Source organism: Microtus pennsylvanicus, chromosome 9 (assembly GCF_037038515.1).
Source record: "Microtus pennsylvanicus isolate mMicPen1 chromosome 9, mMicPen1.hap1, whole genome shotgun sequence".
Classification (NCBI taxonomy): domain Eukaryota; kingdom Metazoa; phylum Chordata; class Mammalia; order Rodentia; family Cricetidae; genus Microtus; species Microtus pennsylvanicus.
The window spans coordinates 36,909,476-36,981,564 of record NC_134587.1 but is presented as its reverse complement, the minus strand read 5'-3'; positions in this window follow the sequence as shown (position 1 = coordinate 36,981,564).

Genomic DNA, 72,089 nt, shown 5'->3' with positions numbered 1-72,089 from the left:
ATATTCACAAGCACACCACCCCTAATAACACCACTGCCACAAGAATAACCAATAACAACAACAACAACAACAACAAAATAACAGAAATTAACAAGATATTCTAAGAAATGGAAACATGAAGTAAGCTGGTGTGACCATTTTAATATCTAAGAAAATAGACTTCAAACTAAAATTTACCAAAAGAAATAGGGAGCAACACTACATATTCATCAAAGAAAAAAATCCATAAAGCTGACATTGCAATTCTCAATGTCTTTGGACTAAACTCAAGGTCAAAAACAAAAATTAAAGAGAAAAATAGACTAATTGACATTATAGACAAAGTGAATACGACATAGATATTTACAGAAAACTCTGCTCAACGCAAAAGAATATACTGTTTCACCAGCACCTTCAGATATTTTCTCAAAAAATGACAAAATTTTTGGAAAGCAAGACTCAATGAATAAAATAAAATTGAAATAACTCTTTTCATCCTAACAGATCACTGTGGATTAAAGCTGAAATCCTGATGTCACCAACAATAAAGTGTTTGCAAATTTAGTTAGAACAAAGAGACAACTAAAGGAGGTCAAGCGGATACAATTGGTAAATTAATAAAACAAGGTATCATTATTTGCAGATGATATGATAGCATACATAAGTGATCCTAAAAATTCCAGTAGGGAAGTCCTACTTCTGATAAAAACCTTTTATAAAGTGTCTGAATGTAAGATTAATTAAAAAAATCCAGAAACTCTCCTATTTACAAATGATAAATAAACTGAGAAAGAAATCAGGGAAGGAACACCATTTACAGTATCCTCAAATAATATTAAATATATTGACATAACTTTAACTAATCAAGTGAAAGACTGGTATGAAGGACATCGAAGAAGATATAAGAAGGTGAAATGATCTCCCATACTCAGGATCAGTAGGATTTACATCCTTAAAATGGGTAATCCCACCAAAAGCATTCTCCATATTCATCGCAGTCTCCAAAAAATTTCTAACACATTTTTTCAGACCTTGAAAAGACAATTCTCAACATCATATAAAAAAACCAAAAAATCATGGATAGCAAAAACTATCCTGAATAACAAAGGAACTCGTACAAGTTATTGCCATGCTTAGTTTCAAGTTGTACTACAGAGTTATAGTAATAAAAACCGCATGGTACTGACATAAAAGAGTTATGCTGATCAATGGGATCCAACCGAAGACCCACATATAAACTCATACATCTATAAATGCCTGATTTCTGATAAAGAAACCAGAATCACACACTGAAGAAAAAGAATGGATCTTCAACAAATGGTATTGGTCAAAATAGATGTCTGCTTGTAGAAGAATGCAAAGTGATCCCTGTGTTTCACCAGGAACAAAACTCAAGTCCAAGTTGATCAAAGACCACAGCACAAAAACAAACACACCGAACCCGATAGAAGAAAGCATTCAAAAGGCCTTGAAAGCACTGGCACAGAGACACCTTTATGTATAGAAGAACGACTGCACAGGCAATAATGTCAACAATTAATAAAGAAGACCTCGTGTGGTTAAGTAGCTTCTCTAAGGCAAAAGTCACTGTCAATTTTCTTATTCTATACAATAAGAAAAGATTTTTACTAACTCTGCATCAAATAGAGGACTCCAATCCAAAATATGTAAAGAACTCAAGAAATTTGATATCAGAAAATCAAATAATCCAGTTAATTAATTGGGCACATATCAAAACAGAATTCGCAGCTGAGGAATCTCAAATCTGTGAAACACTCAAATGTTCCCTTCGCTGTCAGGGAAATACAAATCAAATCTACCTTGAGATTTTGATTGGTCTTAATAATAAAAACCCAGAGTCAGACATTTGGGGGTGAAAGGTTAAAGATCAGAGAAGCAATGAAGCCAGCTACTAGTTCTTTTTTTTTAATTTATTTATTTATGAAAGATTTCTGCCTCCTCCCCGCCACCGCCTCCCATTTCCCTACCCCTTCCCTGATCAAGTGCCCCTCCCTCATCAGTCCTAAGAGCAATCAGGGTTCCCTGACCTGTGGAAAGTCCAAGGACCTCCCACTTCCATCCAGGTCTGCCTGGATCATCCAAACTGCCTAGGCTCCCACAAAGCCAGTATGTGTAGTAGGATCAAAAACCCATTGCCATTGATCTTGAGTTCTCAGTAGTCCTCATTGTCTGTTCAGTGAGTCCTGTTTTATCCCATGCTTTTTCAGACCCAGGCCAGCTGGCCTTGGTGAGTTCCCGATAGAACATCCCCATTGTCTCAGTGTGTGGGTGCACCCCTAGTTCTTAACTCTAGGAAATTCTCAGGCTGAATGGGGTGTCCTGTCTCTACAAGTCAGACTGGATGACTTTTCTACAAAACCACACACCGAATCCTGAGCTCTTGTCTCCTCTTGTCTTATTTTCCTCTCTCTACCCTGTCAGGCACTTCCTGTCTTTACCTCTCTAGTGTTGTTATTAAAGGTGTGAGCTACCACCACTTGCCTCTACTTCTATTTTAGACTGGTTCAATCTTGTGTAGACAAGGGTGGCCTTGAACTCTCAGAAATCCATCCAAGGGAGTTGTGTGACCACTGCTTGGTCTCCATGGCTAACTAGTGTGGCTATTTCTACACTCTGATATTCAGGAGATCTTTATTTGTTAAAAACAAAACAAAACAAATGGAATGTCACCATAATCTCACACCTCTCTAAATGGCTAAGATCAATAACGCAAGTGATACCTACTGATGGAGAGAATGTGGAATAAGGCAAACACTCCTTCATAGCTGGTGGGAAGGCAAACATATATAGACACAATGGAAATCAATATAGCTAGAGGGAGCCAAAGTCAGATGCTGCCTGGATAACCAGGAATAGTAAGCTGGATATCCCAGGGACATATGATATACTAAACAGTCAATAAAATAAAGTCAATAAAATAATTCTTAATAATGTACTTATATACTCATATATTATTGCTTAGCTGAATTGTCATCAGAGAGGTTTCCACTGGCAACTGATAGGAGCTGATGCAGAGACTCTCAGTTAACATTAGCAGAAGAGAAAATCCAAATTAGATATCTCCGTGGTGTTCTTCCCCCTGTAGCTCCAGGAACCCCATAGAAGAAGGAAAAAGAACTGGAGGAGCCAAAGGAGACGAGAGCCCCAGGAGAACACAGCATACAGACATCAGCTAACTGGGGATGTTAGGACTCACAGAGACTGAAATGGCTACCACAGAGCTTGTGTGGGTTTGACCTAGGTCTTCTGCATATACGTATGGTTGTTAGCCTGGTTGTGGGATTCCTAACAGTGGGGGCAGAGGTCTTTCTGACTCTTATATCTACTCTTGCAACTGTCTTGCTCCTAATGGGTTGCCTTGCCAAGACTTAATATGCGTATTTGTACCTAGGGATATTATATCTTGTTATTTCCTTTTCTGTCAATAACGCTGGGATGCCTTTTCTTCTGTGAAGAGAAACATAGAAGCAGGAAATATGCAGAAGAGGGGAGGTGTATTGGGCTGGCAAGGGAATGGTAAGAGTGGAGGGAGGAGAAACTAAGTAAAGATGTGCTGGAAACAATAAATAAATAATAAAACAAACAACAACAAAAATTGTCAAAGACTAAGCTAGGATATTATTTGACTTCTGTAATAGAAGGGTAACTTTTATTATCAATGAATTCTCTGGATCTATTTTGTGATTTTTTTATTTACTTTGTCCCAATGCAATGCAGACTTTCCATCTGTAGGGTATCATGGAATTTCACATTATGTATAGCAATAGAACAGGACCTATGAAGTAAGATAAAGACTAGAATAAATTGCTGGCTGTTTTCTTGCACACTTCTTGGGGCTTCTCGACAGTGACACAGTTCATCCCGGCTAAGAAATTTTTTGTTGTATTAACTGTGTGTTCACTATAAGTAAAAATTTCCAATATGATTCCAAATGCTTTGGATTTGAAGATGCTAGCTAGACATATAGTCTTTCTAGCAAATATTAATAATATTCAAAATGCTAGTGAACTGAAAACATTAAAAATACCAAACACTTAATGATACTAGAGAAATTACTGATGCCAAATAAAAGCGAAATTAATTCAGGAAGGACTTGCCCATTCCCTCAGTATACTCGAGATTTTTCTTCTGTATAATGTAAGTTCTGTTTCTAAATGATAGCGTAGTTTCCCTTTATCTCCATTGTATGTGATAACTATGACAATGGTAATGACAGAACTACAGAATGACATGGGTGTGTAGACATAGAATCTACTAGGGGCTTTTGTATCTTGACTCATTGACCATGCATTTATAACTTAATGGGTAAGCATATTTGAGCTCAGAAATGAAGAAAGACATTTTAGTTTAATAATAATTGATGCACCATTTTTTGTCTGTCCATCCTGAGGCCCGAGACTCCACAGAATGAACACACAGTACAATTTCTGCATATAAATCATATCCTGCCACATGTTATTTAAAAGCTTGCAGTGTTAACTTAGTATCAGTAAGATTATAGAAGATTGTTCCCTGTAACCCTGAGTGTTTCCTATAGAGGCAATTGTCTAGGAAATGAATTTCTTGGGCAAAGAGCAAGATGTTATAGACCCAGGAACATTATTTAATGTCTCAAAAGTGAACTTTCAAATGCACTGATACATTTACTTCTTCATTTTTTAGAGCTATTATGGTAAATTTTTCATCACAATCAATTGGGTTTACATAATTTGTTTTTAATTAAAGAATACAGTAATACCATGGGGCTTCAGTAATGATCCATTGAAGCTACTTAGATACTCCCTTTCCTTTTTTAGCAGGTAGTTTCATATTCAAGTAGTAAATCTGATATAAGGAAAATACTTACAAAGAACATTGCTAAGAGGCTTACAAAATCCCCATTGAAAATTTCATTGAGGCATCAAAGCAAAGAACCAAAGTACCAGATATTTTGATCAGTTTCTCAAGGTTAAACACTTTACAGTTTCATGAAATATACATTTCTGTTAAAGTTGTCTTAAAAGCTAGCAGTCTGTTCTGTACAGATGTTGTACTTAATAAAGCTAATGCTTTAAGAAAGAAGGGTGTGATAGAACAAATGGAATTTACCATAAATATATGAAATGGCTCCAACGATCAAAAAATACTGGCATCATTAAAAAATACACTGAACATTCTTAATAAATAATAAGACCCCAAATCTTGACTTTAGTAGTAATTGCTAATTAACTTCAATATCAGTTATATGTGTTGGCTTGGTGCATTTTAAAGAAAACCCTTCTTTCAAACATATCCTGATTTCTTTGACTTGGAAATATAAGTTATTCAACATGGAACTTTTCTGAAAATTCAACTAAGAAGTCTAGAAATTTATGGTCACTTATACACTGATAAATTTCTCAAATACTGGCCTCACAAAAGTAGGCTATTAATTACATTCCATCTTGCTGGGACAAAATGTTTGATAAAGGAAGATTGCTCACATGCCAAAGGAACATTCCATTATGGAAGGGAATCATGGTGGCAGGATCTTGAGGCACCTGGTCACAATGACCCACAGTCATGAAAGACAAACGGATGAATGTGAGGATGCAGCTCACTTTTTTCATTTGTTTAGTCCGGGACACTAATGCATACAACAGTCCTAGTCACTTTTAGAATGTGCCTTCTCTCCTAAATTGGCCTAATCTGGATTATCTATTAGAAGCAAGCTTCAAGGTTTGCCTAGATCTCTTACAGGATTCAAGATAACTGTCAAGTTGACAATCATTATTCTTCATCACATAGACCTTAGTAAGTGATGATTCTAAAAAAAAAAAAAAAAAAAAAAAAAAAAAAAAAAAAAAAAAAAAAAAAAAAAACCTTTACTTTTGAAGTGCGCCTATTTCCATAAGTGTAGTTTCTTAAGATTTATAACTGCTCTATTCATATAAACAATAAAGAATTCTGTTCAAAATGACTTTTCCAGATAAGGTAGCTTATATTCCCAAATAGCTTATGTTCCTACAATTTCACAAGCAGAGACTAAGAAAGACTAAAGAAAAGAGATGTGATCTAATACAACATAAGCTCCCAAGAATCATTCCAGTGCATCTTGATCTATACTCAGGCTGAGCTGGGTTTGCTAAACCATGTTTAGACAAACATTTAAACATGAGGTTAAACAATTATATGGAAGTTTAAGAAATGAAAGAAACAAAGAAGAAAAAACAGAAAAAGATTATTGGAAGAAGGAAGTTTCATTCTCAGAGGCAAAAAGACCGGTGGCTCATGATAACACTGTCCCCCCTGATATCTAGAAATCAACGAAGTCAGACTCAGTCAGAGAAGGTAAGAGAAGAGACAGGCCAACTTTATTATTCTGAGTATATGTTGAGATCATTTATGGAGAAGGATATGATCTTGATCTTGATTAAGTCACAAAATAGATTGTCATTTTAGTATAAAATCAGTCTCTATAAGAAAGATGATATTAATAAAGCCATTTTATTTAAAGCCTGAGTAATGATTCCTTATTATGGCTATATTAATTTCTGATACTCTCCCTTATTCATAGATTCCTGCCTTGTCATCAGAGAGGCTTCCTCTGTCAACAGATGGAAGTTGGTGAAGTGGCAAACTCACAGGCTGACATTACGCCGAGAAAGATTACAAATTGGAGTTGAACAGGATAGTAGAAACCAGGAGAGGGCTTTTGCATTGTCTTTATTACGTCATTTTGTCCTGTTTGAATGTTGTCTCTTGGAGATCAGGTCTTTTCTGAAGAAGAGAGGGAGATTGCATCTGGTGGTGAAGGGAGTTGGGGGTGAGATAGGAGGACTAGAAGGAAGGGACCCTGTATGAGAAAAGAAACCTCGTATGAGAAAAGAATCTATTTTCAATAAAAAATAATAAAAGAATTAGGCATGTAAGAAAAACTGTAAAGAATTGGAATTTAGACTAAACTCAGCATTGAGTAGTATATTGAGATATGATGACATGGTGGACGGGGACGCAAAATAGTGCAAACTGAAAGGTTTTAGAGTTGTAACAGAGGAAGGGAGCTCTTTGCTTTAGATAAGCTGCTTTTGAAAACATGCAGGGTTTTTTTGGCTGTTTTTTTTTTTTTGTATATAATGGGTATCTGGGGTCAGTTTGGTTCAGCTGGTTTTTCTTCTTCACTTTTCAAATAGAGTCTTTCTAAAATTGTGAGCTCAGCTCAGAACCTTGGCTGGAGCTTGGGTGTTGGGGCATGAGGTTTGGTTTCTCCAGGAGTCATGGCTTGCAGGGTTATAATTTATGAAGGAGTAATAATGGAATATCAATTCAACCTGACTTAGAAAGACTGAATCAGCCGGATGGTGGTGGCACACACCTTTAATCCCACCACTCGGGAGGCAGAGACAGGTGGATCTCTGGGAGTTCGAGGCCAGCCTGGTCTATGAGAGCTAGTTCCAGGACAGGCACCAAAGCTACAGAGAAACCTTGTCAAAAAAAATGAAAGAAATAAAAGAAGAAAAGAAAGACTGGAAGGATCTTTAGGCGTCTAATGCCAATCAGCTAATTGCCAGCATGTTGAAAGACAGTAAACTTTGGAGAAAACCTTTTCTGGTGTTTTACAATCCTTGGTGCTCCAGGAAGCATAAATATATTGAAACTCAATTCTATGTATTTATAATTTCTTCTAAGAAGATTAATTCTGCAGTTGGGCTATTAAGGGCCTAAAGAAGTATTTGGTGTGGTCCTTGTCATTCAGATAGCAGTAAACGTCATTTGGGCTATTAGCCATCTCTGGTACTAGAGAGGGGAGCTTGGGGGAGCCCTCATCTATACAGATAAAGTAGGGGTCATTTAGATCACTATTCACCTCAGTCCTGGTTGTGAGAACTTGATATGATTTCGCCCAACAGATAATGCAGATCACCAGGCTCTTCTATCTTCAGTTTCTGTTCTTCATTATCTTCAATTCCCTGTCTTCTGGATGTAAGAACAGGTTCTTAATAACCTTTCTTTTGAGAGAACGATCCTGCTTGTTTACTATTCTGGCTCCCCTGGGGATCTGTGTTCTCAAGGACCTTCATGTTTTTAACAGGTACCATTCTCCTTTATTTCAGACTTTTTTATATATGAAAGATAAAGAATGTTATCTCTTTATTTTTAGTTCCTTTCTGTGGTATAGAGTGGAGAATTTTCCTTCAAGGCAAAAACATTTATTTTTCTGCCATTGGTGTGCTATAAGGGGTGTATAGATGTGTGTCCATATCTCCAATAAATGTTACATAGCAGCTCTATTGATTTTAAGTGAGCTTTAGACCAATATTTAGCAGGTTTAAAGAGCCAAGAGAGAGGAATTTTACCATCATATAACAACAATGAATAGTATCTGCCTGTTTAATGTGTGTAACTCGGTGTTGTCACATTTTTCCTTTATTAGACTAGACTCTTCAACACAGAGGTAAACAGAGGTCACGTGAAAACAAGCCTTCAGTGATTAAGAACTATACAGGCATAAACGTGGAGTCACAAACACTATTCCTCTATTATTATTGTTTATATATTTTAGATGAGCTACCCCAGACGGCGTACTAGCATGGGTTATAAAAACAATTACTTATAGTCTCTGTGGAAATGTTGTCTGCTGTTTAGAATAGTTTTACAGGAACATAGTATTTGCCATCTAATATTTTCCTTGCTCCCGTGTTACACTGACAACACAGAGTATGTATAAAGACTATATGCTGCCTAAAATATTGACATTCTGTGATTTTACACAAAGTTTGGTGACCCTGCTCTAGATTATAGTCTTATTGGTATAACTAAAAGCTCCCAAAAGCCAAGCAAGATTTTATGATACTATGGATTCTTTCTTAATGATTATATGAGGACAGACACAGAAGAGAAATTCAGGAAGTGGGTCTGCCTTTCGTTTGGGAAATCTGAGAAGTTTTTACTGTTCTAGTTTTTGTGTAAATTTGCATGGAGTTCTGGTGAGACTTTATGGTTACTTTTCAACTAGCTAAGGTGCCTGTTTGCCAGTACTGTTGACCCAGTATTGAAATCAGGTTGTTTCTCCCATGTCCACATCATATGAAAGGGTCCCTTGCTGACATTTTGTCCTCTCTCACAAAAAGAATTTGATCAATACTGGACTTTTCTTGCAGCTCTGCTGTGTCAGGCAGGATTTCGCGTTATCACCCAGCACTTGCATGATGCTTAAGGGGATGCCTTGAAATTATATTTCCAGTTACAACGCACCAATAGGAAGCATACACTTAAATTTATAAAAATAGCATAGTTTAGCTTTTAAAATTCCATTTTCATTTTTAGTCACTTGCAATTGAAAATTCATTCTCTTTCCTTTAGCAGTCAAGGACAACATGCCTCTCTTTTTCCTTGTTTCTGACAAAGTCCTGATTCAGAGAGACAAGGATGACACATGTGACTGTGGTGTTCAGGAAAAAAAAAATTAACTTCTAAAAGACATAATAAACTTGTCGTGCAAAGTGTAAAAATCTGCAATAGATAGTACAACTTGCATTCAGTGCAAAAAGTAAAGCAGTAGCAGGCAGCTGGTGATGATGGTTGCCAGGAAAGTTCTGGGATAGTTAAGAGGTTAAGGAAACAGCTGTGTGTGAAACTGAATGACAGTTGACCTCAAGCTTGTTGAAAGAAATCAGCATGAAAGAGAATTGGAGAACGGCTTAATTCCTCTCTGTGTTCTTCAAACTTCTAGTGGCTTATTATTATGAGAGCCCTGGGACCCACGTTCAATGACCATTTATCCAGACAGTTGCCAGTTTAAATGGAGTAGCATTATTCCTCTGGATGAAGGACCTGAGGACAGGGAACAGACAGCTCTGCCGGCAGCTCCCACTAGGACTAATCCTGGAGATGTAGCTGGGCCTCTGTTCAGAAGTGAGTTACCTCTATTGTGAAATACATTAAGGAGTCACCAACGCCAGCTGGCCTGGATCTGAAAAAGCCTGGGATAAAACGGGACTCGCTGAACATAGCGGACAATGAGGACTACCGAGAACTCAAGAACAACAGCAATGGGTTTTTGATCCTACTGCACGTACTGGCTTTGGGGGAGCCTAGTCAGTTTAGATGCTTACCTTACTAGACCTGGATGGAGGTGGGTGGTCCTTGGACTTTCCACAGGGCAGGGAACCTGATTACTCTGAGGGAGGGGGACTTGATTGGGGGAGGGGGAGAGAAATGGGAGGCAGTGGCGGGGAAGAGACAGAAATCTTTAATAAATAAATAAATTAAACAAACAAAAAAAAAAAAAGAAGTGAGTTACTTTTGCTTCTATATGGGGCTGTGTGGCAGAGAAACCCGGACTGCTTTAAGGGGTTTCTTCACAAGTCTATGTTGTCCCACTTCTCATGATCATCTAAACGAATATACACTAAATTAAATTATCACAAAGCACAGTCATAATATTCTTGACAATGCAATGTCTTTACTTATGTCTGCCAAGAGGTAAAGGATCAGTCTCTAGTGCTTCCTCCAGTCAGGATTTTGTTTTCACCTTTAGGGGGGAGGTTCGTAGTTTTACATGATTTGCATATAACCAAAACGTCCTGAAATCTGAACAGCTTTGCCATGGCCACCACCTTCATTTTCTTAACGCGAGTAATGAGTCAAACTTCAGACAGCAGATGGTGCTATTATTTCAAAGACCATGCAGCCCTGCAGATTTCCAGATTTTTATGAGACAACAAGAAACAAGTAACAAATGAGTGAAAACTTAATTGTTTTAATCATGTGGCTTAAAAAGATTATGAATAAGAGCAGCTTTTTTGTATTCTCTGTTTGTTTGTTTGTTTTTTAGTGACTTATTCTCTCCCTTTAAGGACAAAGTAGCAATCAAAGCTTTCCTTCATAATTAATGATATCTGGATTCTCTAGGAAGAAAAAAGATTGCACACACATAGTTAACTTTTTCCTTGTAGCAGAAACAATCCCAGATGCTGGTTCCTTGTGCCTGCCAGCACCGAAAGCAATTCACAAGTTCTTTGCAGTGTAGCGGATATTAAAATGTAAAACACATGAATGTGGAGCTTCTTTAACAAATAAAAAAAAAGCTTTTTCTGAGTATAAAGCAATTTATATGTAAAACATCTGTAATCACAAAAGCACCTTAAATATAATATTCAAATGCAAGCAATAAAAACCTGTATCTAAGATGATAAATCAATGAATTAAAAGCTTGCCTCTCAAGTGGCAGATGCTCTTTGAGAGAGAACTGGTAACAGATGCATAGGAGAGTTTCAAACAAGGGTGACACCCACAAGGGGCGGTAAGAAGAACAAATGTTACACTGCGGGTTTACAGAGCATGCCGCGAAAGCACAATCATTGTTGAGGTTTCTATAGGGCAACACTAGAGGCTGTCTCTTTAAAACCTCATTATTCAAACTTAATGGCTATTGTAGGAAACTTTACCTGTCTCCACTGCAAAGGCTTATTTTATGTTCATTTTTTCACACTCAAACAAAAAATAAAATATGTTGATTGGCAGGATAATCAGAGGACCAAATTCTTTGTCTAAATCTGCAAGTGCAAACATATAAATAAAAAGAATTATCCTTGGATACTGATGGAATTATGAAACTGAGCGCAAACGCTGACCTTTTAAAAATCTGGATAATTCATCATATCAGTTGTAGAAGTAGTACTCAAACAAGAAAACATGCCTTAATGCTTTGATTAAAGAAGAGTAGGGAGAAGGAAAGTCATTTGGAAGATGGAATTGGTTAGAAGGGTAATGAACTGGGAGAAAGCAATCATAACTGGTTTGCTTCTATTCCTTTTTCTGTGTTTTTTTTTTTGAAAGATGATCCTTTCCTTTTCATGAAGAGAGACAAAAGCTCCAATAAAGATTTGTAATGTATACAGTGTTCGGCAACTCTGGTAGTAGGAGAGGAGTTGATAAGCAGTGAATTCTCTCTCTAGACCAGAGTCAGAAGAATCGTTCATTGAGTACATTTCAAGAGGACATTGTCTGGGCAGTAACTAAAGCATGAGCTACACCAGTGGGCAATAGACTTGGGAGTCTCCATTTGAGTAAAATATTTTAACAGCTACGGTGAGATTTATTACAGGAGGTTAGCATGAGCTTTGTGAGCATAGTTTCTACTGTACACTCTCTGGCATGCAAAGAGGGATCATGAAAGTGAACCTCATGTATCCATAAGAGCAGTACTGATAAATCAAACTAGTATGAAGGTCATGGCAGCAATACAGGTTGAAGTTTTGTGATATCAGCTTACAACATTCTAAGCCTAGAAGTTGGGGATACATGGACCACAGTTATTAAATTTCCATTATGGTGACTATCTCTACTTTCTGGTCTCTTAATAGACACTTCTCTATCAGATCTTATGACTTGTTTCACAGGAGACCAGAAAAGTATGAGAAGGAATTTTTGATCTTTAAAAAGAAGGATATGGTAAGTAATTTTTGCAATTTTCTGAAAGTGGATGTGTACTTTGTAAAAGTATGTCCCTAACCTTTCATTAATTACAAACTGTATGAGCAATATAAAAATTGAAAAGTTTATATCTTTTATAGATTGTTTGAAACACAAGTACACTTCTTGTCTCTGTATTATATTAGTGTTCAGCAGTGTAGTAACAGGAGCAGGGGCCACATCCCACCACCCTGCTAGCTTATCCCCCGAAATAACCACACAGAAATTGTATTAATTAAATCACTGTCTGGCCCATTATATCTAGCCTTTTGTTGACTAATTCTCACATCTTGATTCAAACCAATTCTATTAAATCTGTATATCACCACATGACTATAGCTTACTGGCAAGATTCTAACCTACGTCCATCTCAGGCTGGAGATTCATGGCATCTGCATGACTCTGTTCTTCTTCCTCCCAGTATTCTGTTCTGTCTATTCCACCTACGTAAGTAAGTCCTATCAAAAGGCCAAGGCAGTTTCTTTATTCAATCAATGAAAGCAACATATAGACAGAAGAACCTCCTACACAGTAGAAAGAAACAGTCAATAGATCGTATGCATAATTATGAAGGGATTGTCAATTTAGCTCATAAGATAAAAAGCTGGATAGTCCCAAATATGGTCTTTTTATAGATTTTAACCAGAATCCCACAGTCCAGTAATCTGGATACCTCAGAACATGATAGAATGGCGATGAATCTTTAGGCCATGGCAGAAGACTAGAAATGCCTAAAGAATCTTGAATAAAATATTCCATTCAAAGGCTAAAGAGATGACTATTTAGGACAACTACCACAAGATCAACGAGATCTTCCAAACAAGTAACCTTTTAAAGACACATGGAATCTGTGAACTTTCTCCTTTTGTAGAATCAGTGTTTCTACTCTTTTAGACAGAGCTACCTGTACCGGCACAAAATAAAGGCAATGCAGATATCAAAGAATATTTACCAGTTTATTGTTAAACTTACTGAACCAAAGTTCCAGCGTAGCACAGGTAGCGAGGAACAAAAGGGCCGAGCCGCCTCTCCGCGCACCCTTTATTGGCAGGGATTCGCCTGAGGCAAACCCCGCCCTCTAAAGGGAGCTGATTTAACCCCTTTATCTCCCCCTTTTGTCTAAATAAGACACAACTAAACCAAATATAACTATAACAATAATAACAAATGATAAATATAACAAACAATATTGAGAGCAAAAGTTTTGCTAAAGAGTAACTACAATTAAATAATCTTCAACTCCATCAAAGATCTGAGAAGGGAGTAAATATTACTTAACAAAAAAGAGATATCCAAAATGTGCAACAAATGACAGAGACAACTGACTGCCTGGGCAATCACCCAAAATCTCGTTTGCAATGTTGAGTCAACCAACTTTGGCTAAGGCCTAACATAACTGACATACCATTCTCAAATGCAAGGAACTTTCTTAGGATTATCCTACCCTGTCTTGGCAAGATAAGACAATCCTGTTTATATCTTAGTCAGTAGTTGAGGTATGGGTTTTTCTTAACCCAAAGGCCAGTTCTGCCAGGAAGACAAGCTCCCAGTGGAGTGTCTTTGGTGCTCAACGTTCTCTCGGGAGTAGAGTGGTGTTGCCAGGAGTAAATTGTGTCTCGATGGCACAGAATTCTAGGTTAGATTAAAGGCCATTTTCTACAGCTCTTCAAAGAAGCTGAAGATTATACTATCTATACTGAAAATAATCTCTATGTATCTAAAAGACCTGATTAACCTAAAAATAATATGACAAACATGTAATTCTCAATACCTATCTAATTTGAAAACTAAGGGAATAAACAATTGTGCAATGTATGAAGACAATGATCTTCACCTGTAAACAATGTCATTACTTATCAAATGTAAACAATGTTATTACATAAATAGGACCAGAGGTAGAAATGTACATTGTGATATGATAGAAGTATCCATACAATATAAGCATACTCTTATACCAAAATAGAGGTAGGAACACTCACATTCAATATTCAATATATCAATATACAAGAAACAGTACCAACATAATTTTCTAAAAACAGTAAGTCACAAATACCAATCATCCCATCAACCCAGTTAATCCCCCTCTTTTTTTTATATATATATATATTTTTTTTATATATATATCCCTAATTCCATACAATATCTCCCCATCCCCTCACCCCTAAACCAACCACTAAAAGATGTCCCTAACCCTGTGGGCAAACTCTGTTGGGAGAGGGGACGTCGTCCTCTTAGATTGCTTCTAGCTGACATGGGGGCGACGTTCTTCTTAGGGGCCCCTGTGAAAGCAAACGATGGTAAAATTCCCAAATTAACCTTTGACTTAAGAAGACTATAACTAGTCTCTGTGTGTTTCGAGAAGGTCCGGCCAGAGCGTTGTCAAAAATGTGCATCATATGAAATTGTCTCTTGCAATTGGTACCAAAAAACAGATCCAAAATTAGTGCTTAAAAAAAAAAAAATTCATGACGTCATAAAAACCAGATTGAGTTGATGTTGTGGGGCCCCATCTTCATCCTGGAAACTTCAAAAATTACTGTAGGAAAATATGTTGCTTGTTATGGGAAATTTAAACATTAACAACAAGGACTTATACTGACATATAAAGAAAGACACAGATGTGAGGGAAGGCAAAGAAAGTTTATCAAGTATAAAATTATTCTTATTCTGTCCCATTTCATGGCTCCTGACCTGAGACAGAAACTTTGAAATATCTCTTATCAACAGGCTTGGAATTGAAGAAGGACTGAGCCATAGTCCAACTCCAAAACCAGCTCTACACATTTATAAAGAAGTGTTCAATAAAACATATAAATATACATAAATATATATAAAACCAATACTTACGATACGTATAGAATTTTATTGTTGATGTTTAATGGGTCGTATCTATTTTCCATCCATCAGTAATTAAATATTCAGGGTCCCTCAAATTCTTTGGAGATGAATATTTTCCTGTGGAGATAAGAAAAGAACCCTGCCCCCATCCTATTAGTAATCCTTACCATCTGTATGTCGGTCATCCTTGTGAATGAATTGTTATTTATCTTTTCCAAGTGACTTCTCTTCCTCAAACCGAACCTTTATTAATTTTGACGGTATCCATAATTTTTCCTCACCTGTGGAGATAAGAGCAAAACCCCTTCCCCAACGCAGCACATCTCCTGGCTTCCATTGTGAGGTTAGTACATCCTTGAAATAAACTGGTTGATTTAGTTCAGCAGACTTTTCCATTATCCAATGTCTTTCTGCAGCCGTCGTTCCCTTCTCGTTAGCGTTGAGAAAATTCAAGGTTAACAAAGCATTATGTAACCTATTTCTAGGGGTGTTTTCCACCCCTTTCTGTTTGTTCAACATATCCTTTATAGTTCGATTTGATCTTTCTATGACTGCTTGACCTGTAGGATTGTATGGTATACCTGTAACATGCTTGATATTGTAATGATCAAAAAACCGTTTCATCTTCCTAGAGACATAAGCAGGACCATTATCTGTCTTTATTTGTGTAGGTATACCCATGATAGCCATGACTTCTAATAAATGAGTGATTACTGAATCAGCTTTTTCTGAACTTAAAGCAGTTGCCCACTGAAAGCCTGAATAAGTGTCGATGGTGTGATGAACATATTTCAATTTGCCAAATTCTGCAAAGTGGAACACATCCATCTGCCAGATTTCATTTCTATGAGTGCCCTTTGGATTAACTCCTGCTGGCAGTGGCGTTTGGTTATAGAAAGAGCAGGTAGGGCATTTCTTCACAATCTCCTTAGCTTGTTGCCATGTAATAGAAAACTCTTTCTTCAAACCTTTGCTATTAACATGATGTTTTTTATGAAATTCAGAGGCTTGAAGCACACTACCAATCAATAATTGATCAATTTCTGCATTACCTTGTGCTAGAGGACCTGGCAGACCCGTATGGGATCGGATGTGTGTTATGTACATAGGGCAAAGCCTGTTCCTGATCAAATCTTGAACCTGGATAAACAATGAGGTTAGTTCTGTATCATCAGGTATAAATTCAGCAGTTTCAATATGTAAAATAACTCTTTCTGCATATTGTGAATCAGTAACTATATTAATAGGTTCTTTAAAATCTCTTAGTACCATAAGAATGGCATATAATTCTGCCTTCTGGACAGAATCATAAGGACTTTGTTCCACCTTACCCAAGTCTTCTGATTTGTAACCTGCCTTCCCTGATTTATTGGCATCAGTATAGAATGTACGGGCTCCAGTTATTGGAGCATCACGGACTATTCGAGGAAGGATCCAAGAAGTTCTCTTTATGAAGTTGAGCCGCTTGCTTTTTGGATAATTGTTATTAATGTCTCCCAAAAAATTAGCACAAGCTCTTTGCCATGGTTCATTATCTTCCCATAATTTCTTTAGTTCATCAGCAGTGAAAGGCACTATAATTTCTGCTGGGTCTATGCCTGCTAGTTGACGAAGTCTCAGCTTGCCTTTTATAATTAACTCAGAGACTTTTTCCACATAAGTTTTCAGTTTCTTACTTGGTTTATGTGGTAAAAAGATCCATTCCAAGATAATATCATCTCTCTGCATTAAAATTCCTGTAGGAGAAATTTTCGATGGTAATATGACGAGAATACAATCGAGCTCTGGATTCACTCTGTCCACATGTGCCTGTTGTAATTTCTCCTCAATCATTGTCAGTTCCTTTTCTGCTTCAGCTGTTAATTCTCTGGGACTGTTTAAATCTTTATCACCATCCAAGGTCTTGTTCAAATGAATTATTAGATCAGGTGTTATCCCAATAGTTGGTCGTAAACTGGAAATGTCTCCTAACAGTCTTTGAAAGTCATTAAGAGTCCGTAAGCGATCTCTCCGAATTTGTGCCTTCTGTGTCTTAATTTTTTGCAAACCTATTCTATAACCTAAATAATTAACAGAATCTCCCTTCTGAATCTTTTCAGGAGCAATTTGCAATCCCCATTTAGGTAACAGTATCTGTATTTCTTCAAACAGCCTGTTCAAGGTATCTATGTTTGAATCAGATAACAATATGTCGTCCATGTAATGGTATACAATAGATTTGGGAAATTTCTTGCGTATTATTTGCAATGGTTGGTTCACAAAATATTGGCACAGGGAGGGGCTATTTAACATACCCTGGGGGAGGACGGTCCAGTGGTACCTCCTCGAAGGTTGAGAATTGTTATAAGTAGGCACTGTGAAGGCAAATTTTTCTCTATCTTCTTTTTGCAAAGGTATAGTGAAAAAACAATCCTTCAAATCAATAATTATGAGAGGCCATCCTTTTGGTAATAAAGAGGGCAACGGAATTCCAGATTGCAGAGGGCCCATAGGTTGAATAACCTTGTTGATGGCCCTGAGATCTGTCACCATTCTCCATTTACCTGATTTTTTCTTAACCACAAATACAGGAGAATTCCAAGGGCTGGTAGATTCTTCTATATGTCCAGCATCTAGTTGCTCTTGTACCAGCTGTTCTAAAGCCTGTAGCTTTTCCTCAGCTAAAGGCCATTGCTTTGTCCATATTGGTTTCTCAGTCAACCATTTTAGAGGCAAGGCTGTTGGTATTTCTGAAGGGACATCAATTGCTTGTTCCTGCACAGCCCTAATGGCCGGTTTTGTCCTTTTGTAATAACTTTTAATATTCCTTTCAGAAATATGGGCTCTAGAAGTAGCAGGAATGTTAATTTGAGTATTCCATTGTTGTAATAGGTCACGACCCCATAAATTCATTGCAATATTGGCTATATAAGGCCTTAATTTTCCTATTTGTCCCTCAGGCCCTATACATTCAACCCATCTCGTGCTCTGCCTTACTCGAGATAGGGTTCCAATTCCCAGGAGCTGAACATTTACATTCTGAAGAGGCCAATATGGATGCCAAGATTCTGGGGTAATGATACTTACATCAGCACCTGTGTCCAGTAGGCCAGTAATAAAAATGCCATTTACACACACTCTCAGCTTAGGTCTTTGATCATTTATAGAAGTTTGCCAAAACACACGTAACTCATCTTTCTGATTACTATTGCTTGTAACAGTAGGCATGTGGCTTTCTAATTGTCCTGACGAGGCATGTTCTCTGCAGAAACTGGGAATGTCTGAACCATGTTTGCCATGGGGGCCTGAGAGGCCCCCCCTCTCACGTTTCCCGTCTGTATCAGGTTGCCTTGTCTATCTCTTGTAGACCTGCATTCATTCGTCCAATGTCTGCCCTTCCCACATCTTCTACATAAACCTGAAGGCTGATTCCTTCTATTCCTGTTATTTCTAGAAGACGCATTATTATTATTTCTGAAAACCCGTTGTTTACAATTCCTTTTCATATGACCCATTTTGCCACAATTAAAACATTTGGTATTCTGGTGTCTCCTTTTACCATTGGAAATTGCTTCTTCTACCCATGCTTCAGTGCCATAGTCAAATGTGTCAACATCTAGTGTATGCAAGACCCATTCTTCCAAGGACGCTGATCTGAACATTAAAGGCCTCAAGATCCTTTTGCATTCCACATTAGCATTTTCGTAAGCCAAAGACTCAATTATTATACGTCTTGCTTCTGGGTCAGGTATCCCCATTTGTACAGCCTTAGTTAATCTTCGTAAAAAGTCACTGAAGGGTTCTCTCTGACCCTGTTTAACTGTGACAAATGATTCCATTCTCTGTCCTGGGTCTTGTACTCTGTCCCAAGCCCTTAAGGCTGCTGTAGTACACATGGAGAGTATGTTTTCATCCAAATTAGCTTGTTCCTGAGGGTCTGAAAAGAGCCCTTCACCTAGAATTTTATCTAGGGAAACGTCAATTCCCTTCGCCTTTTCCTGCTGTTCTAAAAGTCTAGCCTCTTGCCTGAATAAGCATTTCCATTTTAAGTGCGGTCCACTCTCAAGGACCGCGGAGCTCAGCTGGAGCCAGTCCAAGGGGGTTGCTTTGCTTGTTGTGGCCCAAGATTTTAGCATCTCTTTAACAAAAGGGGAGTGCATCCCAAAAGACATGATGGCCTGTTTAATTTCTTTGAGATCATTCATACGGACAGGCTCCCATGTATCTTCCTTGATGACCCTAGGGTTTCTGGAACCAACCACCTTTTCTGTTGTTATTACAGGAAAGGCATGTAGAGCTGTAGGTAGAGCTTTGTGAAAATTGTCCCGGAGGGATTTATCCACAGATGTAGTTAAAATTTGCCTCTCTACCCTTTGCTCTTCTTCATCAGAATTTAGAAATTCCTCAATCTTTTCAATTCTATTCACCATTGCTTTTTGTAATGTCTGAATCTCCTGCCCAGAATTATGTTCTAAAGCCTTCATTGAGGATTCTAGAGTATGAAATTTATCCAGTAGAGATAACTTGTCATCTTTGGACATAATTTTTATGGCATAAACCGTGCCTTCTTGTATTGACAATCTTTCCGCCAATCTGTCATACGCTTTAGACAAAATTCGATTGTCACATTCAGCAGTTTTGATTCTCTCAGTTAACGTTTCAGTTCCTACAGAAAGGGACTGCTGAAACTTACGATCTAATTCAGCTGTTCCTTCTTCCATAGTAATGAATTTCTCCTTAACATCAGAAAGGGACTGCTGAAACTTACGATCCAATTCAGCTGTTCCTTCTTCCATAGTAATGAATTTCTCCTTAACATCAACCTGTACTTTTTTTAGATTTTGCTCAGTTAACCGAGTCATGTTAAACAAAGATTTGTTTTCTTCCTGGAGAACTTCAAACTGATTCTTGAGAAGATTGTTGTCACTCTCAATAGTTTTTAAACGTTCAACCTCTGCCTTAAGAGATTTGATCATTTTCCTATTATCAAACCAAATAGTGCTAAGGAAAATTAAGAATCCCAGGAATATCCATATATGTGGTGTGGTAGACACCTCTTGTAAGATCTCCCAAATGGTGCATTCAAAAGAACTATTGAAATAGGCTGCGGTCACGTTGTCAGACATTATTTAGAAAAGAAAAAGTTCTCTTACCTGTAATAACTGGTTCCTGCCAGTGGTGGCGAAAGAGCCCAGTTGAATCCACGTGTCCTAAATCTGAAATAAAAGGACTCAAAAACAAAATTGAAACAGACACCAGGCTGATAAGTATTTTTTGCCGGGGCTCTCAAGCCGCTGTCACGTGACCTGAGCGCTGGCGGCGGTGGGGGTGGTGGGAGGGGGAGCAGACACAGGCAGCGCGCGCGCGCCGGCGGGCGGTTGCGCACGGGAAATCTGGCCGGGGCGGCTCGGAACAGAGGCTTAGGCGCTGTTAAAAAGGCTCTGTGGATATCAAACTCACTGCTTGATACTCTAACAAGCAGCAGGGAAAATCGAGTCGCTCAGAATCTCAGCTGTTTCAGCGCGCGCCCAGAGAGACTGCTCAGAATCTCTACTTCTTCCGCGCGCGCCCAGAGAGACCGCCGCAGCGACCCCGGGGTGCAAGAGACTCCGTTCGGGGCCGGTTCTCGGCAAAGCCCCACGGGGGAGGCGCCAGATGTACCGGCACAAAATAAAGGCAATGCAGATATCAAAGAATATTTACCAGTTTATTGTTAAACTTACTGAACCAAAGTTCCAGCGTAGCACAGGTAGCGAGGAACAAAAGGGCCGAGCCGCCTCTCCACGCACTCTTTATTGGCAGGGATTCGCCTGAGGCAAACCCCGCCCTCTAAAGGGAGCTGATTTAACCCCTTTAGCTACCCCATATTTACAATATGTCATATCATCATCCTGAAACCTACTAGCTCAGATATCAATCATCTGTTCCAATATTCTCAGAGAGAAGTGCTATCAACCACCTTGATAGATATCTGAATCCAGATACCATGATTAACTACAATAATAGATTTTGTACATTTTCTGTTGTCATTGCTTCAAATTGATGAGCATTCCTATCATTGAAATCTGATGTCTGTATCTCCTCTGGAATTTAGATGACTGTAGATTTTATGTCTGTTTGATACAATCTGGAATACATTTCACAATGGATAGAGTCAAACAAGCAATTGTCTATATAAGGTTGGCCTATGAAAATATATGTAGAATATTATATTATTACATTAACTGAGATGGGAATGCTTGTTTACGGTGTAGCATCATTCCCTGGGATGAGGATTCTGAACTGTATGAGAGTGAATAAAACAAGTTAAGTACAAGTAAGATTGCATTATTCTATTGCTTTTTGATCTTGACTAGAAATGATTTGAAATGCTGTTTTAAGTTCTTCTTTGTAATGATAGACTCTAAATTGGAACTTAATTGACCTTATTGGGGTACTTTATCAAGGCAACAGGAACTAAAAGTAAAAAGAAAGTATCAAAGGATAACAAAGAAGTTGATGATATGTGACTCCCACTTCTGAGAGAAACTTAGAAGATCTGATACTTGCATTTGATCTCTCCAAATGTTCCCCCACTTCTTTGACTTTTCTGGAAGGGCCGGATGTAGTAATATGAGCGGCGGGGCTGCATCCCCAACACCCCAGCCACCTGCTTGGCTAGCTTATGCCCCGAAATAATTACACGGACACTGTATTCTTTTAATCACTGCTTGGCCCATTTCTATCTAGCCCTTACTGGCTAATTCTGATATCCCGATCAACACATCTCTAATAAACTGTGTAGCTCCGGTCTTACCGGGAAAGATTCAGCATGTCTGACCTGGTGGCTTGCTTCATCACGTGCATCTTCCCGGGAGCAGGGAGCATAGTCTCTCTGAGACGTCTGCTCCTGAGCGGAGAGCTGTGGAGTCTGAGCTTACTTCCTCTTCCTCCCGGCATTCTGTTCTGTTTACTCCACCTACTTATGACCTAACCAATAAAATGGGCCAAGGCAGTTCCTTTATTAGCCAATGACCTTCCTCCATCAGCCGGATGTCATCATGATCCCATGTCCCACATGCTCAAAAGCCCAAAATGCTTGAGATGGTGACACTCCTATGAGTGTCTTGGACATAGTACCAGCTAATGCAGTGTACTGATTAGGTCACTGTCTTAAGGTTTCTATTGCTGTGAAGAGGAACCATCACCCTGGCAACTCTTTTAAGAAAAATATGTAATAAGGGCTGGCCTCAAGATTCAGAGGATTAGCCCATTATTGTTATAGCATGCAGGAAGACATGCTGGAGAAGAAGTTAAGAATTCTACATCTTGACCTAAAAGCAACAGGGAGGGCCTGCCACACAGCATGGCTTGAGCCTATCTGAGAGATCAAAGATTTCCTCTTCAGTGACACAGCTCCTCCAAAATGTCCATATCCCCTAATACTGCCACTCCCTATGGGCCAAGCATTCAAAGACTTCAGTCTATGGGGACCATAACCTTTTCAAACCATCATAGTCAGTGTCAAGGCAAATGCACAATCTGCAAATAGTTTCAGCCTCAAGGAATTTGACCACTAATAATGCTCAGCTCATTCTATCTGAGGCCCCAGTTAACATTTTTGGAAGACCTATAGACAGTGCACAATGTGTGTGTCTGTGTGTGTGTGTGTTACTTTTTTTGTTGTTCTAATAGAAAGTCAAGGTATCAGGAGGCAGAAGTATCTGATGCTATTTCATTCATAGACAGGAAACAAAAAGTGATAAGCAAATGCTTCTCCTCAGTTTACTTGCTCTTTTTTAAACATTATAGGACATATAGGTCCAGGGAATGGTGCCACGCATAATGAATCATTATGCCTTCACATTCAATTAACTTAATGAACATAACGCCCTACAGGCATATCGAAGACCCATCTCACACATAATTCTACCTTCCACAAATTTGACAATTTAGGTTGCCCGTAGTATGTCTGTGCATATATATTTGCATATTAGTCAACAGTAGATGACTAGAACCATGCATTTGAGTTATAATAGCAATGACATATTGGTCATAAAATGAAAAGGCATTCATAGAGCCTATTTCACTTCAGGCACTTCAGAATTCCAAGAGTATCCTCTTGGATGGTTTCATGTACTGTGTGTATAGTCCATGTACAGCACCTCTATAAAGAATGCCCGTCTGTAAAACACTAGTTTCTATCTGATGTGTGTCTCCCTGATATGTCACTGTACCACCATACTTTCTCTCTGTCTGTATTTCTGAGATGAATATTAAATAACCTACAAATACACACAATTTTCTTATTTACACCTAGTCTAATATTTTTTTTTACCGGATAAGGAATTTCAAGAAAAATGAGTTAAAATTGTTCTAAGACAATGCCCAGACTTTATGACTATTTTGAGAAGACTACTTCCATCCAAGTCCCCTCTGAAGAGACATGACAGCATCATTGTTGCACTGGGGTAGATTTTGAACTTGTCTTCCAGATATAACAATTGTGTGTAGTTTCTTTATGTACCTCCGAATATACGTGTTTTCATATTTTTGCCATCTAAAACACTATTTCATTTACTGACTAAAGTTTAATGACTGAACATTATTTTCCTGTTAGGTTGCATTACTTTTTCCCTCTTATGTGAGTTTGCTAGTACACTAGGAAATCACAGTTTTACTTCACTTTTTGTATTGTAAATTCACTGAAGTTTTCAAGTGAATTTTATATCATATCATATAATATTATTTTCTATTGTTTTTCTCCATTATTGAACAAGATAATTTTTATAAGTACAAATGTTATTTTTGTTTTAATTAAAAACATTTGGATAGTTATACAGTGAACATAAGAAAATGAATGACAGATAAATTGCAAGGAAACATCAAACTGAAGAAATGACAACTCGCATCTGATTAATTTTAGTTTTCAAACATTGACTCTTTTCATTATGTCAATCAGGTTCTTACATGTAATTAAATTAGATTTAGGTACCAATGCTACAATTCTATTGAATTTTTCCACAAACAAATTTTATTTTTAGATAGTTGCTGTTAAAGTTCTTTTGTTGTCATTGTTGTTTAGTTTCGGAATGGAATATGAACAGAATTACATATTTTGACATCTTCTAAATTGAATGAATTCCATTTATTTAATGTGTATATACATGTGTCATCTATGTATGTGAGCACATGTGTATCGAGGGTGCATCTGGACATGAGAGATTGGTTTTAGTGTCTTCCTTTATTATTTGCCACCATGATTTTTGAGGCAGGGTCTCTCACTGAAAGTATAGCTGGACAATTAGATAGTAACAACCCAGGCTCTTACCGTCTCTGCTCACTACCTCTTTCACTAGGGTTATACACATGAACCACATCCAGCTTTTTCATGGAAGGGTAATGAGGATCTGAACCCAGGTTCTCATGCTTATACACTGAATATTTAGTCCACTGAATTACCTCATCCTGTAAAGTCAATTAGTTGAAGAAATTATTTGTATTTACTTGCTTCAACGTTTTTTTGTATTTACTTAATGGTAAGTACCAATATTATATACTCTAAGTAAAATATAGAATTTTACATTTAATTTTTAAAATACATATTAAACTTTCATGTTAGTGAGATGCCTTTAGTAAACCTGTAAAGAAATCACAAACTCATTGCAATTAGAAAAAAAAAAAAAGCTCACATGGCTTTTTACTTCAAGTAAAATAACTTTAGAGAATAATTTATAGAGCATGATATCATTTCAATATGTCAAAATCTTCACTCTTCTTCCATATACATTTTCTAATTTTAACCTCTAATAATATGAATATATACATAGAAGAATGTTTCCTGTGTTTTTACATGTTACCAGTTCAATTAAATAAAGACTTTTGAAATTAAGTCAGTTTTATAACTTTTTTGGGAGACAACCAAAAGATGAATTTAGAAATATTTTAGACTTGTAACTTTCTCGTATGTGTTAAAGATAAAATATACTGAATACTTGAAGACATGTTTGTATTTGTATTATTAAACTGGGAAGAACATTAATTAATTAGGATAATCTAAATATTAAAAAGGAAAGGGATGTGTGCTTTTATCAAAACGTACAAAGAAGTCAAGTGCTAGTTTATTTGTGTAACAAGAGAGGATGGGGCTCTTCCTAAGATTTTAAGGGTACATAAAGTTAGGTATTATTTGGGAATGTGCAAAGAGAAGGTAGCCCTTTGCTTTTAGCTATTAAATTAGTTTCCCAAAATACAGAAGTATAAAACTCTTCAAAAGTTTAATGCTATTATAGTGAGTAAGAAGGGTGGGATTGCAGAAGTACGTAATTTAAAAGTAAGTCTAACAGCTCTGTGGTAGAAAACAAAGGATAATAATTTAGGGACACAGTCATAATCTCAGATACTATATGGAGAGAAGTAATTTTAATTGTTTAACCTTGAAGCTATGTAGTGTGTGTCTCTAAATCTAGTTTCACTCTTTTCACCCTGAATTCTTTAACTCTTAATTAGGGATGAGAAGTTTATTGCTCCTTAAGAACAGCTTAATAAATTAGACCTCCTGCAACTGAGATGCTTCTGTAAAGAAAAGGACCCAGTCAATAAGACAAAATGCCAGCCTACTGAATGAGAAAATATCTTCACCAATTACACATCAGACAGAAGACTAATCTCCAAAATATATAAAATGGGGTACAGGTCTACACAGAGAATTCTTAAAAGAAGAACCTTAAATGGCCAAAAGACATTTAAGGAAATGTACAACATCTTTAGTCATTAGGAAAATGCAAATCAAAATGACTCTGAGATTCTGTCGTTTACCAGTCAGAATGGTTATGAAAAAAACACCAATGATAGCTTATGCTGGAGAAGATGTGAGTAAAGGAAACACTCCTCCATTGCTGGTGGGAATGCAAACTTGGACAACCACTCCGGAAATCAGTATGGTGGTTTTTCAGGAAACTGGGTATCATCCTACCCCAGGACCCAGCAATAGCTCTCTTGGGCATATACCCAAAGGGTGCTCAATCATAGTACAAGAACATGTGTTCAACTATGTTCATAGCAGCATTATCTATGATAGCCAGAACCTAGAAACAACCTAGACGCCCCTCAACTGAAGAACAGATAATGAAAATGTGGTACATTTATACAATGGTGGTAAAAATCAATGGTAAAAAAAAAAATCAGTGGTAAAAATCAGTGACATCTTGAAATTTGAATGCAAATGGATGGAACTAGAAAAAAACCATTCTGAGAGAGGAATTCAGATCCAGAAAGATAAACATAATATGTGTTCACTTATGAGTGGATATTATGTGTAAAATGAAGGGTAATGAGCCTATAGTCCTCGACCCCAGAGAAGCTGAGTAGGAAGGAGGACCCTAAGAGAAACATATATAGATCCCCTTCGGAAGGGTAAATAGACAAGATCTCCTGAGCAAATTTGGAGCATGAAGATGTTGGGGAGAGGAGAGGGCAGAAGGGGAGGAGAACTTGAAGAAAGTGGATAGTCAAAATGAGGTAAAGACAGAGTCAGAGAACAAGAAAAGAGATATCTTGATTGAGGGAGTCATTATGGGGCTAGCAAAAAAACAAAAAACAAAACAAAACAAAAAACCAAAACGTGATGCTAGAGAAATTCCCAGGAATCCACAAGGATGATCCCAGCTAAGACCCTAAGCAATAATGGAGAGGGTGCCTGAGCTGGCATTGCCCTGTAGTCAGATTAATGACTGTCAAAAATGTCACCATAGAACTTTCCTCCAGCAACCAATGGAAGCAAAGGCAGAGATTCACAGAGGAGCACTGCACTGAGCACACAAATTCTAGTTGAAAAGAGGGAGGAGTGAGAATATGAGCAAAGAGGTCAAGGCCATGATGGGGGCACCCACTGAAACAGCTTACTGAGCTAATGGGAGCTCATCAACTCTGGCCAGACAGGGAAGGAACCAGGATGGGACCAAACTAGGCCTATGGTTTGTGGAAGACAGTTATATGGCTGGGGCAGAGTGAGGGGCCACCAGGGTTTATCCCTACTGCTTGTACTGAATATTTGGAACCCACTCTCCTTGAAAGGAACCCTAGCTGTGAGAAGTGTAGTTCTGAAGTTCACTATATATGAATCTGGATCTTCACTTTATCACTTCATAGGAGTATGTCTATGATCAATTTCCAAAACGTCTTCAGCATTCTCATTTCTAAACTAGAAATAATGGAAATAACAGCTTCAGAAGAGGTGGTGAGTATATAATATATAGCTCTGCTTTGTAAGTAAACCATGGCTTATGATAAGTACTAAGAAAGAAGTAAATGTTAAATATTATTACCAATTCACGACTTTGGAATAACACTTTTAATTTTATAATTTTAATCTCAGTTATTCATTTGAGACCATTTTCTTCTATTTCTTTAATTTTATTTTCCACTTTAGAAAATTACTCCTAAAAGAGGAAAGAGATTTTGTTCAATTTTTGCTTCAATGGAGAAGGACTTAACATGGTACTTAATATATGATAGCTTCCTAGTAAGTGTTTGGAATGAGTTTACACATTTTTTGTGGGTTTTAATTAAAGGTGAGAATATAATTCTTCTCTTTTTTGTGTAGTGTGTTCAAAAAAACTTATATATTCTTTATAATCACAGCTAGTGTGTTGATAGATTTATTCTAGTAATCTGAAAAAGTGGATACCTCTACTAATATAGAAAACAAATACAAGGGGCCAAGATAGAGGTGTTGTTTTAATTTTCTAAATAAGTGCTAGGAAAATGGTTTGGTTGGAAACATCATTTGAATGCAGAGAAATCTGTCATCATATCTCCTAGGAAGTCCAAGATGAAAAGGTCACAAAAATAATTCTAACAAAGAAAATTAGAACTGTGCTTCTATGTTCTTGGCTGTTTGGAATTTGTAAAATGCATGATTGTGCATGTATATGCCTTTTATGTTATTAATTATGTTATTATCCAGAAAGATGGTTTTACTCATTTTATAATTCATACTGAGATCCTCTCCATTTTACCTGTACTACTAATACAGTAATTCTTGCCATGTAGTAGTCATAAGAGAGGGGGAGAGTAAAACTTTGGTAATTTGTATTTGTACATATGAGTAATTATTTCCCAGTTGTCCATATTTCTATCATTCACAATTTTGATGTACTGCATAGGTAAGTCTTTCCATGGTTTACTTATTGGAAAAAAGAATTAACTATGATTGGCTAAAATTTTCTTTTCCCCTAGCATATCAATATTCTCCTATTAGATAGGAACAATGTTGTCAAACACATATTGAGGGCTGAATTATAAGATTCTGGAGTTTTTCACTCTAAAGAAACAGCAATCATTTCATGAAGAAAAGAACTTTGGTAGAGTTTTCATAGTGAAGGATCCATACTTCAGAAGAAAAGAAAGAAATCTTCTGAATCTCATCATGAAATCCTTCCTTGTGAAAAACTGAGGTAAACCTACAAAATGGGGTATACTGTGAGGAGCTGTTTCTCTTTTTTAAATATCTATATCATCTATTAATTCATTATTTGTTACAAATGCTCCCAGGTAGAAATTTGAGAACGGTGTGAAGAAGAAAAGATTTCCAATTTGTCAAGGTTTCCAGGAGAACTAAAGCTATTTGAGAGCCCATTTCTTCATGGGGGACCCATGAAAATATGATGACAGAATTTAGACTTCTGGCCTCTGACCCCACCTCCAGGTGATCAGGATCCCTAAGAAGGCACCTGAGGTGGTCACTCATGATGGTCACCACTAACTTCATCTCTAGGTGAACAAGATTTAGAATAACAAAGTATGGCAGAAAAGATGGTTCATGCCCACAGAGAAATTTTTCTTGGCAGTTAGCAAGAGTATAAAAGAGAGGTTGACACATTAAAATTGTGGACAAATAAAAAGAACTTTATTATTTTCACTGCCTTGAGAAAGTAAAACTGTGGACAGGTTGCTGGTATACTTTGCCTCTCAAAGTTACCTTGAAGATACAGCCTTTCTGTGCTTCACAACATTGACAGGATGATCTTTGCTCTAAAATAGTCATTTTTAATGCTGGATGCATTACAAAATCTCTTAAGAAACTGAAAGATTGGCCTTATGGCCTCATCTTTGTAGATCTAGATTACTTGGTATGGAGAAATATCACACATCAGTTGCTGTTCAGCTACTTGGGGTTGGGTAAATACAGCATAGTGTGAAACCCACTAGCCTACTTCCAAGTGTTCTTAACTCCTTTTTAGTCTCATATACAATAAGGTGGTTAATATGGGAGCTAATATGATATTTAACAAAGGTAATGGGTTGTAAAGAACTAACTAGAGAAAAACATAATTATGGCTCATTGGTGCAGTGATAAATTGTGAGGTAAATATGTAATGCAAAGAAGTGGAAAATATTTAGTAAAGCATAGCTCATGCAAAGTCATCTTATGTTGCCTCCATGTTCAAGGATAAAGGTTGTTCTCACATAAGCAAGGGGAAACTTTCAAGAAGGAAATTTATACTTTGTGACTATGTGATTAGTGAAGAAGCAGAAATATTTCCTTCAAGCTATTTTTTAGATTTTCTTCCCTTAATTTTTAGAGAATGTGGTTTTTTTCATTGGTGTTTCAGGTTAACTTCGGGCTGTAATTAGATAAACAAAAAGAGATTGCTATAGTAGAAGAAGTGGGTCTTCAATCAGATCTGTGCACTCAGTACACAGAAATTTGACTGTTTCCTATGTCAGTATTAACTCTTTATCATAAATACTTTGTTATTATTTGCAAGAAAATCATACTGTTCGCACAAAACACAATTTATACCAAAAGAAATAATCCCTTTATTATTTTAAAAATAAACATCATGCTTAATCTATTCTAGTGGGAAGTATAAAATAAAAAACATAACTCATTGCTGTTTCTCAGAATTCCAGATATAAAAATAAGCAACATAGGACAAGCAACATTTTTTTCTTGATACTAAGATAAAAGGATTTGTTTTCTTATGATATTCTTAATCAATAGAGAAAACAATGCTATCACAACACAATATATATGGTACTATTCTAAGTGTATACTATTATCAATATGCACAACACAATCCTGTAATCACTGGGCAACAAGGGTATAGTGAATGTGAGATGCTCAGTTCTGTATATTCAAGATGAACAGTTTTTCACTGGTGTTGGTGACCTCAAGCCTAGGCTATTTGTGATCATATAGATGAGTGGACTGTGAGCCAGTCAAACATTCTGCTCAGACACTAATTTTCTCAGTCACACAAAGTTTTTGAGGGTTAGTGATCAACACAGAGAGCTATGCTATATCCTGAGCACATATTCTAATAATGTTTTATCCAACAACAAAAAAAATCTTGTCCTCAAGCCTTTGTCTTTGTCTTCCCAGCAGTTTTTGTTAGCCTTTCCTATTGACCTATCACTCCTATCTTATATAAAAAGAAAAGGATAAGTCCTTTGCAGTCAGAATAGCTTTAAAATGTTAGTAGCAAGAACTAGGTAGCTTTCTGAAGTAGTCATATTTTTCTCTATTTAATTCTTTGGCAAACTGAGTAGATACTTACAGGATGAGTCTTCAAGGTGCAGCCGTCATCTCTCTCTGTATTAGCTTCAAATGAACACCAAAATTACTTAGGTCATTTCACATCTGAACTGGGATTTCCAGCTAGACTCACTTACTTCACACAAAGGAGAAAGGCAGTTGCCCCCCCCATGAGATTTCTGTGGCCACTTATTCTGCATGTGGCTTTAGCTCTAATTTGACATGAGCTACAGAAGGGGAGTTGTCTAAAGCTTTCATTGTTCAATTGATCTGATGCAGTTCCCCAAATTAAGAAACTATATGTTTAAAGACCTAGTTACTAAGTGAAAACAGAAAGTGTTTCAATATATCAATAAACAAGTGTGTTGTATTTGTCTAGATGTAGAGAGTCACAAAAATATTCATTTTCACTTTCTTACAAATCATGTCTGAAACAGGTAATGCTCCTGCAGCCCAAAGCCTCATTGAATTGTGTGTGTGTGTGTGTGTGTGTGTGTGTGTGTGTGTGTGTGTGTGTGATAGAGAAAGAGAGAGGTAGGAAGAGATAGTAGAGAACAATGAATTACTTTTAATCTTGAAATTGTGAATTGGTCAATACCCTTATATAAGTAAAAGCAACCAGAAACTAAGTTATCTCACTTATAGCTTACATAATTAAAATATAAGTAACCTTTTCTGTTTTCATACGGTTTGCTGGTGTGGGAGAATAGTCTGTATTCTGTCAATTATGTTTTAAATAAACGCTGATTGGCCAGGCAGGGAGTATATGTGGGTCAACCAGACAGGAAGTAGAGGTGGAGAGATGAGAACGGGAGAATGCTGGGAAGGAGGAAGCCCATTCCTCCTGAGTGCTGCCCAGACTACGGAAAAAGCAGGATATGTCCTGCCCTCATGAAAAATGTAACAAGCCATGTGGCTAACATAGATAAGAATAATAGGCTATATAAATTATAAGAGTTAATACAAGCATGAGCTAATGGGCCAATTAGTTATACCTAATGCAGAATCTCTGTGTGATTCTTTGGGGCTTACCAGCTGTGGTAACTGGGCAGGGCATAAACCCCAACAAGCCAGCCCTCATGTTAGAGTTTGCTTTTAGATTTCAATACAAAAAAATGGTATGTTTTTGTCTCTGTAGAAATGACTTCCATGGATGCTCAGACAACACTAAAGAAGATGGAATAATACCCTTTTCACAAAGCTTAAGGGCTCTGTTTTTATTGACTAACAATGACTAGTTGTCGTTGGTTATTTTGAATGTTGCTACATTATAAGGAGTAAAATCAACTAAGTCAAAGAACAAAATATGGAAAAACATCTAACCAGAGGAAAGTTGGCACTAAAAAAATCACTATAATCTGCCATTGCTATTGATGCAATCCTAGTAGTAAGTGACTGAGTGGGGTGGTGGAGATTATCGTTTATGTCATTAGCAGTGTAAAGGCCATTGTTTTGCTTAAGCATGTGCTTTCACCTTGAGAATCTAAGAATGATAGTGAGACTCCATGAAAAGGAAAATCTTCATCTCAAGGCATAAAGGTTTTTCATAAACATTAAAAGGAATAATATAATCAAACTCTGGTGACATAAGGAAAACAAGTTTAGAACATAGCGGACAATGAGGACTACTGAGAACTGAAGAATAATGGCAATGGGCTTTTGATCCTACTGCACGTACTGGCTTTGGGGGAGCCTAGGCAGTTTGGATGCTCACCTTACTAGACCTGGATGGAGGTGGGCGGTCCTTGGACTTCCCACAGGTCAGGGAACCCTGATTGCTCTTCGAGCTGATGAGGGAGGGGGACTTGATCGGGGGAGGGGGAGGGAAATGGGAGGCGGTGGCGGGGAGGAAGCAGAAATCCTTAATAAATAAATTAATTAAAAAAATAAAGAAAAACAGGTTTACTAAGAAATAGCCTCAAGACTAATAAAAGAGAAGGCATTTCTTAGTTGATGGAATTCCTTTCTTTACCTTAAGTAAAATGATAAGGTGATAAGATTATATTATGATTGGTTGTTCTTCCAGATTGGTTTGGCATTGAGGTTGAAAACAGAACAAACTTCACATGTGTCTTGGGGTGAGAGTAACAGTCAGTGTGAAACTACTCTTCTGTCTGGGAACTGTAGCAAAGAACACAGGCATTATCAGTAATTTATTAGATTATCACACATTTTATAGTTGGTCAATGAACACTCATTGTTCAACTATATATCACGACTTTACCATGCTAATCAGAGATCACCAGGAATTAAGCACTTGTGGTAATACATAGAATAATATATAAACTAGATAATATATAAAATAGATCTAAATAAAATATTTTATTAATCCTGTCAAAAACTTTGATACTAGGTGCTATAATATTAATTTGACTTTGGGGTAACTTTGGTTTTTTTTGAGGTTAGCATCGTCCACAGCTAAAAGATGACTAATCTATAAATTTATTCTGTGTCTTCCTAGTTCCAAAAAGAACGATCTTTTTAAGTTTTCCAAATTGATTTTTACTTTATGGCCGGAGACAAATATGAATAAAAGTCATTTGTCACTTTGCTCCAATAGGTCTTGAGGAGGTCTCTCTGAGTCATCAGCATCAGGATCATTTGTGAACTTGTTAGTAAGACAAAGTCTGTTTTCAGACCTACTGAATCAATCAAGGGACTAAGAAGTAAGTCCAAGAAATCCACAATTAAACAGTCGGCTCTGTCATAAGCTAAAATCTGAGAATTACTGCTTTCTTCGTGTATCTTCATGGAATGAACAGATCTTATTAATAATGCCAAAAGCTTTTTGTGTGTGAGCAGGATATGAGCAATTGCACAGGATAGTAACAGCAGAATCCCTCTAGTAATTTGAAATAACAACTTGGTGGTAAAATCCTGTGAAAGACATTGTTTGGAAAAAATGGTCCCTCAGTTTCTTTGAGATCCATTAAAGATATCCCACATCTTAAAAAATGTATCCAACCATGGGGTCAGGTCTTAAAGAATCACTAGTTGGCTACATCTTTTGTAGCTATGACATGCTTTTCTCATTCTTTGACCTCTATTTTCAAGTTATTTTCTTTTTCATGCCTCCAGTGGCTTAGATCTGTTTCTAGGTTGCTTTCTGCCTCTAGTAAAGGTGTATTCAAGGCTACAGTTTATTTCAGCAATGAGCCTTAGGAAATCTTAGCAGAGAAAGGTCATGGCGTCATTACTGACTATCAGATATTGGTGTGCTGATAGAAAAGTTTAGTCGCTAACTTGATGAGCACTGATATTACTGGAATATACTCTTCAGCAGATAGCTGTGAACAAATTTATTCTGTGAAATAACTTCACTGAAATAATGGTTGAAATGTTCTGACCTGAATGACCAAACATTTTAAAAATAACATTGTGCCTAGAATAGGGCAAATAGTGTGAATTTAATGAATGAATTCATGAGCAGATTCAAGAATCAGAGAGATTACATTCTGAGGGGAAAAAAACTTATAGCTGGTATCATATGATATTGGGTTGCTATGGAAATATACTCAATGTTTGAATAGAGAACAAGTTTAGCAATGTATTGTTAAACAAAAATTTTGATCCAGATTTATTTTTGCTAACTACCACCAAGAATACAGTAAAGCAACGTCATACATAAGATTCTGATTTCTCAAGCTGAAGTGATGCGCTAGGAGTGAAGAATACTTGCCACTCTTCCAGAAGCCTCTGTTTTGGATCTCAGTGCTTTATAACTGCCTAAAAGTCTAGTTCTCAAGGGACTGGATACCCTATTCTGATTTCTGGGGGCTCCTGCATTTCCATGGCATACACATAAACATGCAAAAAATATTTTTTAAATAAAAAATACATAGAGGCTTCTAATCAAGATTTAGGTTTCTTTTGGAAAGCTTATAGTAATCACTTTATAGAAAAACTAATTTTCTTTTAACTAAAGAATGAAATTTTCATCTCTGAACATTTACAATATCTGCATGTCACTAAGTTAGGAAACAGTATAATTCCTCCACACATAGCAAAGCTCATAATGAAATTCTGTGTGAACTCTGGGTTTTGACTCCCTGTTGATAATGTTTGAGGCATTTTCTAAGCTGTCATTTATTTACCACTCTTTTTAAATAGAATTACACTAGTTGTAATAAATAAAATATGTTTTTCACAAGATTTTTATGTGTAATATCAGAAAGATTCTTTAAAAAATGTCCAGGAGCTTGAGAGTTGTCTCAGTAGGTAATACTCTTTCCACAAAACCATGAGAATCTAACTCATATAAAGATGGGCACAGTAGACTATGTCTGTAATACCACTGTTGCTACTGTGAGATGAGAAGAGAAGAGAGAACCCTGAAGCTAATGGACTAGTGAGCATAGTGTTCACAGTCAGAAATAACAAAATGACATCATCACAACCAATGTCAATGGTGAACAACAGCAACCAAGGAAGAATCTTCAGCTCTTTTTCTGTTAAAGATATATATTATTCAACTGTTCTCTATAAAATTGTATTATTATTATTAAAAATAAAGTTTTTCATATAAACATGGTTTCCTTTCCCCTAATTCCTCCCAAGGCCTATCCCACCAATCCCCACACCTTCTTTTTCCCTCTTTAGAAAAAAGGCAAACAAACAAAATGATAACAAAACGAATAGAACAAAACAAAAGAATAAAAAATAGAAAGAACAAGAAACACACACACTGAACAAAGTACAAATTAGAAACCATGTCATACAAGTAAAATATCAATAATGCAGAAAATGTCAAAATAAAATGGTCTATTAAATTTTTATCCATATATTTATGCATCTTTTGTATTTCATTAGAGAAGTGATGATGGAAGTTACAAAACTTCTACACTAGTTCAGAATTATGTATAATCAAGGGTTATTTATTTAGGGGAGACTCACAGACCACTGTCCTAGATCACAGTCCTCTGCATTAGTGGGGAACAAGAACCAAATCTAGCAGCTGGAAGTGATATTTGAAAGCAAGAAAGTAAGCACACACTTTACAGATGCATTTATAGTATAAGAGACCATGCCCAAGTGTGCTAGTAACTTAATGTCTATTGGCTGAAGGAGCTGAAGGGGCTCCCACAGCACCTTCCCATTTTGTTTAAATAACTGAGTTCCAAATGCAATATAAAACTATATACACAAGGAACAGATATCAAGCATAAAATTACAAAACAAACAGCTAAACAAATGTATGCTAAATGTTTTAATAAACATTCTATCTTAAGGAGTCTAAGTCTTGTATTGGAAATGGCTTGGCTAGATCATAAAAGAACAGTAAATACAACTCTCTAATAATCTTTAACCTCATTGAAGGCCTGAGAAGAAAGATAATATTATTTGAGTAGGCAGGAAGTGCAATCAAGCAGCTTCCAAAATGTTCAGTAGATGACATACATATACAACTGGCTGCCTGAGCAATAATCCAAAGTCTCATTTGCAATGTTAAAGCAACCAACATTGGCTAAGGCCTAGAGTAACTGATGGACCATTTTCAGAGGCAGGAAAATTTTCAGAGCAGTCTTACCCTGTCTTGGCAAGATTTGGCAGTCTTTTTTCCTGTATTCTGCTTGTCCAGTATTGACATCATGCACTATGTCAGTGATTAAGGCCCAAAGCCAATTGTGCCAAGAAGAAAACAAAGTCCAAGTGCTCTAAACTCTCTCAACAATAGATCAGTGCTGCCAAGAGCAACCATGTCTCATGTCAACACAATCCTAAATTATTTAAATGCCATGTTCTACAGATCCTTGAAGTGGTTGAAGGTTACCTATATATGCAGAATACAATCTCTATGTATCTAAAGAACCTAATTAGTCTGACAATATAACAAACATGAAGGACTATTGACGTATAATACTCAATACTTATAAAACTTAAATATTAAAATTTTATATCTGAATTTTAAATAATCTTTAAACAACTGTGCAGTAAAGGAGGACAAAGACCTAAAAATGTAAACAATGTATAAATATCTTGATAAGAGGTAGAAATATATAATGCAAGATGATAAATATATCCTAAAATTGTATCAATATACAAAATGTCTTAAACAGAGGTAGAAACATGCATACATACAATATGACAAAATAGCTTTGCACTGGTGTACAAATATTGTAAACAGAAATAGGAGTATATTCAATATAGCAAATATATTTGGACTTGTATCAATATATAAGTAACTATGCCAGTAGAAATAGTCTATAAATAATAGCTCATAAGTATTCACTCTATTACTCACTATTATTATTATTAGTGTGAATAAGTTTACACTATTATCCCATTCAATTTTCCCTCTTTTTTAATATCTCTAGGCCTAAATAATTTCCACCCCAATTCCCTCCTCTATGTGAGTAATAATTGAACCTGAAATTGTATCCCTAACCCTGAGGACCAATTTTGTTTGGACAGAGGACATCATCTTCTAGAATTGCTTCCTCCTGTTATGGATGCAAAGGTTTTTCTATGGGATCTTGTAAAAGTAAAATGATGGTTAAGTTTCAAGATTTATGTTTTGTATAATTGCAAATGATCTCTGAGTAATAAATATGTTTTTTCTGAAGTTCTTATATAAAGTCCTGGCCAGAACATTGTAAGAAGGTGCATGATTTCCATATCTGATACCCCAAAACCAGTTTCATAATAGCACTACCAGCATCATGACATCATATCAAACAGGTGGAGTCCTTGTTGTGGGGCCCCATCTTCTTTTTGGAAGCTTCAAAGATTACTGCAGGAAAATCTCCTGTAATCTAAATACTACTATAAAAGACTTATATGAAAACAATATTAAGTCTTTAATGAAAGTAATTGGAAAAGACACTAGAAGATGGAAAGATCTTCTATGCTCATGAATAAATACGATTAACACAGCAAAAATGTCCATTTTACCAAAATCAATCTTCAGATTAAATGCAATTTCCATGAAAATCCCAGCACAATTATTTATAGAATTTGAAAGAACAATACTTAACTTCAAATGGAAAAGCAAAAAGCCCAAATAGCCAAAACAAACTTGCATAATTAAAAAAAATCTGGAGGTCACTATCCATTATATTAATCTCTATGACAGAGTTATAGTAATAACATCTATGTGGTATTGCAATAAAAACAGACAGATGGATCAACATATGTATTGATGGAATTGAATCAAAGACCCATACATAAACCCCCACACCTATGGACACCTGATTTTCAACAAAGAATCCAAAATTGTACAAGGAAAAGAGAAAGCATCTACAACAAATGGTGCTGTTATAACTGGATGTTGGCATATAGAAGAATGCAAATTGATCTATATTTATTACACTGCACAAAACTCAAATTCAAGTGGATTATAGACCTCAGCATAAATCGAGTTACATTGAACATGATAGAAGAGAAAATGAGAAATTGGTAGAGGAAGGTCATTGGTTAAATAAAAAGAATCTGCTTGGTCCTCATTGGTTAGAAGATAGGTGGGAGGAATAAACAGAACAGAACGCTGGGAGGAAGAGGAAGTGAGCTCAGACTCCACAGCTCTCCTCTCCAGAGCAGACGCCTCAGAGAGACGCCATGCCCCAGCCCTGACCCAGGATGGACTTAGGCTAGAATCTTCCCGGTAAGACCGGTGCTCACAGATTATTAGAGATGGGTTGATCGGGATATCAGAATTAGCCAGTAAGGGCTAGAGCTAAAGGGCCAAGCAGTGATTAAAAGAATACAGTGTCCGTGTAATTATTTCAGGGCATAAGCTAGCCGAGCAGGCGGCCGGGGTGCTGGGAACGCAGCCCCGTGGCCCCTATTACTACAGGAAATAGCTTTGAATTCATGAGCTCAAGAGACAACTTCATGAACAAAACACCAAAAGCACAGGAACTAAGATTAACAATTTATAAATATGACCTCAAAAATCTGAAAAAAAGTCTGTAAAGCAAAGCCTATAGTATGAGAAAAGAAATTCACCAATTCCATGTCTGACAGGTGGTTACTTTCTGAAATATATAATTAAAGAAACTATATATCAAAATCATATAATCCCACTTAAAGATAAGTTATATATCAAAGCAGAGAATTCTCAGCAGAGGAATCTCAAAAGACAGAGAAACACTTAAAGAAATGTTCAATATCCTTAGCCATCATGAAAATGAAAATCAAAATGGCTCCAATATTTCAATTTAAAACTAGGAAAATGGCCAGGATGAAAATCAAAAGTGACAACCCATGCTCGATATGATCTGGAATAAAGGAAACACTCCTCAAATGCTAGTAGGCATTCAAACTTGTACAGCCACTTTGGAAAACAATATGGCAGTTTGTCAGAAAATTGTCAATCGACCTCAAGACACAGCTTTACCACTTTTAGGCATATACCAAAAGGACACTCAACTCTGTCACATGAACTCTTGCTCACCTATATTCTTAATAGCTTTTTTTCAAAAGTTTCAGAAACTGGAAATAACACTGATGTCTCTCAACTAAAGAATGGATAAAGTGGTATTTTTACACAATGTAGACCAAGAGTAGATGGGGATTGGTACATGAGCTATCTGGTTGGGATTTGGAGAGGGAGAGAATTGAAAGACACTAGAGGAAAATGGGGTCATATGGGGTCAGGTAAAAACCTCGTGCCAAGGACTCTCCCAGAAATCTAAGAGAATAACCTCAGTATTGCTAGTAACAGATCTGTAGGTTGAACTGGTCAGCTTCTGTACCAATATTGGTGCCAAGTTCAATTGTCCTCAGAGAGGCTCCACCCAACAACTGATAAAAAGAGTTGCAGGCCCACAGCCAAATATTAGGTAGAATTTGGAAAAAAATGTGCAGGTGAGGAGAAGAAAAGATTGTAGGAGCCAGAAGGGTCAAGGACACCACAAGAAAAATCACAGAACTAACCTGGGCTCATAGGAGCTCACTGGGACTAAACTGACAACCAGGAAGCCCACGTGGGACTGAGCTAGGCACTCTGCATATATGTGAAATTTCTGTAACTTTGTCTTCTTGTGGGACCTCTAAAAGTGGGAGCCAGGGCTGTCTCTGATTCTTCTAGAGGCGTTGGAAACCTTGTTCCTCACAATGGGTTGCATTATCCAGCTTTAACACAAGGGGAAGATTTTAGTCTTATTCTAACTTGATACGCCATATTTTGATGATATTTTTGGGAGGCCTGCCCTTTTCTGAGTGGAAATAGAGGAGGAGTGGGCGGGGGGATACAGAGGAGAAGCTGGGGGAAGGGACTGAGAGAAGAGGGAGGGAAAACTGTGACCAGGATATAATTTAAAAAAATAAATAAAATCATGAAATTTTCAGGTACATAGATGGAGCTAAACAAATCATGAGGGAGATAACACAGACTCAGAAAATCAAACATGATTGATGCCTACCCCAATTGTCATCAGAAAGCCTTCATCCACGGGAACAGATGCATAGAACCACAACCAAACAATCTCTGAATTCTGATGAAGAGAAGGGGAAAGATTATATAACCTAGAGGGTTCAAGCCATCGGAAGAAAACCCAGAGAATCTGCTAGCTTGGGCTCATAGTGGCTACAGAGACTGAACTGACAATCAGGGAGCCTGCATAGGATGGACCTAGGTCTTCCACATAGAAGTTACAGTTCTGTACCTTGGTGCTCCTGTGGGACTCCTAACAGTGGGGTCAAGGACATTCTCTGACTCTTTGGCAGGCATTTGAGGTTATAGCCCTCACACTTTGCCTTTACAGCCTTAGTAGAGGGGATGAGCCTAGTCTCACTGCAACTTGATATGCCACTTCTGGTCGATATCTATGGGAAGCGTGCCTTTTCATGAATAGAAATGGAGGAGGACTAGATGGAAGAGTAGAGGGGTGGAGGCTATGAGGGAGGGAAGAATGGGAACCTGCAGTTGAGATTAAGAAAATAAATAAAAGGAGTTTCAATTAAAAATATCAAAATACATATATATACATTAAATTTATATATAATATATATTAAAATTTACTTCAGTAAAAGAAACAACTTAATGTAAATTAAAATTTGTTGGAGCATACATGTATTGATTAATATTGAATGCAAATTTACATTGGAGTAATTGTGTGACAATGCTAATCTTTCACAGAAACAAAATTTTAAAGTGTGCATTTCAAAGGAAAACTGTATTCCTGGTAGATTTTGAGTTCATGACATCATTAGAGGCTTGCTGTTATCACCTTATCAATTTAGGCAGGTCTGTTCAAGATTCAGAAATCATTCACTGATCACATTATTATCACAGTTTCTTCCTGCTTGCCTTCAATATCACTCTCTGAATCATACAGCAAAGTAGCGTTTATGTGTTTCTTGTTACTTAGTCTTATTTGATCAACAAAATTACAAACTCTTCAAGACCAGTAATCATACTTTGTTTTGCGTCTATATTTTTCCATGACATTAGCCCCCTTGTCTGCCATGGAACTCCTTTATTGCAAGAGTTAGTGAAATAAATGTCACGTCACTACCCACTTCCACAGCAGGATAACCCATGTACAGTAAGATAGAGCCTAGAGAGAGATTTAGATTTGTCTACTTACAGAACTAGAAAAACACCTGGAGTCAATTAAGACCAATGAACATTTATTACTCGGTCCGTTGTATTCACATCGATTCTTGTCTTTAAAGTCTCAGAGCTCTTTGCTCTAACACTCAATCCCATATTTATATGCTTTCTTGTTTTGTGGTAGAACTTTCTTTTCCTTCTTCTCCATTAGGTTTATTTAAAAAAAGCCAAAATGTCATTCCTGATATTCAATGATTTGTTCTACAGTAATTGAAACCTGATGTGATTATGAAAAATCAGTCAAAGTATGATTCGTGTTATATTTTATCAATGAGCCTTTTGTTAATTGCTAAAGCTTTTGCTAAAGCTCAATGAAGACTGTAAAATATTTAATCAGTTCGGTTACACTTTACAGGTTGGATAATCATGCAGATTATGCTGGTAAGTAATTTAAAGAAATTCAATAATTTAAATAATAAATTACTGTGTATGTATATTATAATAGTTAATTGTCTTGTACACTATTCGATATAGATATAAGTAAATACCATTGCTTTGTAACTATATCATGCAAATCTCTACCATCTATCTCTAATATTTTTAAGTAAACAATATTAATATATATTAGATAATTATTATGTATAGTATACATATTATATAGAGATAATATCCTTATCTATCTGTCCAGCTATCTATCTCTCCACCTATCTGTATGTACATATGTATCTATCTATTATCTCCTCTCTATCTGTAATCTATCTAGACCAGGCAAGGTTTTTCTTAAATAAGAGAATGCATGACTCCCATAATTCTTGGTCAGAGGATAGAAGTTAGCTACACTAAGGAAATTGGAATTCTAAGAAGTCTGCATCTGAGCTAGTGAAGTCGGAGAACGAATTTCTTCAAGCATATGGTCTGTTCATTGTTCATTGATTTTCTGGAGTAAGGATGCTACTTGTCCTGATAACTTATTTTAGTGTCTATTTTCCCTGACCATCAAGATTTTATTTTTGTATATCTAGGAGAAATTTCTCAGTAGGCTATAAGTGCACATTTTCTTTCTTTGATCCTCTGGAAACTATGTAGCTATTGATCTTCTGTTCTCTCTTCTCCCTTCACTGACTGAATGGAGAGAAATTTTAAGAATTGCCGTGGAGCTAACAAGCTTGGAGGAACATGATTGCAATGTCTGTGTTCATTTCATATCTCTCTGTCCTTTTTTTAAAAAATCTTAGTTTCAGAACTAGAGAACGTGTTTCAAAATGATGGAAAGGAAAATACTTATGTAGTGACTTAGGTTCAAAATACCGGCCTTAGGAAGAACTGTTATTACAATTGGTATCAATGGTGATAGACAACCTTTTTGCAACTGTCTGTGAGAAACTTCTTAGAAATATATCCTGAAAGCAGTCTGGCTGCTGAGTAGCTGTCAAACATGGATAAAAAGATTGTAGACCTCAACTATAAAATTTAATTCTGCCTTCATAGATGTTTTGCTTCCTGTTGAAACCTGTCAAGCAAACTAGTCACTTATTTCTCCCATGGCCTCTTCTTATCCTGTCCACCATGACATGTCCTGAGGGTACAGCTTGATGCCCAGCTCTACAAACACACACCAGACTTGCCTTAACTTCATCTGAAACTGTGATTTAGGTGCCATAACCTGTATCACCTGAAGCTTTCTTCTGTTTTCAGTTTATTCACATGGTGTATTATCATTCCTATTCTATAATCAAATATCTTATGGTAGTAACGCACATTATTTGCTAGTCATTGCCAAAATCCTTCTTCTTTTAGATTTTTTTTAACAAGCAAAACAAGGGAAGTATTACACTGTAAACCTCACAATTGGGGCTTAGTAGAGGTACAGATAGAGTTTTATAAAACCAGCGGAATTCTTTCCATTTCAGGCTTCATCCAGTTTGACATTGCTCTGCTGCCCATTTGTCTGATCTAATTTTCTCAGCATTAGAAAAAAGCCAAAAAGTTCTCCTAGATATGCTCAAACATGGTGGGCCATAAAAAAAATGACAAATGATGCATCCCTAAAGCCTTAATCCAGGCCTAGGAAGTATTACCTAAATCACTGTTTTAATTCATTATATCAACTAAAATCTATAAAGTGTTCTAAGAGAAATGTTTCAAAAATAGCTACAATTTAGAGTGAGGATGTTTGAAAGAAAGGTTTCTGAATCATAACACAGATTGTTTTCATTATTCACACAGAGGTCTTAGGAGGTCATTTGATCTTACAGAGCATTAGTTTTCTTATCTCCAAAAATGTTGCTAATATAACAACTTTATATTAATAATAAATAATCTACAGTATATTTAATATTAAGAATTATACCCGATGCTTAGCAATCAGTATGTTAAATAATAGCTATTAGATGCATATTGGAAACATTATAGTGCTGTGAACCAAATGCTGCTAAAATATTTTTAAACACCATTAGAAGAATCAGTACAAGCCTCTGTGATTTTTTTTGCCATATTAAGAAAGAGGCATAGAATAAGGAATCCCTCTGTCCCAGGGAAATCAAAGGAGCTACATAGCAAATGTGATGATGATAAGATTGGAAGACAAAGTTTTCCATGCCCTCCCCCCGCCCAAATAAAGGGACCAGCTCCTTGGCAGAGTGGATATTTATGCAGTGGAAGTGTGCTGGAGACAGGGCACATAGTATGGATCACTAATCAATCTTTGGATCCGTGCCGAAGAAACACAGAACAACAACAACACAGCATCAAACAAATTACAAATCTCATCGTGTGTCCTGATAGCATATTATCACGTCTTGCCTTTCAAGAATATCACTTAATCTTCATAGAAATTCTGCATTTTAGATGTGCCCTTTATGTTACACTGAAAAGACTTGAAATGAAGAAGGACTGAAATTCTGATGTTAAGTCACACAATTGGTTAGAGTAGAATGAGATATTAATCTATCATGTTTGTTGAAATGCAAATACATTTACTGTTAGAAGGACACTGAACATCTATTGGAGGTGCATTTAAGCTGTATTCCAACTAGAGAAGAGGTTATTTGGATGAGTGTTTGAGGGGCTATTTTGATATAGATTCACTAACAGTGTTATTTTGAAAGAGCAAATCACACTGAGAATTATTGTACTTGGTAGACTTGTCTCCTTTTCTCATAACTAAAACATATCTTAAGTGGCTGATGGATCATTAAAGATATAATTAAAGGGAAAGTAAATAGGTGAGTATAGGTTGATTGATCATCAATATATAGATGATGAATGGATAGATAGACAGACAGAACAGACCATCACCAATACTCAAGATTAGTATTATTTATAAAATATCTACTTGTGACTACTTACTGTATGATTCCCGAAAATTGCTTTTATAATTTATAAAGATAAAAGTAAAGCTTTTGAAAATATGAATTTTGTCAGTTTGAAGATTATATGTGAACTGTCTATTTTTAGATAGCTAGGAAAATAATAAAGGAAGAAAAGGAAGGGGGAAAGTAGTTATCCTAGCCTGCCCTATAAACCTTTTCCTCAGTTCAAGCCTTCCTTGTTGGGCTTTTGTTTTTTATAACTGTGTACAGAGATGTTTTTATTTCTTGTCCTCTATTTTTTTTTGAATTCTTATAACCACTGGAGTTTATGACTTTCTGATTTGTTCTTTTACCTCTCAAGAAGACTGGGTGTTTATACAGATTGCTAAGCAGGGATACTAACCCACTTAGTTAAATCATTCAAGCCAACTACTTACAAACATTAACCATCTGTGTAACTACCTCCCTTCCCCTCTACTCTTACAGCATCTGTCCTGTGAATAGAGTCAGTCATGTTCCAGTGGATGTCGCTGCTGTGTGAAACATTCAGTCTTCTCAGTGGAACAATCAATTTAACTGACATGTCCCACTGACTTGAGTGTTCAATGAGAATGACAGATTTGTTTTGCCTCCGACTCTTCCAGAAGCAGCCTTCCAATTCATTTTACAAAAACAACTATACCTCCATCTCTTTTCTGCTATCTCAGGGTGCACTCACAGCAGAGAGCCTGCAGTTATCACAGACAGCCTCCATCAATGATACAGCTGCTTAAAAACAATTCCAAGTATTTAAAAAGTAGTTACCAGAGACTCCAAATGAAAAAAAAAAGTCTACTGTGACGACCATGTACTACTGTTCAAACTGTACTAACACTTCTCCCTCTCTCTATGTCCTAGATGTAGCCATACATTTCACACAAGAGTGAACTAAAAATTTACTGCCCTTATCTTGCGGACTCACACTGTTGTAGGAGAAAAACAGAAATAATGAATGTAGTACTGGTTGAAAGATTTGAATCCAGAAAAAAAGACAATAAAGATTTTTGATTTGGGGACATTTAAAAAAAAACGCAAATACATGCTATTTTGTACATCAGCTGAAATATGCTTATTATCCAATTCATCATAATGAACTCATTCTGAGAAAGAAAACTGATGACTAATAAAATACAGCTGTCTATATTGCTTTTTGTGAAATTCATATTTCTATGAATTATACTTTCAGTGTTCTCTTTTTGTGGTCCACTCTGATTAAGCAGGTTCCACTGGTTTTAAGTTTGTGCCTCTGCAAATGTGAATACATTTGAAGGAGATAACTCACTTGCTATACAATCTTAAGTTCTAGAGCTCATATACATTTGTGCACAAGAAAGGTTAAATAATTTATTATTCTGTACCTGTTAACTCATGTGAATATTCTCCTTTAGAACATTACAAGCTCCTGTCCTTACTTGTGGTACACAATACATCTAGGTACATGTGGCTAAAGGACTAAAACATGACTAATGCTAGCCAAGATAGGTTCTAAATATCAAATACTCGATAGCTAGTGAAGAGTTCTTTTAAAAAGCTATAGGTCAGCGGTAGTGGTGCATGTCTTTAATCCTTGCACTTGGGATTCAGAGGCAAGTAGATCTCTGAATTTGAAGCCAGCATGGTCTTTTGAACAACTTCTAGAATGGCCAGGACTACATAGAGAAACCTTGTTTAAAAAACAAAAACAAAAACGTTGCAATGTATCCCAACTTTAGATCAGTAATTATTATATTGAGTATTTGAAATTATAATGATCTTGAATATCTTGGCTCAAATACTACTTTCACCTATTTATTTGTATCCTTTTCATCATGACAACTACAGTATGACCAGGTACCTCAAAAGGTGAGGGTTTTTCCTACTGAGCTTGACAATCTGGTTCCCACAATTAGACGTCTAATCTCCAGATGTACTGCAAATAATAATAATTAATAATAACTTAAAACTGTTATGGCAACTTGCATTTCTAATTTCTTCTAGATAGTAAAGGATGTACCATGCATTTTGCTAGAAGTAAGACAACAGTTTATTTCTTCTTCAAGATTTTGCCTTTGATGGGGAAAAGTACTGCTACTTCTGAGAGAGATGACATTTATACCCAACTGCATACATAATTAGGACTGGAGTTAGGGAGTATTTAAGGTCACAGTGGTACTGCCAACTAAGGTTTCTGCTGTGGGACAATGGTCTCGTACCTGTAATAATTTGTCACTTGTATTGTTTTAATAAAAGACTAATTGGCCAGTTGCCAGGCCAGAAGTATAGGTGAGGCGGAGATAAAAGAAGAATTCTGTGAAGAGAAAAAGGCTGAATCTGCCTCGTAACCCAGGTGCAGAGCAAACATGATGAGAATGCCTTGCTGATAAAAGGTATCAAGCCAAGTGGCTAACACAGACAAAACTTATGGGTTAATTTAAGATTTAAGAATTAGTTAATAAGAAAGCCTGAGCTGAAAGGCCAACCAGTTTATAATTAATGTAAGTCTCTGTGTGTTTCTTTGGAACTTAAAAACTGCGGGACCAGGTGGGACAGAAACCTCTGTTAACAAGTTTCACTTGAAAACTACTGTAGTTTCAACAACAGAGTGAAAACTCAGTCCTTCAATGCCAATATTGGCATGGTGTAACCAGCAACTGGAGAGATGAAGCCATAAGAAGGCAAGGCACATATGTATTAACTATCAGGTATTCAGAGTGAGCAGTCCTGGATTATTACTTACAAAAGGAGAGAACAAAGCAATTTGATACATAATGAACCTAGTAATAAGAAAATTATAGGATGGGGAGAAAAACAAAATAAGAAAAATGTATCTCCACTTGTTTCTCGAACCTGTCATTCAGTATGGTATTTCTGGAATTTAACACAAACTAGCATTTTTATATAATATACGTGAGGGGAATTTTGCAAGCATTTTAACTGCTGTGTTGTCACAATTTCTGTTTTGTCCCTCACATTCAGGCAAGTACTATGCTCCTTAAGACTAAATTATTCAGCAGTGAATCCTCTGCATAGCAGCTAATGATCTTGGAGAAAGTGCTTATCACTACACAATGCATTAAAAAGTCATTGTGGAGAACAACAGCTATTCCCAAAAGGTAGTTTTCTATAATAATATAAAGCTATGCTTCAAAATACCTCATCAAAAACATTGGGAGAAAATTGCCATGTCAAATTGAAAGCTGGTTCTGTCTCTCATTTCCTTGTTTGGGGACCACCTTCCAGTCTGGTGAAACATGGAGGAACATGCTTGTCTAGGAATGTAATGCTTTCTCTTAATTGCTAATCGGTGTTGTTACTTTATCATCCCCATAACTCCTTGAAGGGGAATTTCATTACAGTGATGACATCCTTTCTGGTGTTTGTAGCTATGATATCCCTTTAAATGGGAGATGACATTAATTCATTCTCAGATAGTGCAATACCTAGCAGTAATCCAGGCAGTGAGAAAAAGTGATTTGGGTTTTAAAGGACATCAGTGGTAGGATCGTGGCTGTGGCTACCTGTTTCTGTCAACCAGCATTTTGTAATCAAGCACAATTCAGTATATAATGCCTTCAAGTGCTTGTAATTGCTATTGCTGAGACAGAAACACAACTCTCACCTCAGAAGAGATAAGAGATAGTTCATTTATTCTGATGGATTCTGATAGCCAAGTACAAGGGATTGTGTCCTAGGAACACAAAATTCCATGTTCTAATGTGAAAGTAGTTTCACATTGTTTTTATATTTATTTATTGTCGATACAATAGTCTGTCTGCATGTATGCCTGCAGGCCAGAAGAGGGCATCAGATCTCATTACAGATGGTTGTGGGCCACCATGTGGTTGGCGGGAATTGAACTCAGGACCTTTAGAAGAGCAGGCAGTGCTCCTAACCACTGAGCCATTTCTCCAGCCCCCACATTGTTTTTATAATAACCAAATAAAGAAAGTCATAAATTAAGACAATTTTCAAATATATTGGTATAAACATCAGAGAATCTGGTTTAGTTGAATGAGGAAATTATGCCTATAGGTTTCAGATGTTAGTTGACACAGCATTTTTAGCCCTTTGGGAGGAAATGCATTTGTTTGTTTTAAGTTAATACATTGCCAAATATTTTCATGTATTAACCACAGAATGTTAGGTTAAACACAAATAGGGGCATGGATTGGCAATTTAAGAGACTATAAATAGCCCAAGATGAACTATAATTAGTCCCTGGATCTCCGATATTCCGGTTCTAGTCATTCCATCAGCATTTGCAGCCATGACTTCTTTCCAGAAATTTTCCTTCATATGACCATAGGTAAAGCATCCTAAAATACATTTTAAAATTGATTTTGTCTACTTTACCTAAACAATAAATTTGAAAGCTAACAAATGAACTGACGTTGGAGGACAGGTTATGGGATAGACATCCGTTACAACACTAAGATGCAATTGAAGCACGCCTTTCAATCACTTTCTATCACTTCATAGAATACCATTCTAGTCACCTAGAATTTCTAGGTATGGAGCTCGATTACATTATTGTGTACTTTGGCATGTTTTGGTTAATAATGGTTCCCTATCATCCACTTTCCATTAAAATTAGTCTGCATAATCCCTAATGCTTGACTCGGGACTTTTCCAGTAGTGGGAAAAAAGACTTTTGCTGATTTTTCCCCTGTAGTACTTTTCACGTTGTCACTCATTTTCCCAATGTCATGCTACCATTTCACCCATCCTGACTGTTCAGGGTAAAGGGAATGTTCTTCAGAGCTTTCTAGGACCCTAAACTGATTTCTAGTTCAGCTATTTCATACTGAAATTGAAATGATCTTCATGCCTAACTGTCAAATGAAACATTTCTTACAGTGGTTCCATTGAGGCTATCTCATTGTTCTTAGGGTATTATGTAGAACACAGGAGGAACATAGTATATCACTGAGCATCAGAAACAAATGCAGGTAAACTTGATTCTTGTCACAGCAAGAGCTTCTTTGCATGGTCCACTTACCCCTCAATGCATGTTTCCATGCTGACAAGAAGGAATGATAGAAAATTCACCATTCATGCCTAAATTTTTGTCAATGTGGCAAAAAGCCTTAGGGGTTGTGCAAGAGTGAATCTGAACTAGCTCTTCTTGTCGGAGGCATAAGAAATCAGTACTGTACCACTAGGCTTTTGAAACAAGAAATAAACAACAACAACAACATGGCTTTATTGCTGGTTAAACTGGAAGAAAGCCAAGGAAGGGCAGAAATCTGCTGTCGAGATGTGAGAGTGGAAGAGGAAGTGCTGGGCAGGGAAAGAAAAAGAATTATCTTCAAAGTGAACAGATAATGAGAAGGAGGAGCTTGGGAGATAGGCCCAACATTAAATGGTCATAATTTTCTTACATACATAGTTTTCTTTTTCTTTTTAGTTCTTTTCTTATCATGATTTGCTTTGGAGATTTTGAATATGTGACATCAAGAAATCATAGTTTCTTCTGTGTACGTCCAAAACAAAAACAAACAATAAAGACAAAACAAAAACACAAAAGAGAACCAAAATCTGTTGAAAATTGCAGGATAAGAGGCTTTTCTTGAAAGACAACTTAAACACCTTATTATGTAAAGAGTTTATATCTAACTGGGTCCCAGAAACTGTTTATCTACTTGAGTTATTCTTATACTGATGTACATTAAGTCTCAGAATAATGATGAAACAAACAGAAAATGTACATTGGAATTTTTACAGTTTGCTTCAGATTACAGGTGCTTCCCAAAATGTAAACAAAGCATGACTCTATTATTTAAACATTTGTTCATTTGAATCTCTTTTCCAATGTGTCTGTATATCTATCTATATCTTTTGTTTATGTATATATCACCTGACAACTATCTATCAACTTGACAAAGTACAAATCACAAATTATCTGTTTTAATGATGAAAAATTAGTGTCTGATCACAAATATCAAAACATATTTTATGCTGCAATTTACTGTATTTCTTGAGAGTTTTTATGGATCTTCAAATTATTGTTCTTTCATTTTTCTCCATTATCCCATGATTAAGGGCATGTTTTGCTCTTCTCAGTGGTTCTATAGTCAGAATCTAGTTCTATAAGAGATTAGTAGTTAAAATGAGAAACGTATATGGCATCTCCAACTTCTATTTTTCTTGCTTGAGAATGGGGATAATTGGCTTCTTGGGAGTTTCCATGAAGTATGATCACAAAGAACAAGATATTCCATTGACTCTCCTAAAAGTATCCTTGTTATTTGGCTAAATAGATAGATCTTAGTAGTGACATTTTTACTTTAAATTGGTTTCTCTTTCTCAAGAATCACTTTTCTGCAAAGTATAATATCTCAGTGTGATAGTAGTTTTTCCAAGTTTGCCGATAGACTATTGTGACAATTATATTTAAATTTTTTGAAGGAATTTGATTTTAAAATTCATCAAAAAACCCAATATAAAAAGATGGCTCATACCTCATGAACGTATATTATGTCTTACACTCCATAATAACTTTAAAATTTATATTGAATTGTTCCCTTTTGAAAATTATTTTGTGTGTGTGTGCATCTTGATTCTATTCTTCTCCCTGTCTCTTTATATAGATCTGCCCTTGAAACCTTAAGCCTGAAATATAATAAAATTAAATTTAAAAAAACACACAGAAAGCAAAAACAAACAAAAAACGAGGGAGAGAGAGGAGAGAGAGAGAGAGAGAGAGAGAGAGAGAGAGAGACAGAGAGAGAGAGAGAGACAGAGAGAGAGAGAACCTAAGCCTGGAAGCTTTCTTTTGGCCAATTAAGCCACACACGATATCCTTCCTTCCATACATCTTCACATGCAAGTGTTCATTGCATCGAATCATTGGTCTGCTTGGAGGACCTCTAACCTCTGCTACACCATTGATTCTGGGTTCTCACCAGGATCCCTTCCAGATATTTTGCTGTTCCTTGTGTCATGGAGATCCTGTAGCTTTGGAGATATAAATCTTACCCCTTCATATGTCCCAACAGTTCATAGATGACATGCATGTTGGAGTGAGCGAACTCATGGCCTTAGTTCTGGACCTGGGTCTGAGCAGGGCTGGTCAACCTGTCAGCTTTCTGATTGTCACCACCAGAGGGAGCACTCCAGCATTTCCCCCACTAGTTCCCCCAATGCAATAGTAGTCAACAAGGAGCTGGGACACTTCTCCTGGGCCTCATGCCCTTGGGTCAGCTCACCTACATGCACCAAAGAGCTGTACTTGGTGAGGAGCAAGGCCCGCTTTCTTGTACCCCTGAAGCCAGCTGTTCAGGAATCAAGCTTGGGGGACATCTTTCCCTCACCTGTGCCGCCACATGGCATATGGGGGCGGGCAAGGTCAGCTCTGCTGCTGTTATGCTCTCAGGGCTGGCTCATCTGTGTTCACTCCAACAGGGTCAGCTCTAATTTACTGCCCAGGGAAGGTTCAGGGCAAGCTCTCCTGAGTGCTGGGGTTGGTGAGGGTCCGGAGCAGCTCTCTCACTCTAACGAATTCAGAACCAGCTCTCCTCTCTGCCACAGGGTGCAAGGAGGGCAGGAGGAGGGAGAGAATCTCTCCCTAAACCACCCCACTTTACAGCAAAAGATGGATGGGGACAGATCTCCCACACACATTCTCAGGGCTGAATCACTTGCAACCCTGTCCACAGGGTCAGTGCTCCTGTGCTTTGAAAATTCTTAAAATGAGAAAATAAAATACCAATAATTCAATTTATTATGTATGCATTGATCAAACATAATTTAAAGCACACTTTATGATCATATTGTGTATTATTGTTCAAAAAAAGCAACATAAGAAAAGCACTTTTTTCTATTTCTTAAAAGGAAAAGGTGTTTTTACATATATATATGTGTATATATATATATATATATATATAGTGTTAGTTATTCATTCTGTATTTCATTCATTAGAATGTGGAGGTTTAATATGCTTTCCAACTTGAAATTTGTCCCTAAGCAACAAGGACGTGAAGCACATTTGTACAGTGACTAGATCTGAATATTCTTGGTTGTGATTTTTAGATTGGATAATATTCTCTTATGGAAGAAGATGTGATTGACATAGTCACACAAAGATGCCATATTGAAAGTTGTCTCAATTCAGAATTTATCTTGCATATGTATTTGTAAATTTAATAATTAATTAGATTAATTTAGTAAAATACCTTATGGAGACTCTGATTTCTATTTTCACGTTGGATTTTTAGAGAGCAGTTTCTAGGCAGGAAGGACTACTTAAGATTCAGATTCATGCAAATTCCCTGTAGCAATCATCTTTTATTTGCAATATTTCTAGAGTACACATTAGTTACTTTCCTATTCCAGAGACATTTTGACATCTTAGCATTATACATTGCAGAATGTGTGAAATTAGCATAACATTTTTTCATATCTTTTGGGGAAAAGTTATCTCTCATCTAAAGATCAGGAATAATGAGCATTTAGTCGAATGACATTCTACCTTGCAGTCCAAAGTGAACCCAATTTGAAGGTCAATTTCTTCCTTTCTTTGTTAATAAGAAAGTAATTCATCTAGTTTGTGGTCAGATCACTAATGGAACCTCAATTACAGTCCTTCCAATTGGTTAAAACTGACAACATTTCATTTGCAAGAATCATCCCCTGCAGAGGGCTTGTCAGAGCCCCATTATGACCAGGTGTTAATTGAAAGCATAGTTTCTTCACTATTAGAGCACAGAATAGAATTATGACTCTAGAACAAAAAATATCTACAATTAATATTTTATGGATATTTTTCTGTATTTTTTGATATATAATGACATGATTGGTAAAAGTGAGGGTGTGCATAACCCTTTCATATTAAGAAATGCTTACCATAAAAGGCATTTACAGGTGAAAATGTCAGCATATAACAATTGGATTATAAATTTTCAGTTCTGGCTTGTGAACAATCCATGAAGACTGGATGAGAATACCACATAACAAGAGTGAAATCTGTATGAACCACTGAGTGCAGCATCTCTAGGATGTGAACCATTGCAGCCAACAAGAAAGTAAGGTCTGTTATAGCAAGTGCAAGGAAGAATTAAAAAGTAAAATGGTCACAATTGCCTGTACAATGGCTGCATCACATTCTGAAAAGAGAAGAGTAAGACTACAGAAGCAATATGGTGGAAGTAGAGCTTAAAACTCAAGTAGATATGGGCTATGGGTTTGTATTGTGAAGGTCAGCTCTAACAACTGGGCAGAAAGTTAGCCTTACATCACTTTCTTATGACTATTTTCTCCCATCCTTGTGTAAGCATGGTCATTCTGAATCTTCATGGAGTATCATAAACATAGCAACCCTTGTGAGTTTATTTGTTGCAGCCTTCACTCCTAGATCATAGCCCAGATTTACTTATTCCAATCTCCAGATAGTTCAGATTCCATGTAGCTCAGAGTTCCATAGAAATCAAAGACACAGGTTTTAAATCATATAGTTCAGGTACAGAGATATCACCTGCCGTGTTCTACTCACATTTTAAAACTTTTATTGAAATATTCTGATGTTGATATTAATTAAGAATTCCTTCTCTGATAAGAAAACCTTTTGAGGGTTCTGTATTTAGGAAACACATATGTTCTCTTAAAAACCTATAGGAATTTTAATTTAGCATTACTTCCAAATTACTTAAATCAATATATGATATAGGAGGTTCTTTTGTATTTGTGTTGCTTTTATTGGTTGAATAAAGAAACTGCCTTGACCTTTTGATAGGGCAGAACTTAGATAGGCAGGGAAGACAGAACTGAATTCTGGGAGGAAGAAAACAGTGTGGCAGATGCCATGAAGCTCTGCCTGAGAATGATCCTGGTTAGAATCTTTCCCAGTAAGCCATGACCTCATGGTGTTACACCGATTTGTAGAAATGGGTTGAATCAAGATGTAAGAGTTAGTCAATAAGAGGCTAGAACTAATGGGCCCAGGCAGTAATTTGATTAATACAGTTTCTGTGTGGTTATTTCTGGGGTTAAGCTAGCCAGATAGCGTGACATGGCCCACTCCTCATACAACAGATTGGTGCCCAATGTGATGGACTAAATCCACTTAAAAACCTGAGAGGGCTTAAAAGAGAGAGAGAGAGAGAGAGAGAGAGAGAGAGAGAGAGAGAGAGAGAGAGAGAGAGAGAGAGAGAGATTAACACAGCTTTTTGCTGTTTGGCGCCAGATAAAGGAGTAAGTCACAAGACAATCCCACATCAGTTTGGAATTATGAATAATAAAAAGGCTATTTATTTAAAGGGGAAAACTTACAGATCACTGTCTTAGACAACAGCCTCCTGCACGACCAGGAAAAGCATCTGGTAGTAAGAAGCAGAGTCTGAAGCAAGAGAGGGAGCACTCGGCTACCACTGCATTTTCAAACCAGAGAGACCACGCCCAAGTGGGCTGGTATCTTAAAGGCTATTGGCTGAAGGAGTTGAAGGCGTTCCCACAGCAAATATAGATAAAATTTGAGCATTGGAGCAGTTTATGAGTGTGGTATGGTAGCAAATTTAGTTAGATGGATGCCAAATTAGTAAGTAGGCTAGAAAAACATTTTAAATCTAAATATTTATTTCTATAACTTTAAGTCTAATTAAACAAAAATGTAAGGAAAAATTAAGTACTAGAAAAGGACTCACATGTAAACTATTGATCTTTTATCACTTTTCACCAGCTCCAGCATTTTGTTATATTTGAAGTTGCTTGCAAGAATTCTGGGTATTAGCTTAAATTTTCTAATTTTGGTAAAAACATCCTAATATAAAGTAATAGGTAACACTATCAAACTCTGTTTCTACTCTGTTTTCCTCATTTTTATAGTTGAGGGTCATACATGACTATATTCCACTGCATCTAATTTTTTTATTTCTATATTATCAGTTGACCTCTTACCTCTTGTTTTTTTCAACTGAGGACATTGACATATCCTCCCTGTGAAGAAGAATTTCTGTGAATTGAAAGCAATTGAGATAGATAGAGGAAAAACACTCTGCCCTCCTGAGACAAATCACATAATTTTAAAGTGGCCTGGCCACTCTTCTCTCTGAAGAAGGGCAAAAAGAAAAAAAGTCACCAAATGAATTTCCCCTTTCTAGTCTATAGATGTATCTAGCAGAGTCCACATTACAAGCCTTGCCCTCTGGTCTTTGTCTACCATGTTCCCACACATGTTCTTTCTGTGCAGTTGGCTGCCTCTGGAGGTTTAGCTCCATTGTTATTGTCTTTGAAAATAGTCTGAATGCTGAGAGCTTAAAGCCCCTTCTTAGATAAATTCTTTCCTTATATTTTCCTCATATGGAATATACTAAATCAACATTTTAAAATATGTTTGTGTCTCTCATCTTTTGTTTATAGAACTTTCAGTTAGACACCTAGAATTGTGGGCAGAAAATAATTTTTTCTCCCTTACATTTCCATGTCTTGTGTTTTTTACATTTTCTAGTCTTTAGGATGTGCAGCCTGCCTTTTAACTTCCAAAGTGGGCACCTAATTAGATTATGGTGTGTACTGCTTTGGCCATGACTATATTTATGTGTATGTATATTTTGCCATATCTGTATTTTTCTTCATTCAGACTTTTGAAACCTTTTGGATATTTTATTAGAATTTTTGAGAACTCTACTCTTAAGGAAGTCCTGTAATGGCTTCCCAATACCAACATGGGATATCTCTTAATGACCTGAAACTCAAACTTCGTTGGGATTCAGTGCCCTCTTCTGACTTCTGCAGGCATCTGCATCTACAGGACCAAAAGCACACCCAGAGCCCTAACTATACATGTAATTTTTTTTAAAGGGAATAACAATTAAATAACTTCCAAGGATGAGTTTTGCATCAATACACCGTTGTGCCTTTGTTGGTTATCAAGTTAGTTTTCTTTCATTTAATAGTAGGAATTTTAAATTTTAGATTTTTTTATTTATAGCTTTTTCTTCCACTTTTCCCATTTTTCAGTCTGATGTATAATCCTTTTGTACATTCATTGTATAAGTCAACCTTTAAAATTTACACTCATATAAAAATGGCAATTTTGCTAATATTTCTATTAAAATACTTGTTTCTGCTGCTATGGTAAATATAATAGGCAAACCAAACTTTGTGAGGAAAGAGTTTATTTCACCTTAAACTTTCAGGTAAAACTCATGAGGAAGAGGGCTGGTGCTTGAGTCAGGAGTTGAAAAATGAGTCATTACAGGAACATTGCTTACTGACTTGCTCAGTTCCCTTTCATATACAGTCCCTCTCCACCTACTCAGTGACTGTAAAATCTACAGAGATGTAAACACTCCCACATGAATTATCAATCAAGAAAACATCCCACCAACTTTTCTACAGGACACTCTGATATAGACAATTAGATTACTGTAGCTTACTTCAGATTTACGGAGTCTAATGAGCAAAATTGACACTTTGTCTATATGAATTACACTTCAGTATGCAAGTGTCTATTTTCCTTTCTTGTTTGTCACCAGTGTTTTACACTGGTATCTTAATATATAATAAAGTTCAGCTGTAAAATTTCCCAGTCTTTAAACAAAGCAAAGTAAAAAAAAAGCAAATAAAATTAAAGAAAAAAGTTCTCTGAAATGTGGATTCTATAATATTTAAAGTAAGTCATACATTTTCTCTCTCTCTCTCTCTCTCTCTCTCTCTCTCTCTCTCTCTCTCTCTCTCTCTCTCTCTCTTTCTCTCTCTTTCTGAAACAGGGTTTCACTGTGTAGCTCTGGTTTTCCTGGAACTCACTCTGCAGACTAGGCTGGCGGTAAACTCAAACAACAGGTCTGACTGCCTCCGCATTCCCAGTGCTGGGATTAAGGATGAGAACAATCACCACTTGCGATTCATAAATTTCTTTATTAGAAGAGGGAAGAACTAGGGCACAGTTTTACTCAGATATAAGTAAACTCTACATTTAGCAATGTAATAGCTTACTTTTATTTACACATGATCTTCTGGGTTCCAAATACTTGGGCAGTCCCACATCTGACTGGTATCCACAGAATGCAAAGTTGTCTCATTAGTTCAGGCTACCTTCATTCCATATCTGCTGCTATCCTTGGTGGACATCCTATAGTCCTAACATCTCCCAGTTTTTGAAATTTTCACTGGAACTGAGGTTTCACATGCACCTATGAATTCCTTTATTCTCTTCAGGAGTCTCTCACCATGACATACAGTGCCAGTCCACAACTCCTCTCAATGACTCTTTCATGCCTCTAAAACCGGCACTGTGTGGGAGATCCTTACACATTATCAAGTTCAACTGTCAACTTAAGGTGCAACTTTAGACCCTTTGGAACACTGTTTTTGTCTGCTGATGCTGAGGAAACCCATATCAGAAGATTTTGAAGTAAAGATGTTGGCCTCTTACTAACATTTTTTTTTACCTTGTTATTCAGCATTCATTGTCCCAGTAAAACAGAAGCTTTCTGTTAGATACACATTAGCAGAAATGACATGGAAATAAAAAGAAAAGCTAATTGGCATCTCCAGAAGTAGAATTATTCTTTAATCATAACAACTGAAAAGCTGAAATCTCTTTCTAACTGAAAGCGGAAGTGGGATGGTGTTTGTGAGATTGGTGATCTTGTGGTTTGTATGACAGGAGAAGGGAAGGAAAAGTCCATTTTTGAGTAGCTCCCCTGCTGTCTGAAAGTGGCAGATACCAGCAAGTTCAGCATATGGTTCCCTTACCAGAAGTTTCCCCAGATGTTATCGGTTATGGAATATTAGTTGAAGATGTGTTACATTTGTTTAGTCTGTGGAATATTTGTTTAATGATGCAAAGATGTGTTGCATTCTTTTATGTTGATTTTATTTAACTCTGTAAAGCTGTGTTATTTTGCCTGTCAAAAACATCTGGTTGGGCCGATAAAGAACTGAACAGGCAATGGATATGCATGAGAGAGAAATTGGTGGGGTTGGTGGGCAGAGACAATAAATAAAAAGAGAAATCTAGGGAAGAGAAAAGCAAGGAGAGAGGAGCAAGAAAAGAAAAGGAGGATGGCAGGTGCCATTCACCCATACAGTCAAACAGCCAGCCACGGGATAAGAAGGATGCTTGTCTGTCTATAGTACATGCCTATGGCTTCTGGGAAAAATCTTAGGTGCTCATTCAAGCCAGTCCAGTAACCAAGGTTCTGAAAAGCACATTTGTAATTTTATAGTGACTGCTAGATTAGAAATTACTTCATTTTTAAATATATGTGATTCTCAATATAGTTTACTCAATTTATTGAAAATTTTAAATGTGTGTTGCTTGTTGGATTTTGAAATTAATTTATTTACATATTTACATAATGCTTAAATAATTTTATTAACTTCTCCTTTGTCTTTTGAGACAGGGTCTCACCACGTAGTTCTGGATGCCCTGGAAGTCGCTACTATATAAACCAGGTTGGCGGCTGCTTCTGATGTCACGCTTCACACAGCTGACTTTCACCTGTTCTCACTCTTTCCGTTATATTAGGTTCCATTTAGGCTGTTCTCTATGTTAGTATATCGGTATCAGAGAATAGGCATACTCTATATAAAGAGATTTCATTTAATCAAATCTAAAGAAATATTTTGTTTTATATATAGCACTCAGAAATTTTAGAGATTTGATCATGATTGCTTATGGAAGCCTATCGGAGTATAATTGCCAAAAAAAAAAAAAAACAAAAAACAAAAAACAAAAAAACTATTGCAGAAGTCTACACCAAGTATAAAAGGATTGATGGATAGTGAAGGAGATTGAGATGTATTTAAAATCCCTTAGCTCTGGAATGTGGTATAGATTTGTTGGTGTATTACATACAGACTTTGACAGAGATTTCAAGGTGAGTCAGGTTAATGTCAGTGCTATTTCTCTGGGCAATTGGGTTATTGTAGATGCTACTGAAGGAATGAGATGACAAGAGAGGAGCTTCGGTAGTACGTGTGATGGTTGCTGTTATAATAATTTTGTTGTTTTGAGGAACTTCGTACAAATTAGCCCTGTATGTATCGCCACTTTTATCTCTTTGCCTTTCCCTTTCTCCACCTCACTTCTCCTTTGCTCTTTCCCCCCATGAAATTAATGTTCTCCTCTTTATATTGTTACGTGTATATACATATTATGTGCATATGTTTGTGTAAACACATGTATATATAACATACTGAGCACATTTAGCTTTGCATATATGTGGGTGTGTGTATGTTTGTTCAGAGATGACCACTTGATATTGGACAAATTTTGAGGGCACTTGTGTCTGAAAGAGAATGATTCTTCTCTCAACAGACATTTACCATCTACAAGTCTTTGTGTAGAGGTGAAGCCACGTGGAATTTTCCTTTTCAATATTGACATGGCATTTGATGCTGTCATTATTCTCATTTGTTTCAGTCAACCATACTGTTGAGAATTCTATATACAATATATTTTGAATTATATTAAGTTTGAGATTCTATTGAGTATACAATTAGCCTCCAATTTTAGGATTTCATGGGCAAGGTTTACTCTGGGTCAGTAGTATACCAGTGCTTATAATGTTGATGCTGTTAACAACACACGGTGGGCAGTATTTATCTCAGCATAAACACAACTAATGCAAAGCAAGTTATTGAATCCCATATTTGTCCATTATACTCTAGACTTATTGCAAAAAGTTAGTATGCATTTTAAGACCTCCAAACTAGTAATATGATTTTTATATTATCTGTTTTTAGTCATATGTCCCTAATTAGCTCAAATGAATCTGGCAAATATATCAACAAATAATTTCTGTTCACTTAACATAAACATTTGCATTTATCAAATTGCTAATATTGATTTGACAAGTCCAAAAAATTCCAACCTGAAGAATTTGATGCATTCTGAAAATGTTGCTTTCAAACTGATACAAAATATCTGAATTAAAAATGAAATGTACAACAGTCCATTATTGTCAGATACTCTTTTGTCAACTAGCTAATTGCTTTCAAAATTCTTAGAGCAACTGCTTGGATGGATAATTCCCCTAATTATAAACATACAAATCCAGACACTAACACTGAAGCCTTCACTACTCTCTTTTCAGGCTCCTTTCTACAGTGATTTATTGCATATCAATTTTAATTCCTGTTGAACTAAAATGTTTCATATACAATTCTATTTTATCACTCTTTTTGACAAAATAGAACTACTTCCAAATGTCTTTATGTAATTTAACATATTTAGTCTTTTACTTGTGCATGTGAGAGATAAATATTGTTGATTCAGTCTAAAAACAAAGCCCTATGAAGTTCTATCGGAATGAATGGTATTTTCTTCAATGATGTATGAGCTGCCCCAGGTTGTATTTGACGTCTTACTGAATATAAATGAACCATATAGCATTTTTTACACTGATTGTCATTTTAAAATCAAGCTACATACATTTTAATATTTATGCTGGAGAAAAATGTTTCAAGAGCAATATAGGAAATACTTAGTTAAGTTTGTGATTTCAAGTATACAAAACACCTGAGAGATATGTACAATATTTAATTCAACAAAAGCTCTTAAGTGTTTACCATCATAAAGTTTGTGGGATTTCGGGGAATGGAGGTAATAAATGAGGCAGTTGAAAGTCTCATGCAAGAGCCAACTATATTCAGGGCTGCAGACAATTTATATTCTGAGAGTCAAGAGGAGTCACATGAGTAAAGTGTATAACCACAGACCATGTCACAAGTGGCAGACAACCTGCATGTGGCAAATAAGCTGCATGTGATGGGCAAGTTGCACGTGGCAAAACGTTTTGCCATAGAGTCATATAAACAATAAAAATGGCATTCTTAATGAATAATCTGAAGTTAACCCATTCATTTTCATGCTACACCTGGAAGTGACACAAAAACATACTGCAAGAACAATTCTGTGTTTTTGAAAAATCTGATATCACAAGTGTAATGATCTGTCTCTTTAAGAGGCAAGCCACGCCCACTCCCTCCCCAATCTGCTAAAGCAAGCTGATCTTGATTCAGCTTCCAGCCTGAATTCTCTCTTCTTGCTTGTCCTCTCTGAGAGGCTGCTTCTGTCTCTGCCTTCTCTCTCTCTCTCTCTCTCTCTCTCTCTCTCTCTCTCTCTCTCTCTCTCTCTCTCTCTCTCTCTCTCTTTCTCTCTTCTCTCTCCCTCTAGTGTTCTAACAGTAAGCACTTCCCTCTGGCAGGCATAAAACACCAAAACTGCCTACTAAAGAATGAGAAAACACTCTAGAAATTTTGAGCAAGCAACTTTAAGAGAATTGCAAACAAGTCTCAAAATCAAAAATTGAACAAAACTCTTTATACATAGCATAACCAAGATCGTAACAAAAATGAATGGAAACTTGACAATCTCACTCCAAATACATTAAGGTCTTTTAGTCTGTCTCCAAAATTCATTCATTTTATTTTTTTTTTTTAGTTTCTCTATTGATTTTTGTCAAGTGATTAATTAAAGATGATAAAAATGTTTTCAGTTTGTGTATCTGGCAGAGAATATTCATCTCTTTTTTTCACATATAAAACAATAGTTTAGAGGATCAAGATTGAACATTCATTTTCTTAAGCTCAGATTCTCATAAGAGAATTCAGAGATAACACCCACTGCTTCCTGTAAATTCAGTGCCTGCATTTGTATTATTTTGTGAATTATGAAAGTGAAAATGTTTAATTAGCTACTAATATGTTGCTGCTAGACTTCTGTGTTTTGATTGGTTATTTTAGTCACTGTTCTGTTGCTGCAGAGAGTCACCACAACAAAGGAAAATTGTCTGAAAGAAAAGAAAACATTGAATTGGGGCTTGCTTAGAGTTTCACTGTATCTTAGTCCATCATCTTGGCAGGAAATATGGTGGCACAGATAGTACTTGAAGTAGTAGTTGAGAACTACACCTGAACTGTAGGCAGAGAGAGAGAGGGAGGGAGAGAGGGAAAGAGAGAGAGAGAGAGAGAGAGAGAGAGAGAGAGAGAGAGAGAGAGAGGGAGAGAGGGAGAGAGGGAGGGAGGGAGGGAGGGAGGGAGAGAGGGAGGGGGAGAGAGAGAGAGAGAGAGAGAGAGAGAGAGAGAGAGAGAGAGAGAGAGAGAGGGAGGGAGGGAAGGAGGGAGGGAGAGAGAGAGAGAGAGAGAGAGAGAGAGGGAGGGAGGGAAGGAGGGAGGGAGAGAGAGAGAGAGAGAGAGAGAGAGAGAGAGAGAGAGAGAGAGAGAGAGAGAGAATGAAACACTGGGCTTGCTTTGGGCTTTAAAAGTTCAATGACCAGTCCCAGTAACTTGCTTCCTCCAAGAACCCTGCACCCAATCCAACAAGGTAGTACTTCCTAACCTTTGTAATCCTTTCACATAGTGCCATTCCCTGGGGACTAAGCACTCAAATATACATGCCTATGGGGTCATTCTTATTCAAAGCAGTACACTAAGAACAATATGACAATATGACAGCAAGGGATATAGAATCTTGTAAGGAAAGAAAACAGGTATCTCAAAGTCACTGCCTATATTGATAATTTTATCAGGTTAATTTTGATATAAAGTCATATTAATTTTTCATAATTCACATTTATATTTTGAACATATCAATTTAACTTACCAATTACCAGCATGTGTAATTATATTGTGTCATTTAAGCTTGTCGTGCGTGAATCAGGGAACTAGCAGGCTGCCCCTTGTCTTCCCACAAAATCCTGATCCTGGGCTGAACAAGCCTTCTGAGGCTGTAAGGTGGAAAGAGAACAATAATAGCCAACAGAGGAGATTCAAAACATCGTGTCCTTGAAGAAAGCTAGACAGTAAATCATGTCTAACAGATGTTACTGCTATTTATCCCAAGGGATGAAACATGCCTGGGGTTGGAACAGAAGCAGGAAAGTCATCAAGAAGACATCCTCACTTGGGGATTCCAGCCTGATGTCTTACTCCGCTTACTTTCTGCTGAATGCTTGAAATTCTGGACTTTATGGTATTAATCTGTTGCTTGTGTCTACTACATGCTGTTTTCTCTGTCACATTTTCTATGTGCTACATTTATAACCTCACTCTTTAGAAATCCGTAGCACAGCTATGGTTGAAAATGCCCCAGACTAGCCCAGGAAAACATATACATAAGACACTATCTCCCTTTCAATATCTATAATCTCAAGAAACATGTTCTATTCCTTATTGTTATAGAATATTCGGTTATTGTGTCAACATCAGTGGAGTGTGAAGACATAAATGAATTTTAACCCCCCCCCAATATCATTGGAATATAGGATTATGAACAATTCTCTTAAAAAATTTGTTTTCATGTTCTAGAGAGGCCAAAGTTAACTCAGAGACTGGAAAATTGACTGTTTTGTTTCAGTTTTATAAATTGGAGCAATACTTTAAATTCAAGAGATATACTCTAAAAACTAATTTTCTCAATTTCTCGGAATATTGAAAACATTTTCCTTCATTTTCTAAATGTATTCAGTAGTTAGGCCTGAAGATCAACTTTGTCATATGAGCAGATAGTGCTCTGTCTAGCCTGTTGATTTTCCATTACTGTCATCAAGTCACAAGTGTGCCATATTGGGATCTGATTTTCTCTTGTGGGAATCTGAATGTGTATATATTCACAAGTGAAAAAGATGTCTTCAAAGGCAAAATTCAAGAAGTTAATAAAATGAGACAATCTTTAACAAAAAATATAATTTTACCTTATTCTACCTGTTTGAATAATCATAATATAAAAATATCATCTGAACCATCTAGTCTCAAAAGTAGGTGCTATTATGTGCAGGGACATCTTATGAAGAATTAATAATTTTAAGAAAAAAACAGAATTGAAAAGAAAATATTTTGGAGTGATATATTGTATAGACTCCTTAAAATATTATAAAATTATTAAATTATTTAATACAGAAGTGTCTGAAGTTACCTTATTCCTTCATATAGACCATCAAAACTTAATCTGCTAATATTTTAATGCAGTAATGAGTTCAATTTAAATTTCAGATAGAATATGATGGATGAATATTTTCACCAATATTTATTGAATGAATCTCAGTGGTGTACCTTTTTTATAACATCGGTATTATCTACTTTTCTAGATTCTTCTAAATACTCAAGACAAATATCTAATGAAAGAAACTTAAATAAAGAAAGAGTTATTTTGCATCCTATTTTAAGAGAATTCAGTCCATCAGGGCAGGAAAAGCTTGAGACTCTCTAGCAATGGGAAACTGTGGCAGCTGGTTATAATGCAATGTTACTCAGAAAGGAGAGAAAGGCAATCAAAGCCCAGGCCAGAGTCTGTGCTGTAGACAGTCTACAGTGTCTTATAGTGTCTGTTATGGGAAGTGCTATAGACAGTCTTCAGTGTCTTATAGTGTCTATTATGAAAAGCTATTTTTTTTCTAGTTAGCCTTAACTGCTAGATGTCTTATAACATCTCAGAACTGTGCCACTAGCTGGGGACTAAGGGCACATTATGCTCAAGAATATTTTTCACATTCAACTCATAGTAGCATCATATGTTTATCTTAGTCTCAATTGATTTAATTTTATATCTGAAATTTTATACAATCTGGAATATATTTAACGAATTTTCTCAGAATGAGAAATTGAATTATTTAAATATTGTATCCACAGGCACCAAAACACTAGAGCTTGGCTTATAAAAGGAATGCATTAAACTTCAAAAGATACAGCTAAGGTATCAGTTGCTTCCAGTGTTTTGACTTTCAACAGTGTGATATATTGGCTTGTCTACAGTAACTTTAGAGTTTGCACAGTTTTTAAATCCTCCCAAGAAAGGAGTGTGCAGTTTCTGATATTGTGCAGCACAGGATGCATTATGACAAGTGTGTTAGGAAAATGAAATTGCCACAATATTAAAGGAAAACTTTATTACAGATAATTGCTTGCTCTGTTTATGCTTTTTCTGTAGAATGAGGGTAAGCAATTTAGGTTACAAAGATTTATAACAGTTTTCATGAAGATATATGAAATCCCAAACTTGCAAGCTTTTAAAATCCACCTATAAATCATTTTACACATTTAATTTCTTCCTGTATAAATTTTATGGGCCCATACATAACAGAAGGCTTAAATTACTACATGCTCTCTGAAGAGGGAGATATGAGTAGAAATTTTCCCTGTGTACTTTCTACCTAATACATGATGAAAACTCACAAAATTCAGCTGTAAATGATTAAAAAACAATTTTATTGCTCAAATACATGCAGTGCTCTAAGGCACTAGAAGGAGTCTCTTTTACCTAGGACTGCCTCAAGATTGGCTTTGTCTACGCTAAGTCTGCATTGCACGTCATATCAATCTCAAAGGGTATGCATTTTAATCCTCATAGTGGGTGACTGCGTTGTTAACCTAAGCATTCTGGATAGAAATCTTATCTTTGATTTTTAAGGCTGTTTACTTGAACTGAAACTATTACTATAATTGTAATACACTGGCTATCAGCTGTATATGTGAGAACCTGATGTTTGGAAGCACATGAAAGGCTAGAGAAGCGCCTGTATTTAACTTTATGGTTTGCTGTCTCACTTGATAGTAAGTGAACCAATTAGGAAAAACATAGATTGTTATTTAACTTGAGATGGCTATTGGAAGTGGGTGGGCATAGTACTGTTTATGCATTTCTGAGCCTTTCTAAAGCATGTATTTTAATTTCCTCTTTGATTGTACATACTAATCATCAGAATAAGATCTAAATCTAAAATCCAACTGTTATTGCTTAGGAATGCCACATATTTGTTTCACCATCTTAAAAAGTAAATTCAGTGTGTGTGTGTGTGTGTGTGTGTGTGTGTGTGTGTGTGTGAGGTTTTGTTTATATGGGTTCATTTTAAATGGGTTGATCATTTATCCCTAGTCTTATATTCCACGAAAAGGGACAACTCTTTTAAAACATTCAGTTTGCTCTTGGCAGATCTTCAGTTCTTTATGAGGTATCCACTCCCATTCAGTTTTCTTACCTTTATGGTAGATAATTAACTTTTAGTGCTGAAGATGAACATAATTGTATATGTAGATACACATATTAGGGATCAATTAGAAAAGGACTAAGTCATATCTCAGTAGTCTAAGAGATAGTATTTACGGTTATATTTTCAAGCCTTGTATGGCACCTACAATGCAGTCTAAAAAAAAAAAAGAAAAGATAAAGTTCTTCTTGCTTTAAATGGTATTCATCAGTTATGTCTGCCCTAGGATGTAAATTTTTAATTTAGAAATATATTTTCTGATTATGTTTTTGGAAAAGACGTTTAGCTGTGACTTCTTAAAATTTTTCACCAAATTTCCATCATTTAATCTTGTTTTCAAATTTTCTATCGTGAATTCAGTTTTTACTCTAATGGAGTTTTTTTTTAAAAAAAAAAGTATGTGACTACTGTTTTGTTTTCCTACAGCTTTCAATACTCTTTCTTCATTCTATGTATTGATGTTTTAGCTCTGATATGCTGTTGGGAGTTTCTCTTTTGATCATGTGTATTCTGTATACTTCTTGTATCTGTAGGAGATAGCTTTTTTTTTTTTTTAGATTGGAAAAGTTTTCTTGTATGATCCTGTTGGAGATCTAGCCTATGGCATTGACCTTGGATTCTTCTTCACCCATATCTACAATTAAAATTTGCTCTTTTATGCTGACTTATTCCTTTCCTATGCTTTTTATAAAACCAGCAGGTTACGTGCATCTGTGCTATAATTCAACTAATTTGTCTTCATGCCCAGATGCTGTACCTTCTACTTGATCCACTCTATTTGTAGGGATTTCCTCTCTATTTTCTAATAGGAATTTTTTAAAAAAATATTACACCATTTGTATTTTATCTTGATTTCTATTCAACATGACTATGAAGTTACTAAATTCAGTTTTTAAATCATGGATGTGTCGTTGTCATTTCATTCAATCTTGTGTTTATATTTTCTTGGGTATTACTCAGGAATTCATTCTCTTTAAATTCACTGTGCTAGTTGTTTTTTCTCTTCTTTAAAGTACTTGAAATCTTTAGAGACATTTACAATTATTTTTGTTTTGTTTTTTCTTTTGTTTTTCAATTTCGTGTCCTTGGCTTTATGTAGGCAGTTCTCATTGGAGAAACCTTTCAATAGGACTGGTGGATTTGCAGGAAGCATACTCAGTTAATATTTCAAATATTTTGGATTTCTTATTTTGTTTTATTTTGTTTATTTGTGTGTGTGTGTGTGTGTGTGTGTGTGTGTATGATGTGGAGTTCTTTTCTTGGTTGTGTCTTTGGTATGGAGCACAGGTAACATGCCTGCATCTCTATGCCTTGCATGCTAGCTAAAGGTTTAGAAAAATCAGAATCCCTAGGAAACAGCCAGAGATGGTCGTACCACAAGAGAACTTTTTTGAGAAGCATGCAGTTAGATGCGCTTTTATCTCTAGGAAACAGCAGCAAACTGGAGGTTCTTAGTAGCAACGGGAAGAAGAAGGGCCAGTAGTTGGTCATAATCCCTGTTTGCCCTTTGACTGTGAATCTTGCTCATATGAGTTCCTCTCCCATTCAGAAGTATACATTTTGATTAATCCTTGAGCAGCAATAACATAAATCCACGGACCAAATTTTGAAAAAAAATTCTCTAAGGATCTGAATTAAAGAATGACCTGTTTTATGCAGGAGGATATTACAACTGGGAGGTCAATGGCAGATGAATACATTTACAACGAGTAAATGGCAACTCGTCTTTGGTTGTTGACTAGCTAATAGTAACCAGACTTTGCAGGATAAATGCATACATTTTATTTGTTTCTTCTGCAAGGCAGCATCTTTCTGTTTTCTAGGCTGATGCTCATCTGAGATTGCAGACATATGTGGTGGTGATGCAGGCCTTTAATTCCAGCTCTCATGAGGCAGAGGCAGGCAGATCTCTGTTTGTTCAAGGCCAGCCTGGTCTACAAAGGCTAGTTCCCAAGACAGGCTCCAAAATTACAGAGAAAATCTGTCTTGAAAAACAAAACAAAACAAAAAAACAAACAGAAAACACCCCCCTGCATGAAAAGATTTCACAATGTAATAGGAATTAACCTATATTTACTTGATTTGCTATTCGAAAATGATATTAAATTGAGTAGTTATAAAAGTTTGTAGATAAGTATGGAAGTAAGGAGATAAATAACAGATTCTTTTAGATGAATGCCAAATATAGTAGGTACTCTAAACCAAATTAACTATTTTAAGACACCATAGAAATATTTGAACAGCTTTCCATTATTTCAATTTTAGTTAACTGTTGGGTTTGCAAGGATAGGTTTGCAATATATTGAATTTATTGCTTTCAACAAAACATAAATACCAATATTAGTCTTTAGTAATTAATTTTGTACATTTTAGTCCCATTTGCTGTTTTTATAGGGATTTACTGTACTTTTTCATACTTGAATATATACATTATCTTATAGTTTTTATTATATATTTACATTTATTATTTATTTATATATTATACATTTATATATTTTATTATATATAAACTCAGAAAATAAGGTTATTATGCCAAACATATTAACAAAATATAATTTAGTCATATACTATATCATTTCCTTAAATTAAATTAGTTTGTGGAAGATTATATATAATAAAATTTCTGAGCTAGTGAATTTTGTCTTGGGTTAGCAGAAACATGATACTTATTGAATTCCTCATCCCCTTAATAAGATAATTAGTTAAACTTGAAACAATACAGCTAAAAAAAGTTTCAGGAGTATATATTCTAGTCTCTTATTAGAAAGAAAATTATACTCCCCTAAATTAAACACTGATTGATATTGTGTATAGTATTATATTAGCTTGATTGATTTAGCGAGAAGACTTTCAAAGAAAACTGAACCCTAGCAGCTACCACCTTGCTTTTCATTTGTGTGTGTTGCAGAGGACTGAACCTGAGTTTTGGAAGTTCGGGAAGCATACTATCACTTAGCTACATTCCCTACCAATGAAAATCACGTTTAAAATGTATAATAATTTTATTCCAAAGACTGCTTTCTTTCAAACTTTAAGACATTCCGTGGAAAAAATATAATAAAAAGCTCCATGTGGAGTCGTAGATTAGAAAAGAAAATCGGAAACAAATAGTCATATGAAATTAATAAGAATATAGGAAATAATACTTACATGTATAATAGAAATAGATCAAAGAGGTAATACTTATATTTAAAATGCACAAAAAAGTACCATTCAGATATCTGGAAAGAGAATGAAACTGAAAACACAGAGAAGAGTGTGGGAATCCAAGAAAGAAAAGCCACAGTCCAAGCTGGGAAGGTGTGAACACATGTGAACGTGAGTTTATCCCAATACCCATATACTGGTATGGATGTTTAGCACCAACACTGGAGGTGAGGGTCAGAAAAAAGGGGATGATTAGAGATTGTTTGTGTCCAAATCAGTGTGTTCCAGGTTAAGTGGGATAACTAACTCAGAAGATAAAGCAGGGATCTCTTGAGGAAGATACTAGATGTTGAGCAGTGAGTTCTATACAGACTTTCTCACATAGACAAACATGCTACGACCCCCACATCCACACAAGTGTGATTTTCCATTTCCATTGGTTGTGCAGTAGTTCTTAGAGAATGAAACATTCTATCTGGCAGAGAACTCCATAAGCAGGAAGGTAAACAACCCAAATACCTTCTGGAAGTCCTTTGAAGCTGAACAGATTCTCTAGGACCCTCCCTGTCGAATAAAAGTCACAAAAGAAACTCAGGCAAGCCAAGATTCAGGAAGAAAAGACACTTATAAAGACCAAGATGCAAAGAAGACTTGGAGACCAGACCAGCTACCTGGAAGGAGCACGCCAATCAAGCTTTCTGGAAGAGGTAATTTAAATCAGAGTGACATGGAAAGGACACTGTCCAACCTTTTGAGCTGTCTAAAGGTTGTGTAGTATTCTCCAGGTTCCCCATATTCCTGTAAGCGGCCCCAATAAAACTCATGATTCACTAAAATGTATTTGGTGGTATTTGAGCTTTGGTCTGTCATGGTCTCCCTATTTGGAGTAAGTATAGGTATGTGTAGTATCTCCCCAGCAAAACTTGTGTCACGCAACACCATTGGTTATGTGTTACTAACTTATAATGTCTCATTCCTTAATTAATATGTTCAATTTCATTAAATTGATGCAAGGAATGTGAACATTGGCTTAAAATACAGTGGCCTGACTTGGTATCCAATATATTGTGAACTTGCTTTGTAGCACTTCTACATTAATTCAGTATATGTTTAATCGGTTTTACTCAATGTCAGAACCTTCAAATGAGATGTGGTGAACTATAGTCCCAGTCATTATGTAGATTACAGGTTTGAGAAAGAATTAGAGTTTCAAAAAGTGATAGTTATGATGTGTAGTGAGTGTTAAGATAAGGAGAGATCACATTTTAAGGTCATTCTTGGAGTCCATGACCCAGCCTGAGTGATTTAGGAAGTCCCTGAAAAGAAAGCAACTTTGAAACCATAATCTCCCAGGCTGAATAACTCCTAAATCTGGGATACAGAAATGAGCAGGCCTATTGAGGAGCAAATCTCTACCGAGCAAGAAGTCATAGTACTTGAAAGAAGCTAAACATGGTAGAGTTGGGAAGTACCACGTTGAGCTAAAATGTGACAAGGATCTCACCTTCCTGACATGAGGGAGATGACTGGCCATTTTGCCCCAGACTCATTGTATTCCTTACTGTTGCATGCTCCTTTCTACTCTTCTCTTATCCTTTCTAATTGTCTGTTTATCCACATTTTCTTCATTCTTTTTTTACTTTCCATCATTTTATTTTTGAGATAGAGACTGACTTTTTAGCCATGGATGTCTTAGAACCTACTCTGTAGTCCAGACTGACCCTATGACAATCCCACTTTAGCACCAAGAATGCTAAGCTTTCTTTTTCTTGTTCATTTTTCCCCATCCATCCTTCTGTGAGCCTGAAGATCATAACTATAAACAATATCCCTAGGTAGTAAGTCCCATGACTCTCAGTGGTATTGAAATCATCACATACATCCTGTGTTTTCCTCTCTAAGTTGCAAGTAGTGTTATACAACTCCCAACTTCTAAGCAACTTTGAGATATTTTTAATATTAATTGATTTTTTGCCAAATAAACCTTGATCTTATGTTCTACTTTAGTTCATGACCACTCATTTCTCCCCTTGCAAGCAATGACTGAGACATTGAATGAAACTTCTCATCTTTAAATGCAGCTGGCCTTTCTGAGTCTCAGCTTTCTTTAACTCAACATGCAGGGAGTACAGAGTAATTCATAAAAGTGGTGTGAAGTATATATGTCTCTCCTTTTCTTTTCAGTCCATCAAGGCTTTCTATTCCACCTTTAGAAGGACAGATTGTTCTATATGTAGCATAAGACTAATTGTGATTTCAGAAAGAAAAGGTTGTTCCCATTGATAGTAGAAGACTGTGCCCTCAATGAGGTAACCTACTTGAGACTAGGAGCTCTGAGGATGGCTGTGGGGAAGTTGTATGGTAGGATGGAAGTAGTATCCTATGTGCTCCCAAAACCAGAATGGTGTTTTGTGCTTGAT